This window comes from Rhipicephalus microplus, chromosome 1, assembly GCF_043290135.1.
Source record: "Rhipicephalus microplus isolate Deutch F79 chromosome 1, USDA_Rmic, whole genome shotgun sequence".
Taxonomy (NCBI): Eukaryota; Metazoa; Arthropoda; class Arachnida; order Ixodida; family Ixodidae; genus Rhipicephalus; species Rhipicephalus microplus.
In genome coordinates, this window is record NC_134700.1 from 14,062,217 (window position 1) to 14,134,305 (window position 72,089).

At 41.5% G+C, this 72,089-nt stretch overlaps 4 non-coding genes across 4 annotated transcripts; all 4 read right to left on the minus strand.

The window, feature by feature from the left end:
* Positions 1-10,039: 10,039 nt before the first annotated feature.
* On the minus strand, positions 10,040-10,112 carry TRNAK-CUU (transfer RNA lysine (anticodon CUU)). Its single transcript has one exon. It is a non-coding gene; the product is annotated as a tRNA-Lys (tRNA).
* A 6,729-nt stretch (positions 10,113-16,841) lies between these two features.
* TRNAK-CUU (transfer RNA lysine (anticodon CUU)) lies at positions 16,842-16,914 on the minus strand. Its single transcript has one exon. It is a non-coding gene; the product is annotated as a tRNA-Lys (tRNA).
* A 20,306-nt stretch (positions 16,915-37,220) lies between these two features.
* TRNAK-CUU (transfer RNA lysine (anticodon CUU)) lies at positions 37,221-37,293 on the minus strand. Its single transcript has one exon. It is a non-coding gene; the product is annotated as a tRNA-Lys (tRNA).
* An 837-nt stretch (positions 37,294-38,130) lies between these two features.
* On the minus strand, positions 38,131-38,203 carry TRNAK-CUU (transfer RNA lysine (anticodon CUU)). Its single transcript has one exon. It is a non-coding gene; the product is annotated as a tRNA-Lys (tRNA).
* Between the last annotated feature and the right edge of the window lie 33,886 nt (positions 38,204-72,089).

Here is a 72,089-nt window from a genome sequence, read left to right on the forward strand (position 1 = left end):
AGTTATTAAAACCAATAGAATGTAAATAAGGAGAAAGAAAAGTGGATGAAAAAATAACCAGCCGTGGGCAGGAATCGAACCTATGACCTTCGAATAAAGCGTTCGATGCTCTAACCACTGATCTACCACAGCGGCCTTCCCTCCATCTACTTTTTTGAGTTTATCTGTGAATGTAGAAGTAGGAGTGACAGTCAGCACCATCTATAAGCAAAACGACGATTGCGAAAACACTCTTATGCGCATGTTTGGCGTCACGTAGCACGTGAACTTATTATGAGCGGGCAGCTGTTTAATTTTCCCTCTTATACAACCTAAACACACCAAGTCTGCCAGTACGAGACCCTCGTTCAATGAAATAAGGGAAAGAAGTGTATACCTAAGGGCTCGTTTTTCCGTCTTTTAACACAATAATAATGAGATCTAACAGACAGTAATGACATGGAATGTACAGGGGAAGTTATTAGTTCCAATCGAATGTAAAAAGGAAGAAAGAAAAGTTGATGAAAAAATAACCAGCCGTGGGCAGAATTCGAACCTACGACCTTCGAATAACACGTTCGATGCTCTAACCACTGATCTACCACAGCGGCCTTCCCTCCATCCACTTTTTTGAGTTTATATGTGAATTTAGAAGTAGTAGTGACAGTCAGCGGTATCTATAGGCCAAACGAAGAATGTGAAAACACTCGTTCGCATGTTTGGCGTCACGTAGCACGTGAACTTATTATGAGCGGGCAGCTGAATAATTGTCCCTCTTATACAACCTAAACACACCAAGTCTGCCAGTACGAGACCCTCGTTCAATGAAATAAGGGAAAGAAGTGTATACCTAAGGGCTCGTTTTTCCATGTTTTAACACAATAATAATGAGATCTAACTGACAGTAATGGCATGGAATGTACAGGGGAGGCTATTAGTTCCAATCGAATGTAAATAGGAAGAAAGAAAAGTTGATGAAAAAATAACCAGCCGTGGGCAGAAATCGAACCTACGACCTTCGAATAACGCGTTCGATGCTCTAACCACTGATCTACCACAGCGGCCTTCCCTCCATCCACTTCTTTTAGTTTATATGTGAATTTAGAAGTAGCAGTAACAGTCAGCGGTATCTATAAGCCAAACGAAGAATGTGAAAACACTCGTATGCGCATGTTTGGCGTCACGAAGCACGTGAACTTATTATGAGCGGGCAGCTGAATAATTGTCCCTCTTATACAACTTAAACACACCAAGTCTGCCTGTACGAGACCCTCGTTCAATGAAATAAGGGAAAGAAGTGTATACCTAAGCACTCGTTTTTTTCGTGTTTTAACACAATAATAATGAGATCTACAGACAGTCATGCCAAGGAATGTACAGGGGAAGTTATTAGAACCAATGGATTGTAAATAAGAAGAAAGAAAAGTGGATGAAAAAATAACCAGCCGTGGGCAGATATCGATCCTACGACCTTTGAATAACGCGTTAGATGCTCTAACCACTGAGCTACCACAGCGGCCTTCCCTCCATCTACTTTTTTGAGTTTATATGTGAATTTAGAAGTAGTAGTGACAGTCAGCGCCATCTATAAGCCAAACGACGAATGTGAAACACTCTTATGCGCATGTTTGGCGTCACGTAGCACGTGAACTTATTATGAGCGGGCAGCTGATTAATTGTCCCTCTTATACAACCTAAACACACCAAGTCTGCCAGTACGAGACCCTCGTTCAATGAAATAAGGGAAAGAAGTTTATACCTAAGGGCTCGTTTTCCGTGTTTTTACACACTATTAATGAGATCTAACAGATAGTAATGCCAAGGAATGTACAGGGGAAGTTATTAGAACCAATGGAATGTAAATAGGAAGAAACATAAGTGGATGAAAAAATAACCAGCCGTAAGCAGGAATCGAATTTATGACCTTTGAATAACGCGTTCGATGCTCTAATCAGATCGCTACCACAGCGGCCTTCCCTCCATCTACTATTTTGAGTTTATCTGTGAATTTAGAAGTAGTAGTGACAGTCAGCACTATCTATATGCAAAACGACGATTGTGAAAACACTCTTATGCGCATGTTTGGCGTCACGTAGCACGTGAACTTATTATGAGCGGGCAGCTGACTAATTTTCCCTCTTATACAACCTAAACACACCAATTCTGCCAGTACGAGACACTCGTTCAATGAAATAAGGGAAAGAAGTGTATACCTAAGGGCTCTTTTTTCCGTGTTTTAACACAATCTTAATGAGATCCAACAGACAGTAATGCCAAGGAATGTACAGGGGAAGTTATTAGAACCAATAGAATGTAAATAGGGAGAAAGAAAAGTGGATGAAAAAATAACCAGCCGTGGGCAGGAATCGAACCTATGACCTTCGAATAAAGCGTTCGATGCTCTAACCACTGATCTACCACAGCGGCCTTCCCTCCATCTACTTTTTTGAGTTTAAATGTGAATGTAGAAGTAGGAGTGACAGTCAGCACCATCTATAAGCAAAACGACGATTGCGAAAACACTCTTATGCGCATGTTTGGCGTCAAGTAGCACGTGAACTTATTATGAGCGGGCAGCTGTTTAATTGTCCCTCTTATACAACCTAACGACACCAAGTCTGCCAGTACGAGACCCTCGTTCAATGAAATAAGGGAAAAAAGTGTATACCTAGGGGCTCGTTTTTCCGTGTTTTAACACAATAATATTGAGATCTAACAGACAGTAATGGCAAGAAATGTACAGGGGAAGTTATTAGAACCAATGGAATGTAAATAGGAAGAAAAAAAAGTAGATAAAAAGTAACCAGCCGTGGGCAGGAATCGAACCTGCGACCTTCGAATAACGCGTTCGATGCTCTAACCCCTGAGCTACCACAGCGGCCTTCCCTCCATCCACTTTTTTGAGTTTATATGTGAATATAGAAGTAGGAGTGACAGTCAGCGCCATCTATGAGCCAAACGACGAATGTGAAAAGACACTTATGCACATGTTTGGCGTCACGTAGCACGTGAACTTATTATGAGCGGGCAGCTGAATAATTCTCCCTCTTATACAACCTGAACACACCAAGTCTGCCAGTACGAGACCCTCGTTCATTGACATAAGGGGAAGAAGTGTACACCTAAGGGCTCGTTTTTCCGTGTTTAACACAATATTAATGAGATCTAACAGACAGTAATGCCAAGGAATGTACAGGGGAAGTTATTGGAACCAATGAAATGTAAATAAGAAAAAAGAAAAGTGGAAGAAAAATTAACCAGCCGTGGGCAGGAATCGAACCTACGACCTTCGGATAACGCGTTCGATGCTCTAACCACTGAGCTACCACAGCGGCCTTCCCTCCGTCCACTTTTTTTAATTTATATTTGAATTTAGAAGTAGGAGTGACAGTCGGCGCCATCTATAAGCCAAACAACGATTGTGAAAACACTCTTATTCGCATGTTTGACGTCACGTAGCACGTGAACTTATTATGAGCGGGCAGCTGACTAATTGTCCCTCTTATACAACCTAAACACACCAATTCTGCCAGTACGAGACACTCGTTCAATGAAATAAGGGAAAGAAGTGTATTTCTAAGGGCTCGTTTTTCCGTGTTTTAACACAATCTTAATGAGATCTAACAGACAGTAATGCCAAGGAATGTACAGGGGAAGTTATTAGAACCAATGGAATGTAAATAAGAACAAAGAAAATTGGATGAAAAAATAAACAGCCGTGGGCAGGAATCGAACCTATGACCTTCGAATAACGCGTTCGATGCTCTAACCACTGAGCTACCACAGCGGCCTTCCCTCTATCTACTTTTTTGAGTTTATCTGTGAATTTAGAAGTAGGAGTGACAGTCAGCACCATCTATAAGCAAAACGACGATTGTGAAAACACTCTTATGCGCATGTTTGGCGTCACGTAGCACGTGAACTTATTATGAGCGGGCAGCTGTTTAATTGTCCCTCTTATACAACCTAAACACACCAAGTCTGCCAGTACGAGGCCCTCGTTCAATGAAATAAGGGAAAGAAGTTTATACCTAAGGGCTCGTTTTTCCGTGTTTTTACACACTATTAATGAGATCTAACAGATAGTAATGCCAAGGAATGTACAGGGGAAGTTATTAGAACCAATGGAATGTAAATAAGAAGAAACATAAGTGGATGAAAAAATAACCAGCCGTAAGCAGGAATCGAATTTATGACCTTTGAATAACGCGTTCGATGCTCTAATCAGTTAGCTACCACAGCGGCCTTCCCTCCATCTACTTTTTTGAGTTTATCTGTGAATTTAGAAGTAGTAGTGACAGTCAGCACTATCTATATGCAAAACGACGATTGTGAAAACACTCTTATGCGCATGTTTGGCGTCACGTAGCACGTGAACTTATTATGAGCGGGCAGCTGACTAATTGTCCCTCTTATACAACCTAAACACACCAATTCTGCCAGTACGAGACACTCGTTCAATGAAATAAGGGAAAGAAGTGTATACCTAAGGGCTCTTTTTTCTGTGTTTTAACACAATCTTAATGAGATCTAACAGACAGTAATGGCAAGAAATGTACAGGGGAAGTTATTAGAACCAATGGAATGTAAATAGGAAGAAAGAAAAGTGGATGAAAATGTAACCAGCCGTGGGCAGGAATCGAACCTAACACCTTGGAATAACGTGTTCGATGCTCTAATCAGTTAGCTACCACAGCGGCCTTCCCTCCATCTACTTTTTTGAGTTTATCTGTGAATTTAGAAGTAGGAGTGACAGTCAGCACCATCTATAAGCAAAACGACAATTGTGAAAACACTCTTATGCGCATGTTTGGCGTCACGTAGCACGTGAACTTATTATGAGCGGGCAGCTGAATAATTGTCCCTCTTATACAACCTAAACACACCAAGTCTGCCAGTACGAGACCCTCGTTCAATGAAATAAGGGAAAGAAGTTTATACCTAAGGGCTCGTTTTTCCGTGTTTTTACACACTATTAATGAGATCCAACAAATAGTAATGCCAAGGAATGTACAGGGGAAGTTATTAGAACCAATGGAATGTAAATAAGAAGAAACATAAGTGGATGAAAAAATAACCAGCCGTAAGCAGGAATCAAATTTATGACCTTTGAATAACGCGTTCGATGCTCTAATCAGTTAGCTACCACAGCGGCCTTCCCTCCATCTACTTTTTTGAGTTTATCTGTGAATTTAGAAGTAGTAGTGACAGTCAGCACTATCTATATGCAAAACGACGATTGTGAAAACACTCTTATGCGCATGTTTGGCGTCACGTAGCACGTGAACTTATTATGAGCGGGCAGCTGACTAATTGTCCCTCTTATACAACCTAAACACACCAATTCTGCCAGTACGAGACACTCGTTCAATGAAATAAGGGAAAGTGTATACCTAAGGGCTCTTTTTTCCGTGTTTTAACACAATCTTAATGAGATCTAACAGACAGTAATGGCAAGAAATGTACAGGGGAAGTTATTAGAACCAATGGAATGTAAATAGGAAGAAAGAAAAGTGGATGAAAAAGTAACCAGCCGTGGGCAGGAATCGAACCTAACACCTTGGAATAACGTGTTCGATGCTCTAATCAGTTAGCTACCACAGCGGCCTTCCCTCCATCTACTTTTTTGAGTTTATCTGTGAATTTAGAAGTAGGAGTGACAGTCAGCACCATCTATAAGCAAAACGACAATTGTGAAAACACTCTTATTCGCATGTTTGGCGTCACGTAGCACGTGAACTTATTATGAGCGGGCAGCTGTATAATTGTCCCTCTTATACAACCTAAAGACACCAAGTCTGCCAGTACGAGACACTCGTTCAATGAAATAAGGGAAAGAAGTGTATTTCTAAGGGCTCGTTTTTCCGTGTTTTAGCACAATCTTAATGAGATCTAACAGACAGTAATGCCAAGGAATGTACAGGGGAAGTTATTAGAACCAATGGAATGTAAATAAGAACAAAGAAAATTGGATGAAAAAATAAACAGCCGTGGGCAGGAATCGAACCTATGACCTTCGAATAACGCGTTCGATGCTCTAACCACTGAGCTACCACAGCGGCCTTCCCTCCATCCACTTTTTTGAGTTTCTATGTGAATATAGAAGTAGGAGTGACAGTCAGCGCCATCTATGAGCCAAACGACGAATGTGAAAAGACACTTATGCACATGTTTGGCGTCACGTAGCACGTGAACTTATTATGAGCGGGCAGCTGAATAATTGTCCCTCTTATACAACCTAAACACACCAAGTGGTCCAGTACGAGACCCTCGTTCATTGACATAAGGGGAAGAAGTGTACACCTAAGGGCTCGTTTTTTCCGTGTTTAACACAATAATAATGAGATCTAACAGACAGTAATGCCAAGGAATGTACAGGGGAAGTTATTGGAACCAATGAAATGTAAATAAGAAAAAAGAAGAGTGGATGAAAAATTAACCAGCCGTGGGCAGGAATTGAACCTACGACCTTCGGATAACGCGTTCGATGCTCTAACCACTGAGCTACCACAGCGGCCTTCCCTCCGTCTACTTTTTTTAGTTTATATGTGAATTTAGAAGTAGGAGTGACAGTCGGCGCCATCTATAAGCCAAACAACGATTGTGAAAACACTCTTATTCGTATGTTTGACGTCACGTAGCACGTGAACTTATTATGAGCGGGCTGCTGACTAATTGTCCCTCTTATACAACCTAAACACACCAATTCTGCCAGTACGAGACACTCGTTCAATGAAATAAGGGAAAGAAGGGTATTTCTAAGGGCTCGTTTTTCCGTGTTTTAACACAATAATAATGAGATCTAACAGACAGTAATGCCAAGGAATGTACAAGGAAATTATTAGAACCAATGGAATGTAAATAAGAAGAAAGAAAATTGGATGAAAAAATAAACAGCCGTGGGCAGGAATCGAACCTATGACCTTCGAATAACGCGTTCGATGCTCTAACCACTGATCTACCACAGCAGCCTTCCCTCCATCCACTTTTTTTTAGTTTATATGTGAATTTAGAAGTAGTAGTGACAGTCAGCGGTATCCATAAGCCAAACGAAGAATGTGAAAACACTCGTTTGCGCATGTTTGGCGTCACGTAGCACGTGAACTTATTTTGAGCGGGCAGCTGAATAATTGTCCCTCTTATACAACCTAAACACACCAAGTCTGCCAGTATGAGACCCTCGTTCAAGGAAATAAGGGAAAGAAGTGTATACCTAAGGACTCGTTTTTTTCGTGTTTTAACACAATATTAATGAGATCTACAGACAGTCATGCCAAGGAATGTACAGGGGAAGTTATTAGAACCAATGGATTGTACATAGGAAGAAAGAAAAGTGGATGAATAAATAACCAGCCGTGGGCAGATATCGATCCTACGACCTTCGAATAACGCGTTAGATGCTCTAACCACTGAGCTACTACAGCGGCCTTCCCTCCATCTACTTTTTTGAGTTTATATGTGAATTTAGAAGTAGTAGTGACAGTCAGCGCCATCTATAAGACAAACGACAATGTGAAACACTCTTATGCGCATGTTTGGCGTCACGTGGCACGTGAACTTATTATGAGCGGGCAGCTGATTAATTGTCCCTCTTATACAACCTAAACACACCAAGTCCACCAGTACGAGACCCTCATTCAATGAAATAGGGAAAGAAGTTTATACGTAAGGGCGCGTTTTTCCGTGTTTTTACACACTATTTATGAGATCTAACAGATAGTAATGCCAAGGAATGTACAGGGGAAGGTATTAGAACCAATGGAATGTAAATGAGAAGAAAGAAAAGTGGATGAAAAAATAACCAGCCGTGGGCAGGAATCGAACCTAACACCTTGGAATAACGTGTTCGATGCTCTAATCAGTTAGCTACCACAGCGGCCTTCCCTCCATCTACTTTTTTGAGTTTATCTGTGAATTTACAAGTAGGAGTTACAGTCAGCACCATCTATAAGCAAAACGACAATTGTGAAAACACTCTTATTCGCATGTTTGGCGTCACGTAGCACGTGAACTTATTATGAGCGGGCAGCTGAATAATTGTCCCTCTTATACAACCTAAAGACACCAAGTCTGCCAGTACGAGACCCTCGTTCAATGAAATAAGGGAAAAAAGTGTATACCTAAGGGCTCGTTTTTCCGTGTTTTAACACAATATTAATGAGATCTAAGACAGTAATGCCAAGGAATGTACAGGGGAAGTTATTAGAACCAATGGAATGTAAATAGGAAGAAAGAAAAGTGGATGAAAAAGTAACCAGCCGTGGGCAGGAATCGAACCTGCGACCTTCGAATAACGCGTTCGTAGCTCTAACCACTGAGCTACCACAACGGCCTTCCTTCCATACACTTTTTTTAGTTTATATGTGAACTTAGAAGAAGCAGTAACAGTCAGCGCCATCTATAGGCCAAACGACGAATGTGAAAACACTCTTATGCGCATGTTTGACGTCATGTAGCACATAAACTTATTATGAGCGGGCAGCTGATTAATTGTCCCTCTTATACAACCTAAACACACAGAGTCTGCCAATACGAGACCCTCGTTCAATGAAATAAGGGAAAGAAGTGTATACCTAAGGGCTCGTTTTTACGTGTTTTAACACAATATTAATGAGATCTAACAGACAGTCATGCCAAGGAGTGTACAGGGGAAGTTATTAGAACCAATGGAATGTAAATAAGAAGAAAGAAAAGTGGATGGAAAAATAACCAGCCGTGGGCAGAAATCGAACCTACGCCCTTCAAATAATGCGTTCGATGGTCTAACCACTGAGCTACCACAGCGGCCTTCCCTTCATCCACTTTTTTTAGTTTATATGTGAATTTGGAAGTAGGAGCGACAGTCAGCGCCATCTATAAGCCAAACGACGAATGTGAAAACACTCTTATGCGCATGTTTGGCATCACGTAGCACGTGAACTTATTATCAGCGGGCAGCTGATTATTTGTCCCTCTTATACAACCTAAACACACCAATTCAGCGAGTACGAGACCCTTGTTCAATGAAATAACGGAAAGAAGTGTATACCTAAGGGCTCGTTTTTCCGTGTTTTAACACAATATTATTGAGATCTAACAGACAGTAATGCCGAGGAATGTACAGGGGAAGTTATTGGAACCAATGAAATGTAAATAAGAAAAAAGAAAAGTGGATGAAAAAAATAACCAGTCGTGGGCAGGAATCGAACCTACGACCTTCGAGTAACGCGTTCGATGCTCTAACCACTGAGCTACCACAGCGGCTTTTTTTTAATTTATATGTGATTTTAGAAGAAGTGACAGTCAGCGCCATCTATAGGCCAAACGACGAATGTGAAAACACTCCTATGCGCATGCTTGGCGTCACGTAGCACGTGAACTTATTATGAGCAGGCAGCTGAATAATTGTCCCTCTTATACAACCTAAACACACCAAGTCTGCCAATACGAGACCCTCGTTCATTGACATAAGGGGAAGAAGTGTACCCCTAAGGGCTCGTTTTTCCGTGTTTTAACACAGTATTATTGAGATCTAACAGACAGTAATGCCGAGGAATGTACAGGGGAAGTTATTGGAACCAATGAAATGTAAATAAGAAAAAAGCAAAGTGGATGAAAAAATAACCAGCCGTGGGCAGGAAATGAACCTACGACCTTCGGGTAACGCGTTCGATGCTCTAAGCACTGAGCTACCACAGCGGCCTTCCCTCCATCCACTTTTTTTTACTTTATATGTGAATTTAAAAGTAGGAGTGACAGTCGGCGCCATCTATAAGCCAAACAACGAATGCAAAAACACTCTTATTCGCATGTTTGGCGTCACGTAGCACGTGAACCTATTATGAGTGGCAGCTGACTAATTTTCCCTCTTATACAGCCTAAACACACCAATTCTGCCAGTACGAGACACTCGTTCAATGAAATAAGGGAAAGAAGTGTATACCTAAGGGCTCGTTTTTCCGTGTTTTAACACAATAATAATGAGATCTAACAGACAGTAATGGCAAGAAATGTACAGGGGAAGTTATTAGAACCAATGGAATGTAAATAGGAAGAAAGAAAAGTGGATGAAAAAGTAACCAGCCGTGGGCAGGAATCGAACCTGCGACCTTCGAATAAAGCGTTCGATGCTCTAACCACTGAGCTACCACAGCGGCCTTCCCTCCATCCACTTTTTTGAGTTTATATGTGAATATAGAAGTAGGAGTGACAGTCAGCGCCATCTATGAGCCAAACGACGAATGTGAAAAGACACTTATGCACATGTTTGGCGTCACGTAGCACGTGAACTTATTATCAGCGGGCAGCTGATTATTTGTCCCTCTTATACAACCTAAACACACCAAGTCTGCCAATACGAGACCCTCGTTCATTGACATAAGGGGAAGAAGTGTACCCCTAAGGGCTCGTTTTTCCGTGTTTTAACACAATCTTAATGAGATCTAACAGACAGTAATGCCAAGGAATGTACAGGGGAAGTTATTAGAACCAATGGAATGTAAATAAGAACAAAGAAAATTGGATGAAAAAATAAACAGCCGTGGGCAGGAATCGAACCTATGACCTTCGAATAACGCGTTCGATGCTCTAACCACTGAGCTACCACAGCGGCCTTCCCTCTATCTACTTTTTTGAGTTTATCTGTGAATTTAGAAGTAGGAGTGACAGTCAGCACCATCTATAAGCAAAACGACGATTGTGAAAACACTCTTATGCGCATGTTTGGCGTCACGTAGCACGTGAACTTATTATGAGCGGGCAGCTGTTTAATTGTCCCTCTTATACAACCTAAACACACCAAGTCTGCCAGTACGAGGCCCTCGTTCAATGAAATAAGGGAAAGAAGTTTATACCTAAGGGCTCGTTTTTCCGTGTTTTTACACACTATTAATGAGATCTAACAGATAGTAATGCCAAGGAATGTACAGGGGAAGTTATTAGAACCAATGGAATGTAAATAAGAAGAAACATAAGTGGATGAAAAAATAACCAGCCGTAAGCAGGAATCGAATTTATGACCTTTGAATAACGCGTTCGATGCTCTAATCAGTTAGCTACCACAGCGGCCTTCCCTCCATCTACTTTTTTGAGTTTATCTGTGAATTTAGAAGTAGTAGTGACAGTCAGCACTATCTATATGCAAAACGACGATTGTGAAAACACTCTTATGCGCATGTTTGGCGTCACGTAGCACGTGAACTTATTATGAGCGGGCAGCTGACTAATTGTCCCTCTTATACAACCTAAACACACCAATTCTGCCAGTACGAGACACTCGTTCAATGAAATAAGGGAAAGAAGTGTATACCTAAGGGCTCTTTTTTCTGTGTTTTAACACAATCTTAATGAGATCTAACAGACAGTAATGGCAAGAAATGTACAGGGGAAGTTATTAGAACCAATGGAATGTAAATAGGAAGAAAGAAAAGTGGATGAAAATGTAACCAGCCGTGGGCAGGAATCGAACCTAACACCTTGGAATAACGTGTTCGATGCTCTAATCAGTTAGCTACCACAGCGGCCTTCCCTCCATCTACTTTTTTGAGTTTATCTGTGAATTTAGAAGTAGGAGTGACAGTCAGCACCATCTATAAGCAAAACGACAATTGTGAAAACACTCTTATGCGCATGTTTGGCGTCACGTAGCACGTGAACTTATTATGAGCGGGCAGCTGAATAATTGTCCCTCTTATACAACCTAAACACACCAAGTCTGCCAGTACGAGACCCTCGTTCAATGAAATAAGGGAAAGAAGTTTATACCTAAGGGCTCGTTTTTCCGTGTTTTTACACACTATTAATGAGATCCAACAAATAGTAATGCCAAGGAATGTACAGGGGAAGTTATTAGAACCAATGGAATGTAAATAAGAAGAAACATAAGTGGATGAAAAAATAACCAGCCGTAAGCAGGAATCAAATTTATGACCTTTGAATAACGCGTTCGATGCTCTAATCAGTTAGCTACCACAGCGGCCTTCCCTCCATCTACTTTTTTGAGTTTATCTGTGAATTTAGAAGTAGTAGTGACAGTCAGCACTATCTATATGCAAAACGACGATTGTGAAAACACTCTTATGCGCATGTTTGGCGTCACGTAGCACGTGAACTTATTATGAGCGGGCAGCTGACTAATTGTCCCTCTTATACAACCTAAACACACCAATTCTGCCAGTACGAGACACTCGTTCAATGAAATAAGGGAAAGTGTATACCTAAGGGCTCTTTTTTCCGTGTTTTAACACAATCTTAATGAGATCTAACAGACAGTAATGGCAAGAAATGTACAGGGGAAGTTATTAGAACCAATGGAATGTAAATAGGAAGAAAGAAAAGTGGATGAAAAAGTAACCAGCCGTGGGCAGGAATCGAACCTAACACCTTGGAATAACGTGTTCGATGCTCTAATCAGTTAGCTACCACAGCGGCCTTCCCTCCATCTACTTTTTTGAGTTTATCTGTGAATTTAGAAGTAGGAGTGACAGTCAGCACCATCTATAAGCAAAACGACAATTGTGAAAACACTCTTATTCGCATGTTTGGCGTCACGTAGCACGTGAACTTATTATGAGCGGGCAGCTGTATAATTGTCCCTCTTATACAACCTAAAGACACCAAGTCTGCCAGTACGAGACACTCGTTCAATGAAATAAGGGAAAGAAGTGTATTTCTAAGGGCTCGTTTTTCCGTGTTTTAGCACAATCTTAATGAGATCTAACAGACAGTAATGCCAAGGAATGTACAGGGGAAGTTATTAGAACCAATGGAATGTAAATAAGAACAAAGAAAATTGGATGAAAAAATAAACAGCCGTGGGCAGGAATCGAACCTATGACCTTCGAATAACGCGTTCGATGCTCTAACCACTGAGCTACCACAGCGGCCTTCCCTCCATCCACTTTTTTGAGTTTCTATGTGAATATAGAAGTAGGAGTGACAGTCAGCGCCATCTATGAGCCAAACGACGAATGTGAAAAGACACTTATGCACATGTTTGGCGTCACGTAGCACGTGAACTTATTATGAGCGGGCAGCTGAATAATTGTCCCTCTTATACAACCTAAACACACCAAGTGGTCCAGTACGAGACCCTCGTTCATTGACATAAGGGGAAGAAGTGTACACCTAAGGGCTCGTTTTTTCCGTGTTTAACACAATAATAATGAGATCTAACAGACAGTAATGCCAAGGAATGTACAGGGGAAGTTATTGGAACCAATGAAATGTAAATAAGAAAAAAGAAGAGTGGATGAAAAATTAACCAGCCGTGGGCAGGAATTGAACCTACGACCTTCGGATAACGCGTTCGATGCTCTAACCACTGAGCTACCACAGCGGCCTTCCCTCCGTCTACTTTTTTTAGTTTATATGTGAATTTAGAAGTAGGAGTGACAGTCGGCGCCATCTATAAGCCAAACAACGATTGTGAAAACACTCTTATTCGTATGTTTGACGTCACGTAGCACGTGAACTTATTATGAGCGGGCTGCTGACTAATTGTCCCTCTTATACAACCTAAACACACCAATTCTGCCAGTACGAGACACTCGTTCAATGAAATAAGGGAAAGAAGGGTATTTCTAAGGGCTCGTTTTTCCGTGTTTTAACACAATAATAATGAGATCTAACAGACAGTAATGCCAAGGAATGTACAAGGAAATTATTAGAACCAATGGAATGTAAATAAGAAGAAAGAAAATTGGATGAAAAAATAAACAGCCGTGGGCAGGAATCGAACCTATGACCTTCGAATAACGCGTTCGATGCTCTAACCACTGATCTACCACAGCAGCCTTCCCTCCATCCACTTTTTTTTAGTTTATATGTGAATTTAGAAGTAGTAGTGACAGTCAGCGGTATCCATAAGCCAAACGAAGAATGTGAAAACACTCGTTTGCGCATGTTTGGCGTCACGTAGCACGTGAACTTATTTTGAGCGGGCAGCTGAATAATTGTCCCTCTTATACAACCTAAACACACCAAGTCTGCCAGTATGAGACCCTCGTTCAATGAAATAAGGGAAAGAAGTGTATACCTAAGGACTCGTTTTTTTCGTGTTTTAACACAATATTAATGAGATCTACAGACAGTCATGCCAAGGAATGTACAGGGGAAGTTATTAGAACCAATGGATTGTACATAGGAAGAAAGAAAAGTGGATGAATAAATAACCAGCCGTGGGCAGATATCGATCCTACGACCTTCGAATAACGCGTTAGATGCTCTAACCACTGAGCTACTACAGCGGCCTTCCCTCCATCTACTTTTTTGAGTTTATATGTGAATTTAGAAGTAGTAGTGACAGTCAGCGCCATCTATAAGCCAAACGACAATGTGAAACACTCTTATGCGCATGTTTGGCGTCACGTGGCACGTGAACTTATTATGAGCGGGCAGCTGATTAATTGTCCCTCTTATACAACCTAAACACACCAAGTCCACCAGTACGAGACCCTCATTCAATGAAATAAGGGAAAGAAGTTTATACGTAAGGGCGCGTTTTTCCGTGTTTTTACACACTATTTATGAGATCTAACAGATAGTAATGCCAAGGAATGTACAGGGGAAGGTATTAGAACCAATGGAATGTAAATGAGAAGAAAGAAAAGTGGATGAAAAAATAACCAGCCGTGGGCAGGAATCGAACCTAACACCTTGGAATAACGTGTTCGATGCTCTAATCAGTTAGCTACCACAGCGGCCTTCCCTCCATCTACTTTTTTGAGTTTATCTGTGAATTTACAAGTAGGAGTTACAGTCAGCACCATCTATAAGCAAAACGACAATTGTGAAAACACTCTTATTCGCATGTTTGGCGTCACGTAGCACGTGAACTTATTATGAGCGGGCAGCTGAATAATTGTCCCTCTTATACAACCTAAAGACACCAAGTCTGCCAGTACGAGACCCTCGTTCAATGAAATAAGGGAAAAAAGTGTATACCTAAGGGCTCGTTTTTCCGTGTTTTAACACAATATTAATGAGATCTAAGACAGTAATGCCAAGGAATGTACAGGGGAAGTTATTAGAACCAATGGAATGTAAATAGGAAGAAAGAAAAGTGGATAAAAAAGTAACCAGCCGTGGGCAGGAATCGAACCTGCGACCTTCGAATAACGCGTTCGTAGCTCTAACCACTGAGCTACCACAACGGCCTTCCTTCCATACACTTTTTTTAGTTTATATGTGAACTTAGAAGAAGCAGTAACAGTCAGCGCCATCTATAGGCCAAACGACGAATGTGAAAACACTCTTATGCGCATGTTTGACGTCATGTAGCACATAAACTTATTATGAGCGGGCAGCTGATTAATTGTCCCTCTTATACAACCTAAACACACAGAGTCTGCCAATACGAGACCCTCGTTCAATGAAATAAGGGAAAGAAGTGTATACCTAAGGGCTCGTTTTTACGTGTTTTAACACAATATTAATGAGATCTAACAGACAGTCATGCCAAGGAGTGTACAGGGGAAGTTATTAGAACCAATGGAATGTAAATAAGAAGAAAGAAAAGTGGATGGAAAAATAACCAGCCGTGGGCAGAAATCGAACCTACGCCCTTCATATAATGCGTTCGATGGTCTAACCACTGAGCTACCACAGCGGCCTTCCCTTCATCCACTTTTTTTAGTTTATATGTGAATTTGGAAGTAGGAGCGACAGTCAGCGCCATCTATAAGCCAAACGACGAATGTGAAAACACTCTTATGCGCATGTTTGGCATCACGTAGCACGTGAACTTATTATCAGCGGGCAGCTGATTATTTGTCCCTCTTATACAACCTAAACACACCAATTCAGCGAGTACGAGACCCTTGTTCAATGAAATAACGGAAAGAAGTGTATACCTAAGGGCTCGTTTTTCCGTGTTTTAACACAATATTATTGAGATCTAACAGACAGTAATGCCGAGGAATGTACAGGGGAAGTTATTGGAACCAATGAAATGTAAATAAGAAAAAAGAAAAGTGGATGAAAAAAATAACCAGTCGTGGGCAGGAATCGAACCTACGACCTTCGAGTAACGCGTTCGATGCTCTAACCACTGAGCTACCACAGCGGCTTTTTTTTAATTTATATGTGATTTTAGAAGAAGTGACAGTCAGCGCCATCTATAGGCCAAACGACGAATGTGAAAACACTCCTATGCGCATGCTTGGCGTCACGTAGCACGTGAACTTATTATGAGCAGGCAGCTGAATAATTGTCCCTCTTATACAACCTAAACACACCAAGTCTGCCAATACGAGACCCTCGTTCATTGACATAAGGGGAAGAAGTGTACCCCTAAGGGCTCGTTTTTCCGTGTTTTAACACAGTATTATTGAGATCTAACAGACAGTAATGCCGAGGAATGTACAGGGGAAGTTATTGGAACCAATGAAATGTAAATAAGAAAAAAGCAAAGTGGATGAAAAAATAACCAGCCGTGGGCAGGAAATGAACCTACGACCTTCGGGTAACGCGTTCGATGCTCTAAGCACTGAGCTACCACAGCGGCCTTCCCTCCATCCACTTTTTTTTACTTTATATGTGAATTTAAAAGTAGGAGTGACAGTCGGCGCCATCTATAAGCCAAACAACGAATGCAAAAACACTCTTATTCGCATGTTTGGCGTCACGTAGCACGTGAACCTATTATGAGTGGCAGCTGACTAATTTTCCCTCTTATACAGCCTAAACACACCAATTCTGCCAGTACGAGACACTCGTTCAATGAAATAAGGGAAAGAAGTGTATACCTAAGGGCTCGTTTTTCCGTGTTTTAACACAATAATAATGAGATCTAACAGACAGTAATGGCAAGAAATGTACAGGGGAAGTTATTAGAACCAATGGAATGTAAATAGGAAGAAAGAAAAGTGGATGAAAAAGTAACCAGCCGTGGGCAGGAATCGAACCTGCGACCTTCGAATAAAGCGTTCGATGCTCTAACCACTGAGCTACCACAGCGGCCTTCCCTCCATCCACTTTTTTGAGTTTATATGTGAATATAGAAGTAGGAGTGACAGTCAGCGCCATCTATGAGCCAAACGACGAATGTGAAAAGACACTTATGCACATGTTTGGCGTCACGTAGCACGTGAACTTATTATCAGCGGGCAGCTGATTATTTGTCCCTCTTATACAACCTAAACACACCAATTCAGCGAGTACGAGACCCTTGTTCAATGAAATAACGGAAAGAAGTGTATACCTAAGGGCTCGTTTTTCCGTGTTTTAACACAATCTTAATGAGATCTAACAGACAGTAATGCCAAGGAATGTACAGGGGAAGTTATTAGAACCAATGGAATGTAAATAAGAAGAAAGAAAATTGGATAAAAAAATAAACAGCCGTGGGCAGGAATCGAACCTATGACCTTCGAATAACGCGTTCGATGCTCTAACCACTGAGCTACCACAGCGGCCTTCCCTCCATCTACTTTTTTGAGTTTATCTGTGAATGCAGAAGTAGGAGTGACAGTCAGCACCATCTATAGGCAAAACGACGATTGTGAAAACACTCTTATGCGCATGTTTGGCGTCACGTAGCACGTGAACTTATTATGAGCGCGCAGCTGATTAATTGTCCCTCTTATACAACCTAAATACACCAAGTCTGCCAGTACGAGACCCTCGTTCATTGACATAAGGGGAAGACGTTTACACCTAAGGGCTCGTTTTTCCGTGTTTTAACACAATATTAATGAGATCTAACAGACAGTAATGCCAAGGAATGTACAGGGGAAGTTATTGGAACCAATGAAATGTAAATAAGAAGAAAGAAAATTGGATGAAAAAATAAACAGCCGTGGGCAGGAATCGAACGTATGACCTTCGAATAACGCGTTCGATGCTCTAACCACTGAGCTACCACAGCGGCCTTCCCTCCATCTACTTTTTTGAGTTTATCTGTGAATTTAGAACTAGGAGTGACAGTCAGCATCATCTATAAGCAAAACAACGATTGTGAAAACACTCTTATGCGCATGTTTGGCGTCACGTAGCACGTTAACTTATTATGAGCGGGCAGCTGAATAATTGTCCCTCTTATACAACCTAAACACACCAAGTCTGCCAGTACGAGACCCTCGTTCAATGAAATAAGGGAAAAAAGTGTATACCTAAGGGCTCGTTTTTCCGTGTTTTAACACAATATTAATGAGATCTAACAGACAGTAATGCCAAGGAATGTACAGGGGAAGTTATTAGAACCAATGGAATGTAAATAGGAAGAAAGAAAAGTGGATGAAAAAGTAACCAGCCGTGGGCAGGAATCGAACCTGCGACCTTCGAATAACGCGTTCGATGCTCTAACCACTGAGCTACCACAGCGGCCTTCCCTCCATCTACTTTTTTGAGTTTATCTGTGAATTTAGAAGTAGGAGTGACAGTCAGCACCATCTATAAGCAAAACGACGATTGTGAAAACACTCTTATTCGCATGTATGGCGTCACGTAGCACGTGAACTTATTATGAGCGGGCAGCTGATTAATTGTCCCTCTTATACAACCTAAAGACACCAAGTCTGCCAGTACAACACCCTCGTTCAATGAAATAAGGGAAAAAAGTGTATACCTAAGGGCTCGTTTTTCCGTGTTTCAACACAATAATAATGAGATCTAAGACAGTAATGCCAAGGAATGTACAGGGGAAGTTATTAGAACCAATGGAATGTAAATAGGAAGAAAGAAAAGTGGATGAAAAAGTAACCAGCCGTGGGCAGGAATCGAACCTGCGACCTTCGAATAACGCGTTCGATGCTCTAACCACTGAGCTACCACAGCGGCCTTCCTTCCATCCACTTTTTTTAGTTTATATGTGAACTTAGAAGAAGGAATAACAGTCAGCGCCATCTATAGGCCAAACGGCGAATGTGAAAACACTCTTATGCGCATGTTTGGCGTCACGTAGCACGTGAACCTATTATGAGCGGGCAGCTGATTAATTGTCCCTCTTATACAACCTAAACACACAGAGTCTGCCAATACGAGACCCTCGTTCAATGAAATAAGGGAAAGAAGTGTATACCTAAGGGCTCGTTTTTACGTGTTTTAACACAATATTAATGAGATCTAACAGACACTCATGCCAAGGAATGTACATGGGAAGTTATTAGAACCAATGGAATGTAAATAAGAAGAAAGAAAATTGGATGGAAAAATAACCAGCCGTGGGCAGAAATCGAACCTACGCCCTTCAAATAATGCGTTCGATGGTCTAACCACTGAGCTACTACAGCGGCCTTCCCTTCATCCACTTTTTTGAGTTTATATGTGAATTTGGAAGTAGGAGCGAAAGTCAGCGCCATCTATAAGCCAAACGACGAATGTGAAAATACTCTTATGCGCATGTTTGGCATCACGTAGCACGTGAACTTATTATCAGCGGGCAGCTGATTATTTGTCCCTCTTATACAACCTAAACACACCAATTCAGCGAGTACGAGACCCTTGTTCAATGAAATAACGGAAAGAAGTGTATACCTAAGGGCTCGTTTTTCCGTGTTTTAACACAATAATAATGAGATCTAACAGACAGTAATGCCAAGGAATGTACAGGGGAAGTTATTAGAACCAATGGAATGTAAATAAGAAGAAAAGTGGATGAAAAAATAACCAGTCGTGGGCAGGAATCGAACCTACGACCTTCGAATAACGCGTTCGATGCTCTAACCACTGAGCTACCACAGCGGCCTTCCCTCCATCTACTTTTTTGAGTTTATCTGTGAATTTAGAAGTAGGAGTGACAGTCAGCACCATCTATAAGCAAAACGACGATTTTGAAAACATTCTTATGCGCATGTTTGGCGTCACGTAGCACGTGAACTTATTATGAGCGGGCAGCTGACTAATTGTCCCTTTTATACAACCTAAACACGCCAATTCTGCCAGTACGAGACACTCGTTCAATGAAATAAGGGAAAGAAGTGTATACCTAAGGGCTGGTTTTTCCGTGTTTTAACACAATCTTAATGAGATCTGACAGACAGTAATGCCAAAAAATGTACAAGGGAAGTTATTAGAACCAATGGAATGTAAATAAGGAGAAAGAAAAGTGGATGAAAAATAACCAGCCGTGGGCAGGAATCGAACGTATGACCTTCGAATAACGCGTTCGATGCTCTAGCCACTGATCTACCAAAGCGGCCTTCCCTCCATCTACTTTTTTGAGTTTATCTGTGAATGCAGAAGTAGGAGTGACAGTCAGCACCATCTATAGGCAAAACGACGATTGTGAAAACACTCTTATGCACATGTTTGCGTCACGTAGCACGTGAACTTATTATGAGCGCGCAGCTGTTTAATTGTCCCTCTTATACAACCTAAAGAAACCAAGTCTGCCAGTACGAGACCCTCGTTCAATGAAATAAGGGAAAAAAGTGTATGTATAAGGGCTCGTTTTTTCGTGTTTTAACACAATAATAATGAGATCTAACAGACAGTAATGGCAAGAAATGTACAGGGGAAGTTATTAGAACCAATGGAATGTAAATAGGAAGAAAGAAAAGTGGATGAAAAAGTAACCAGCCTTGGGCAGGAATCGAACCTGCGACCTTCGAATAACGCGTTCGATGCTCTAACCACTGAGCTACCACAGTGGCCTTCCCTCCATCCACTTTTTTGAGTTTATGTGCGAATATAGAAGTAGGAGTGACAGTCAGCGCCATCTATGAGCCAAACGACGAATGTGAAAAGACACTTATGCACATGTTTGGCTTTTTTTTTCTTTATTGCCTGTTTACATACAACATTCGCACACATATATACATCAAACAAAGTAGAAACATGAAACAAAAAAGGGGTAAAAAGCATCATATTTAACAGGCTTTTTAAAATTCCTTCATCTGTAGAAGGCTTTCTACTTGATGAAGCCATTCGGGCACCTCTTGTTGAACCTTTTGTGCTTCCACGAACGAACAGACAGATTGAAAGAAATATTGCCTGACCGGACGTGCATTAACATCAGCATGGCGCACCGCCATTCTAGATTGCCATATACCGTGTAGGCCCAGTAACATAACTAGGTCGAAAGGTATTCCTTCTTCATTTGATACTGGTAGAAATCTGATGCCATAGGCATCGAGAGGCCGATCCTTTTTCAAAGTCCTTTGAAGAACATACCAGAAAAAGACTGCATCCCAGCAGTCCAGGACTTATGCACATGTTTGGCGTCACGTAGCACGTGAACTTATTATGAGCGGGCAGCTGAATAATTGTCCCTGTTATACAACCTAAACACACCAAGTCTGCCAGTACGAGACCCTCGTTCATTGACATAAGGGGAAGAATTTTACACCTAAGGACTCGTTTTTCCGTGTTTTAACACAATATTAATGAGATCTACAGACAGTCATGCCAAGGAATGTACAGGGGAAGTTATTAGAACCAATGGATTGTACATAGGAAGAAAGAAAAGTGGATGAATAAATAACCAGCCGTGGGCAGATATCGATCCTACGACCTTCGAATAACGCGTTAGATGCTCTAACCACTGAGCTACTACAGCGGCCTTCCCTCCATCTACTTTTTTGAGTTTATATGTGAATTTAGAAGTAGTAGTGACAGTCAGCGCCATCTATAAGCCAAACGACGATTGTGAAAACACTCTTATTCGCATGTATGGCGTCACGTAGCACGTGAACTTATTATGAGCGGGCAGCTGATTAATTGTCCCTCTTATACAACCTAAACACACCAATTCTGCCAGTACGAGACACTCGATCAATGAAATAAGGGAAAGAAGTGTATTTCTAAGGGCTCGTTTTTCTGTGTTTTAACACAATAATAATGAGATCTAACAGACAGTAATGGCATGGAATGTACAGGGGAAGTTATTAGTTCCAATCGAATGTAAATAGGAAAAACGAAAAGTTGATGAAAAACTAACCAGCCGTGGGCAGGAATCGAACCTGCGACCTTCGAATAACGCGTTCGATGCTCTAACCACTGAGCTACCACAGCGGCCTTCCCTCCATCTACTTTTTTGAGTTTATCTGTGAATTTAGAAGTAGGAGTGACAGTCAGCACCATCTATAAGCAAAACGACGATTGTGAAAACACTCTTATTCGCATGTATGGCGTCACGTAGCACGTGAACTTATTATGAGCGGGCAGCTGATTAATTGTCCCTCTTATGCAACCTAAAGACACCAAGTCTGCCAGTACAACACCCTCGTTCAATGAAATAAGGGAAAAAAGTGTATACCTAAGGGCTCGTTTTTCCGTGTTTCAACACAATAATAATGAGATCTAAGACAGTAATGCCAAGGAATGTACAGGGGAAGTTATTAGAACCAATGGAATGTAAATAGGAAGAAAGAAAAGTGGATGAAAAAGTAACCAGCCGTGGGCAGGAATCGAACCTGCGACCTTCGAATAACGCGTTCGATGCTCTAACCACTGAGCTACCACAGCGGCCTTCCTTCCATCCACTTTTTTTAGTTTATATGTGAACTTAGAAGAAGGAATAACAGTCAGCGCCATCTATAGGCCAAACGACGAATGTGAAAACACTCTTATGCGCATGTTTGGCGTCACGTAGCACGTGAACCTATTATGAGCGGGCAGCTGATTAATTGTCCCTCTTATACAACCTAAACACACAGAGTCTGCCAATACGAGACCCTCGTTCAATGAAATAAGGGAAAGAAGTGTATACCTAAGGGCTCGTTTTTACGTGTTTTAACACAATATTAATGAGATCTAACAGACACTCATGCCAAGGAATGTACATGGGAAGTTATTAGAACCAATGGAATGTAAATAATAAGAAAGAAAATTGGATGGAAAAATAACCAGCCGTGGGCAGAAATCGAACCTACGCCCTTCAAATAATGCGTTCGATGGTCTAACCACTGAGCTACTACAGCGGCCTTCCCTTCATCCACTTTTTTGAGTTTATATGTGAATTTGGAAGTAGGAGCGAAAGTCAGCGCCATCTATAAGCCAAACGACGAATGTGAAAACACTCTTATGCGCATGTTTGGCATCACGTAGCACGTGAACTTATTATCAGCGGGCAGCTGATTATTTGTCCCTCTTATACAACCTAAACACACCAATTCAGCGAGTACGAGACCCTTGTTCAATGAAATAACGGAAAGAAGTGTATACCTAAGGGCTCGTTTTTCCGTGTTTTAACACAATAATAATGAGATCTAACAGACAGTAATGCCAAGGAATGTACAGGGGAAGTTATTAGAACCAATGGAATGTAAATAAGAAGAAAAGTGGATGAAAAAATAACCAGTCGTGGGCAGGAATCGAACCTACGACCTTCGAATAACGCGTTCGATGCTCTAACCACTGAGCTACCACAGCGGCCTTCCCTCCATCTAATTTTTTGAGTTTATCTGTGAATTTAGAAGTAGGAGTGACAGTCAGCACCATCTATAAGCAAAACGACGATTTTGAAAACATTCTTATGCGCATGTTTGGCGTCACGTAGCACGTGAACTTATTATGAGCGGGCAGCTGACTAATTGTCGCTTTTATACAACCTAAACACGCCAATTCTGCCAGTACGAGACACTCGTTCAATGAAATAAGGGAAAGAAGTGTATACCTAAGGGCTGGTTTTTCCGTGTTTTAACACAATCTTAATGAGATCTGACAGACAGTAATGCCAAAAAATGTACAAGGGAAGTTATTAGAACCAATGGAATGTAAATAAGGAGAAAGAAAAGTGGATGAAAAATAACCAGCCGTGGGCAGGAATCGAACGTATGACCTTCGAATAAGGCGTTCGATGCTCTAGCCACTGATCTACCAAAGCGGCCTTCCCTCCATCTACTTTTTTGAGTTTATCTGTGAATGCAGAAGTAGGAGTGACAGTCAGCACCATCTATAGGCAAAACGACGATTGTGAAAACACTCTTATGCGCATGTTTGGCGTCACGTAGCACGTGAACTTATTATGAGCGCGCAGCTGTTTAATTGTCCCTCTTATACAACCTAAAGAAACCAAGTCTGCCAGTACGAGACCCTCGTTCAATGAAATAAGGGAAAAAAGTGTATGTATAAGGGCTCGTTTTTCCGTGTTTTAACACAATAATAATGAGATCTAACAGACAGTAATGACAAGAAATGTACAGGGGAAGTTATTAGAACCAATGGAATGTAAATAGGAAGAAAGAAAAGTGGATGAAAAAGTAACCAGCCTTGGGCAGGAATCGAACCTGCGACCTTCGAATAACGCGTTCGATGCTCTAACCACTGAGCTACCACAGTGGCCTTCCCTCCATCCACTTTTTTGAGTTTATGTGCGAATATAGAAGTAGGAGTGACAGTCAGCGCCATCTATGAGCCAAACGACGAACGTGAAAAGACACTTATGCACATGTTTGGCTTTTTTTTTTCTTTATTGCCTGTTTACATACAACATTCACACACATATATACATCAAACAAAGTAGAAACATGAAACAAAAAAGGGGTAAAAAGCATCATATTTAACAGGCTTTTTAAAATTCCTTCATCTGTAGAAGGCTTTCTACTTGATGAAGCCATTCGGGCACCTCTTGTTGAACCTTTTGTGCTTCCACGAACGAACAGACAGATTGAAAGAAATATTGCCTGACCGGACGTGCATTAACATCAGCATGGCGCACCGCCATTCTAGATTGCCATATACCGTGTAGGCCCAGTAACATAACTAGGTCGAAAGGTATTCCTTCTTCATTTGATACTGGTAGAAATCTGATGCCATAGGCATCGAGAGGCCGATCCTTTTTCAAAGTCCTTTGAAGAACATACCAGAAAAAGACTGCATCCCAGCAGTCCAGGACTTATGCACATGTTTGGCGTCACGTAGCACGTGAACTTATTATGAGCGGGCAGCTGAATAATTGTCCCTGTTATACAACCTAAACACACCAAGTCTGCCAGTACGAGACCCTCGTTCATTGACATAAGGGGAAGAAGTTTACACCTAAGGACTCGTTTTTCCGTGTTTTAACACAATATTAATGAGATCTAACAGACAGTAATGCCAAGGAATGTACAGGGGAAGTTATTGGAACCAATGAAATGTAAATAAGAAAAAAGAAAAGTGGATGAAAGAATAACCAGCCGTGGGCAGGAATCGAACCTACGACCTTTGGATAACGCGTTCGATGCTCTAACCACTGAGCTACCACAGCGGCCTTCCCTCCATCCACTTTTTTTAGTTTGTATGTGAATTTGGAAGTAGGAGTGACAGTCGGCGCCATCTATAAGCCAAACAACGAATGTGAAAACACTCTTATTCGCATGTTTGGCGTCACGTAGCACGTGAACTTATTATGAGCCGGCAGCTGACTCATTGTCCCTCTTATACAACCTAAACACACCAATTCTGCCAGTACGAGACACTCGATCAATGAAATAAGGGAAAGAAGTGTATTTCTAAGGGCTCGTTTTTCTGTGTTTTAACACAATAATAATGAGATCTAACAGACAGTAATGGCATGGAATGTACAGGGGAAGTTATTAGTTCCAATCGAATGTAAATAGGAAGAACGAAAAGTTGATGAAAAACTAACCATACGTGGGCAGAAATCGAACCTACGACCTTCTAATAACGCGTTCGATGCTCTAACCACTGATCTACCACAGCAGCCTTCCCTCCATCTACTTTTTTTAGTTTATCTGTGAATTTAGAAGTAGGAGTGACAGTCAGAACCATCTATAAGCAAAACGACGATTGTGAAAACACTCTTATGCGCATGTTTGGCGTCACGTAGCACGTGAACTTATTATGAGCGCACAGCTGATTAATTGTCCCTCTTATACAACCTAAACACACCAAGTCCACCAGTACGAGACCCTCGTTCAATGAAATAAGGGAAAGAAGTGTATACCTAAGGGTTCGTTTTTCCGTGTTTTAACACAATAATAATGAGATCTAACACACAGTAATGGCATGGAATGTACAGGGGAAGTTATTAGTACCAATGGAATGTAAATGAGAGGAAAGAAAAGTGGATGAAAAAATAACCAGCCGTGGGCAGGAATCGAACCTAACACCTTGGAATAACGTGTTCGATGCTCTAATCAGTTAGCTACCACAGCGGCCTTCCCTCCATCTACTTTTTTGAGTTTATCTGTGAATTTAGAAGTAGGAGTGACAGTCAGCACCATCTATAAGCAAAACGACAATTGTGAAAACACTCTTATTCGCATGTTTGGCGTCACGTAGCACGTGAACTTATTATGAGCGGGCAGCTCAATAATTGTCCCTCTTATACAACCTAAAGACACCAAGTCTGCCAGTACGAGACCCTCGTTCAATGAAATAAGGGAAAAAAGTGTATACCTAAGGGCTCGTTTTTCCGTGTTTTAACACAATAATAATGAGATCTAAGACAGTAATGCCAAGGAATGTACAGGGGAAGTTATTAGAACCAATGGAATGTAAATAGGAAGAAAGAAAAGTGGATGAAAAAGTAACCAGCCGTGGGCAGGAATCGAACCTGCGACCTTCGAATAACGCGTTCGTAGCTCTAACCACTGAGCTACCACAACGGCCTTCCTTCCATACACTTTTTTTAGTTTATATGTGAACTTAGAGGAAGGAGTAACAGTCAGCGCCATCTATAGGCCAAACGACGAATGTGAAAACACTCTTATGCGCATGTTTGGCGTCATGTAGCACATAAACTTATTATGAGCGGGCAGCTGATTAATTGTCCCTCTTATACAACCTAAACACACAGAGTCTGCCAATACGAGACCCTCGTTCAATGAAATAAGGGAAAGAAGTGTATACCTAAGGGCTCGTTTTTACGTGTTTTAACACAATATTAATGAGATCTAACAGACAGTCATGCCAAGGAGTGTACAGGGGAAGTTATTAGAACCAATGGAATGTAAATAAGAAGAAAGAAAAGTGGATGGAAAAATAACCAGCCGTGGGCAGAAATCGAACCTACGCCCTTCAAATAATGCGTTCGATGGTCTAACCACTGAGCTACCACAGCGGCCTTCCCTTCATCCACTTTTTTGAGTTTATATGTGAATTTGGAAGTAGGAGCGACAGTCAGCGCCATCTATAAGCCAAACGACGAATGTGAAAACACTCTTATGCGCATGTTTGGCATCACGTAGCACGTGAACTTATTATCAGCGGGCAGCTGATTATTTGTCCCTCTTATACAACCTAAACACACCAATTCAGCGAGTACGAGACCCTTGTTCAATGAAATAACGGAAAGAAGTGTATACCTAAGGGCTCGTTTTTCCGTGTTTTAACACAATATTATTGAGATCTAACAGACAGTAATGCCGAGGAATGTACAGGGGAAGTTATTGGAACCAATGAAATGTAAATAAGAAAAAAGAAAAGTGGATGAAAAAATAACCAGTCGTGGGCAGGAATCGAACCTACGACCTTCGAGTAACGCGTTCGATGCTCTAACCACTGAGCTACCACAGCGGCTTTTTTTAATTTATATGTGATTTTAGAAGAAGTGACAGTCAGCGCCATCTATAGGCCAAACGACGAATGTGAAAACACTCCTATGCGCATGCTTGGCGTCACGTAGCACGTGAACTTATTATGAGCGGGCAGCTGAATAATTGTCCCTCTTATACAACCTAAACACACCAAGTCTGCCAATACGAGACCCTCGTTCATTGACATAAGGGGAAGAAGTGTACCCCTAAGGGCTCGTTTTTCCGTGTTTTAACACAATATTATTGAGATCTAACAGACAGTAATGCCGAGGAATGTACAGGGGAAGTTATTGGAACCAATGAAATGTAAATAAGAAAAAAGCAAAGTGGATGAAAAAATAACCAGCCGTGGGCAGGAAATGAACCTACGACCTTCGGATAACGCGTTCGATGCTCTAAGCACTGAGCTACCACAGCGGCCTTCCCTCCATCCACTTTTTTTTACTTTATATGTGAATTTAAAAGTAGGAGTGACAGTCGGCGCCATCTATAAGCCAAACAACGAATGCAAAAACACTCTTATGCGCAAGTTTGGCGTCACGTAGCACGTGAACTTATTATGAGCGCGCAGCTGTTTAATTGTCCCTCTTATACAACCTAAACACACCAAGTCCACCAGTACGAGACCCTCGTTCAATGAAATAAGGGAAAGAAGTGTATACCTAAGGGTTCGTTTTTCCGTGTTTTAACACAATAATAATGAGATCTAACACACAGTAATGGCATGGAATGTACAGGGGAAGTTATTAGTACCAATGGAATGTAAATGAGAGGAAAGAAAAGTGGATGAAAAAATAACCAGCCGTGGGCAGGAATCGAACCTAACACCTTGGAATAACGTGTTCGATGCTCTAATCAGTTAGCTACCACAGCGGCCTTCCCTCCATCTACTTTTTTGAGTTTATCTGTGAATTTAGAAGTAGGAGTGACAGTCAGCACCATCTATAAGCAAAACGACAATTGTGAAAACACTCTTATTCGCATGTTTGGCGTCACGTAGCACGTGAACTTATTATGAGCGGGCAGCTCAATAATTGTCCCTCTTATACAACCTAAAGACACCAAGTCTGCCAGTACGAGACCCTCGTTCAATGAAATAAGGGAAAAAAGTGTATACCTAAGGGCTCGTTTTTCCGTGTTTTAACACAATATTAATGAGATCTAAGACAGTAATGCCAAGGAATGTACAGGGGAAGTTATTAGAACCAATGGAATGTAAATAGGAAGAAAGAAAAGTGGATGAAAAAGTAACCAGCCGTGGGCAGGAATCGAACCTGCGACCTTCGAATAACGCGTTCGTAGCTCTAACCACTGAGCTACCACAACGGCCTTCCTTCCATACACTTTTTTTAGTTTATATGTGAACTTAGAGGAAGGAGTAACAGTCAGCGCCATCTATAGGCCAAACGACGAATGTGAAAACACTCTTATGCGCATGTTTGGCGTCATGTAGCACATAAACTTATTATGAGCGGGCAGCTGATTAATTGTCCCTCTTATACAACCTAAACACACAGAGTCTGCCAATACGAGACCCTCGTTCAATGAAATAAGGGAAAGAAGTGTATACCTAAGGGCTCGTTTTTACGTGTTTTAACACAATATTAATGAGATCTAACAGACAGTCATGCCAAGGAGTGTACAGGGGAAGTTATTAGAACCAATGGAATGTAAATAAGAAGAAAGAAAAGTGGATGGAAAAATAACCAGCCGTGGGCAGAAATCGAACCTACGCCCTTCAAATAATGCGTTCGATGGTCTAACCACTGAGCTACCACAGCGGCCTTCCCTTCATCCACTTTTTTGAGTTTATATGTGAATTTGGAAGTAGGAGCGACAGTCAGCGCCATCTATAAGCCAAACGACGAATGTGAAAACACTCTTATGCGCATGTTTGGCATCACGTAGCACGTGAACTTATTATCAGCGGGCAGCTGATTATTTGTCCCTCTTATACAACCTAAACACACCAATTCAGCGAGTACGAGACCCTTGTTCAATGAAATAACGGAAAGAAGTGTATACCTAAGGGCTCGTTTTTCCGTGTTTTAACACAATATTATTGAGATCTAACAGACAGTAATGCCGAGGAATGTACAGGGGAAGTTATTGGAACCAATGAAATGTAAATAAGAAAAAAGAAAAGTGGATGAAAAAATAACCAGTCGTGGGCAGGAATCGAACCTACGACCTTCGAGTAACGCGTTCGATGCTCTAACCACTGAGCTACCACAGCGGCTTTTTTTAATTTATATGTGATTTTAGAAGAAGTGACAGTCAGCGCCATCTATAGGCCAAACGACGAATGTGAAAACACTCCTATGCGCATGCTTGGCGTCACGTAGCACGTGAACTTATTATGAGCGGGCAGCTGAATAATTGTCCCTCTTATACAACCTAAACACACCAAGTCTGCCAATACGAGACCCTCGTTCATTGACATAAGGGGAAGAAGTGTACCCCTAAGGGCTCGTTTTTCCGTGTTTTAACACAATATTATTGAGATCTAACAGACAGTAATGCCGAGGAATGTACAGGGGAAGTTATTGGAACCAATGAAATGTAAATAAGAAAAAAGCAAAGTGGATGAAAAAATAACCAGCCGTGGGCAGGAAATGAACCTACGACCTTCGGATAACGCGTTCGATGCTCTAAGCACTGAGCTACCACAGCGGCCTTCCCTCCATCCACTTTTTTTTACTTTATATGTGAATTTAAAAGTAGGAGTGACAGTCGGCGCCATCTATAAGCCAAACAACGAATGCAAAAACACTCTTATGCGCAAGTTTGGCGTCACGTAGCACGTGAACTTATTATGAGCGCGCAGCTGTTTAATTGTCCCTCTTATACAACCTAAAGAAACCAAGTCTGCCAGTACGAGACCCTCGTTCAATGAAATAAGGGAAAAAAGTGTATGTATAAGGGCTCGTTTTTCCGTGTTTTAACACAATAATAATGAGATCTAACAGACAGTAATGGCAAGAAATGTACAGGGGAAGTTATTAGAACCAATGGAATGTAAATAGGAAGAAAGAAAAGTGGATGAAAAAGTAACCAGCCTTGGGCAGGAATCGAACCTGCGACCTTCGAATAACGCGTTCGATGCTCTAACCACTGAGCTACCACAGTGGCCTTCCCTCCATCCACTTTTTTGAGTTTATGTGCGAATATAGAAGTAGGAGTGACAGTCAGCGCCATCTATGAGCCAAACGACGAATGTGAAAAGACACTTATGCACATGTTTGGCTTTTTTTTTCTTTATTGCCTGTTTACATACAACATTCACACACATATATACATCAAACAAAGTAGAAACATGAAACAAAAAAGGGGTAAAAAGCATCATATTTAACAGGCTTTTTAAAATTCCTTCATCTGTAGAAGGCTTTCTACTTGATGAAGCCATTCGGGCACCTCTTGTTGAACCTTTTGTGCTTCCACGAACGAACAGACAGATTGAAAGAAATATTGCCTAACCGGACGTGCATTAACATCAGCATGGCGCACCGCCATTCTAGATTGCCATATACCGTGTAGGCCCAGTAACATAACTAGGTCGAAAGGTATTCCTTCTTCATTTGATACTGGTAGAAATCTGATGCCATAGGCATCGAGAGGCCGATCCTTTTTCAAAGTCCTTTGAAGAACATACCAGAAAAAGACTGCATCCCAGCAGTCCAGGACTTATGCACATGTTTGGCGTCACGTAGCACGTGAACTTATTATGAGCGGGCAGCTGAATAATTGTCCCTGTTATACAACCTAAACACACCAAGTCTGCCAGTACGAGACCCTCGTTCATTGACATAAGGGGAACAAGTTTACACCTAAGGACTCGTTTTTCCGTGTTTTAACACAATATTAATGAGATCTAACAGACAGTAATGCCAAGGAATGTACAGGGGAAGTTATTGGAACCAATGAAATGTAAATAAGAAAAAAGAAAAGTGGATGAAAGAATAACCAGCCGTGGGCAGGAATCGAACCTACGACCTTTGGATAACGCGTTCGATGCTCTAACCACTGAGCTACCACAGCGGCCTTCCCTCCATCCACTTTTTTAGTTTGTATGTGAATTTGGAAGTAGGAGTGACAGTCGGCGCCATCTATAAGCCAAACAACGAATGTGAAAACACTCTTATTCGCATGTTTGGCGTCACGTAGCACGTGAACTTATTATGAGCGGGCAGCTGATTAATTGTCCCTCTTATACAACCTAAACACACAGAGTCTGCCAATACGAGACCCTCGTTCAATGAAATAAGGGAAAGAAGTGTATACCTAAGGGCTCGTTTTTACGTGTTTTAACACAATATTAATGAGATCTAACAGACAGTCATGCCAAGGAGTGTACAGGGGAAGTTATTAGAACCAATGGAATGTAAATAAGAAGAAAGAAAAGTGGATGGAAAAATAACCAGCCGTGGGCAGAAATCGAACCTACGCCCTTCAAATAATGCGTTCGATGGTCTAACCACTGAGCTACCACAGCGGCCTTCCCTTCATCCACTTTTTTGAGTTTATATGTGAATTTGGAAGTAGGAGCGACAGTCAGCGCCATCTATAAGCCAAACGACGAATGTGAAAACACTCTTATGCGCATGTTTGGCATCACGTAGCACGTGAACTTATTATCAGCGGGCAGCTGATTATTTGTCCCTCTTATACAACCTAAACACACCAATTCAGCGAGTACGAGACCCTTGTTCAATGAAATAACGGAAAGAAGTGTATACCTAAGGGCTCGTTTTTCCGTGTTTTAACACAATATTATTGAGATCTAACAGACAGTAATGCCGAGGAATGTACAGGGGAAGTTATTGGAACCAATGAAATGTAAATAAGAAAAAAGAAAAGTGGATGAAAAAATAACCAGTCGTGGGCAGGAATCGAACCTACGACCTTCGAGTAACGCGTTCGATGCTCTAACCACTGAGCTACCACAGCGGCTTTTTTTAATTTATATGTGATTTTAGAAGAAGTGACAGTCAGCGCCATCTATAGGCCAAACGACGAATGTGAAAACACTCCTATGCGCATGCTTGGCGTCACGTAGCACGTGAACTTATTATGAGCGGGCAGCTGAATAATTGTCCCTCTTATACAACCTAAACACACCAAGTCTGCCAATACGAGACCCTCGTTCATTGACATAAGGGGAAGAAGTGTACCCCTAAGGGCTCGTTTTTCCGTGTTTTAACACAATATTATTGAGATCTAACAGACAGTAATGCCGAGGAATGTACAGGGGAAGTTATTGGAACCAATGAAATGTAAATAAGAAAAAAGCAAAGTGGATGAAAAAATAACCAGCCGTGGGCAGGAAATGAACCTACGACCTTCGGATAACGCGTTCGATGCTCTAAGCACTGAGCTACCACAGCGGCCTTCCCTCCATCCACTTTTTTTTACTTTATATGTGAATTTAAAAGTAGGAGTGACAGTCGGCGCCATCTATAAGCCAAACAACGAATGCAAAAACACTCTTATGCGCAAGTTTGGCGTCACGTAGCACGTGAACTTATTATGAGCGCGCAGCTGTTTAATTGTCCCTCTTATACAACCTAAAGAAACCAAGTCTGCCAGTACGAGACCCTCGTTCAATGAAATAAGGGAAAAAAGTGTATGTATAAGGGCTCGTTTTTCCGTGTTTTAACACAATAATAATGAGATCTAACAGACAGTAATGGCAAGAAATGTACAGGGGAAGTTATTAGAACCAATGGAATGTAAATAGGAAGAAAGAAAAGTGGATGAAAAAGTAACCAGCCTTGGGCAGGAATCGAACCTGCGACCTTCGAATAACGCGTTCGATGCTCTAACCACTGAGCTACCACAGTGGCCTTCCCTCCATCCACTTTTTTGAGTTTATGTGCGAATATAGAAGTAGGAGTGACAGTCAGCGCCATCTATGAGCCAAACGACGAATGTGAAAAGACACTTATGCACATGTTTGGCTTTTTTTTTCTTTATTGCCTGTTTACATACAACATTCACACACATATATACATCAAACAAAGTAGAAACATGAAACAAAAAAGGGGTAAAAAGCATCATATTTAACAGGCTTTTTAAAATTCCTTCATCTGTAGAAGGCTTTCTACTTGATGAAGCCATTCGGGCACCTCTTGTTGAACCTTTTGTGCTTCCACGAACGAACAGACAGATTGAAAGAAATATTGCCTAACCGGACGTGCATTAACATCAGCATGGCGCACCGCCATTCTAGATTGCCATATACCGTGTAGGCCCAGTAACATAACTAGGTCGAAAGGTATTCCTTCTTCATTTGATACTGGTAGAAATCTGATGCCATAGGCATCGAGAGGCCGATCCTTTTTCAAAGTCCTTTGAAGAACATACCAGAAAAAGACTGCATCCCAGCAGTCCAGGACTTATGCACATGTTTGGCGTCACGTAGCACGTGAACTTATTATGAGCGGGCAGCTGAATAATTGTCCCTGTTATACAACCTAAACACACCAAGTCTGCCAGTACGAGACCCTCGTTCATTGACATAAGGGGAACAAGTTTACACCTAAGGACTCGTTTTTCCGTGTTTTAACACAATATTAATGAGATCTAACAGACAGTAATGCCAAGGAATGTACAGGGGAAGTTATTGGAACCAATGAAATGTAAATAAGAAAAAAGAAAAGTGGATGAAAGAATAACCAGCCGTGGGCAGGAATCGAACCTACGACCTTTGGATAACGCGTTCGATGCTCTAACCACTGAGCTACCACAGCGGCCTTCCCTCCATCCACTTTTTTAGTTTGTATGTGAATTTGGAAGTAGGAGTGACAGTCGGCGCCATCTATAAGCCAAACAACGAATGTGAAAACACTCTTATTCGCATGTTTGGCGTCACGTAGCACGTGAACTTATTATGAGCCGGCAGCTGACCCATTGTCCCTCTTATACAACCTAAACACACCAATTCTGCCAGTACGAGACACTCGATCAATGAAATAAGGGAAAGAAGTGTATTTCTAAGGGCTCGTTTTTCTGTGTTTTAACACAATAATAATGAGATCTAACAGACAGTAATGGCATGGAATGTACAGGGGAAGTTATTAGTTCCAATCGAATGTAAATAGGAAGAACGAAAAGTTGATGAAAAACTAACCAGCCGTGGGCAGAAATCGAACCTACGACCTTCTAATAACGCGTTCGATGCTCTAACCACTGATCTACCACAGCAGCCTTCCCTCCATCTACTTTTTTTAGTTTATCTGTGAATTTAGAAGTAGGAGTGACAGTCAGAACCATCTATAAGCAAAACGACGATTGTGAAAACACTCTTATGCGCATGTTTGGCGTCACGTAGCACGTGAACTTATTATGAGCGCACAGCTGATTAATTGTCCCTCTTATACAACCTAAACACACCAAGTCCACCAGTACGAGACCCTCATTCAATGAAATAAGGGAAAGAAGTTTATACGTAAGGGCGCGTTTTTCCGTGTTTTTACACACTATTAATGAGATCTAACAGATAGTAATGCCAAGGAATGTACAGGGGAAGGTATTAGAACCAATGGAATGTAAATGAGAAGAAAGAAAAGTGGATGAAAAAATAACCAGCCGTGGGCAGGAATCGAACCTAACACCTTGGAATAACGTGTTCGATGCTTTAATCAGTTAGCTACCACAGCGGCCTTCCCTCCATCTACTTTTTTGAGTTTATCTGTGAATTTAGAAGTAGGAGTGACAGTCAGCACCATCTATAAGCAAAACGACAATTGTGAAAACACTCTTATTCGCATGTTTGGCGTCACGTAGCACGTGAACTTATTATGAGCGGGCAGCTGAATAATTGTCCCTCTTATACAACCTAAAGACACCAAGTCTGCCAGTACGAGACCCTCGTTCAATGAAATAAGGGAAAAAAGTGTATACCTAAGGGCTCGTTTTTCCGTGTTTTAACACAATATTAATGAGATCTAAGACAGTAATGCCAAGGAATGTACAGGGGAAGTTATTAGAACCAATGGAATGTAAATAGGAAGAAAGAAAAGTGGATGAAAAAGTAACCAGCCGTGGGCAGGAATCGAACCTGCGACCTTCGAATAACGCGTTCGTAGCTCTAACCACTGAGCTACCACAACGGCCTTCCTTCCATACACTTTTTTTAGTTTATATGTGAACTTAGAAGAAGGAGTAACAGTCAGCGCCATCTATAGGCCAAACGACGAATGTGAAAACACTCTTATGCGCATGTTTGGCGTCATGTAGCACATAAACTTATTATGAGCGGGCAGCTGATTAATTGTCCCTCTTATACAACCTAAACACACAGAGTCTGCCAATACGAGACCCTCGTTCAATGAAATAAGGGAAAGAAGTGTATACCTAAGGGCTCGTTTTTACGTGTTTTAACACAATATTAATGAGATCTAACAGACAGTCATGCCAAGGAGTGTACAGGGGAAGTTATTAGAACCAATGGAATGTAAATAAGAAGAAAGAAAAGTGGATGGAAAAATAACCAGCCGTGGGCAGAAATCGAACCTACGCCCTTCAAATAATGCGTTCGATGGTCTAACCACTGAGCTACCACAGCGGCCTTCCCTTCATCCACTTTTTTGAGTTTATATGTGAATTTGGAAGTAGGAGCGACAGTCAGCGCCATCTATAAGCCAAACGACGAATGTGAAAACACTCTTATGCGCATGTTTGGCATCACGTAGCACGTGAACTTATTATCAGCGGGCAGCTGATTATTTGTCCCTCTTATACAACCTAAACACACCAATTCAGCGAGTACGAGACCCTTGTTCAATGAAATAACGGAAAGAAGTGTATACCTAAGGGCTCGTTTTTCCGTGTTTTAACACAATATTATTGAGATCTAACAGACAGTAATGCCGAGGAATGTACAGGGGAAGTTATTGGAACCAATGAAATGTAAATAAGAAAAAAGAAAAGTGGATGAAAAAATAACCAGTCGTGGGCAGGAATCGAACCTACGACCTTCGAGTAACGCGTTCGATGCTCTAACCACTGAGCTACCACAGCGGCTTTTTTTAATTTATATGTGATTTTAGAAGAAGTGACAGTCAGCGCCATCTATAGGCCAAACGACGAATGTGAAAACACTCCTATGCGCATGCTTGGCGTCACGTAGCACGTGAACTTATTATGAGCGGGCAGCTGAATAATTGTCCCTCTTATACAACCTAAACACACCAAGTCTGCCAATACGAGACCCTCGTTCATTGACATAAGGGGAAGAAGTGTACCCCTAAGGGCTCGTTTTTCCGTGTTTTAACACAATATTATTGAGATCTAACAGACAGTAATGCCGAGGAATGTACAGGGGAAGTTATTGGAACCAATGAAATGTAAATAAGAAAAAAGCAAAGTGGATGAAAAAATAACCAGCCGTGGGCAGGAAATGAACCTACGACCTTCGGATAACGCGTTCGATGCTCTAAGCACTGAGCTACCACAGCGGCCTTCCCTCCATCCACTTTTTTTTACTTTATATGTGAATTTAAAAGTAGGAGTGACAGTCGGCGCCATCTATAAGCCAAACAACGAATGCAAAAACACTCTTATTCGCATGTTTGGCGTCACGTAGCACGTGAACCTATTATGAGTGGCAGCTGACTAATTTTCCCTCTTATACAGCCTAAACACACCAATTCTGCCAGTACGAGACACTCGTTCAATGAAATAAGGGAAAGAAGTGTATACCTAAGGGCTCGTTTTTCCGTGTTTTAACACAATAATAATGAGATCTAACAGACAGTAATGGCAAGAAATGTACAGGGGAAGTTATTAGAACCAATGGAATGTAAATAGGAAGAAAGAAAAGTGGATGAAAAAGTAACCAGCCGTGGGCAGGAATCGAACCTGCGACCTTCGAATAAAGCGTTCGATGCTCTAACCACTGAGCTACCACAGCGGCCTTCCCTCCATCCACTTTTTTGAGTTTATATGTGAATATAGAAGTAGGAGTGACAGTCAGCGCCATCTATGAGCCAAACAACGAATGTGAAAAGACACTTATGCACATGTTTGGCGTCACGTAGCACGTGAACTTATTATCAGCGGGCAGCTGATTATTTGTCCCTCTTATACAACCTAAACACACCAATTCAGCGAGTACGAGACCCTTGTTCAATGAAATAACGGAAAGAAGTGTATACCTAAGGGCTCGTTTTTTCGTGTTTTAACACAATCTTAATGAGATCTAACAGACAGTAATGCCAAGGAATGTACAGGGGAAGTTATTAGAACCAATGGAATGTAAATAAGAAGAAAGAAAATTGGATGAAAAAATAAACAGCCGTGGGCAGGAATCGAACCTATGACCTTCGAATAACGCGTTCGATGCTCTAACCACTGAGCTACCACAGCGGCCTTCCCTCCATCTACTTTTTTGAGTTTATCTGTGAATTTAGAAGTAGGAGTGACAGTCAGCACCATCTATAAGCAAAACGACGATTGTGAAAACATTCTTATGCGCATGTTTGGCGTCACGTAGCACGTGAACTTATTATGAGCGGGCAGCTGACTAATTGTCCCTCTTATACAACCTAAACACGCCAATTCTGCCAGTTCGAGACACTCGTTCAATGAAATAAGGGAAAGAAGTGTATACCTAAGGGCTCGTTTTTCCGTGTTTTAACACAATAATAATGAGATCTAACAGACAGTAATGGCAAGAAATGTACAGGGGAAGTTATTAGAACCAATGGAATGTAAATAGGAAGAAAGAAAAGTGGATGAAAAAGTAACCAGCCGTGGGCAGCAATCGAACCTGCGACCTTCGAATAAAGCGTTCGATGCTCTAACCACTGAGCTACCACAGCGGCCTTCCCTCCATCCACTTTTTTGAGTTTATATGTAAATATAGAAGTAGGAGTGACTGTCAGCGCCATCTATGAGCCAAACGACGAATGTGAAAAGACACTTATGCACATGTTTGGCGTCACGTAGCACGTGAACTTATTATCAGCGGGCAGCTGATTATTTGTCCCTCTTATACAACCTAAACACACCAATTCAGCGAGTACGAGACCCTTGTTCAATGAAATAACGGAAAGAAGTGTATACCTAAGGGCTCGTTTTTCCGTGTTTTAACACAATCTTAATGAGATCTAACAGACAGTAATGCCAAGGAATGTACAGGGGAAGTTATTAGAACCAATGGAATGTAAATAAGAAGAAAGAAAATTGGATAAAAAAATAAACAGCCGTGGGCAGGAATCGAACCTATGACCTTCGAATAACGCGTTCGATGCTCTAACCACTGAGCTACCACAGCGGCCTTCCCTCCATCTACTTTTTTGAGTTTATCTGTGAATTTAGAAGTAGGAGTGACAGTCAGCACCATCTATAAGCAAAACGACGATTGTGAAAACATTCTTATGCGCATGTTTGGCGTCACGTAGCACGTGAACTTATTATGAGCGGGCAGCTGCCTAATTGTCCCTCTTATACAACCTAAACACGCCCATTCTGCCAGTTCGAGACACTCGTTCAATGAAATAAGGGAAAGAAGTGTATACCTAAAGGCTCGTTTTTCCGTGTTTTAACACAATCTTAATGAGATCTAACAGACAGTAATGCCAAGGAATGTACAAGGGAAGTTATTAGAACCAATGGAATGTAAATAAGGAGAAAGAAAAGTGGATGAAAAAATAACCAGCCGTGGGCAGGAATCGAACCTATGACCTTCGAATAACGCGTTCGATGCTCTAACCACTGATCTACCACAGCGGCCTTCCCTCCATCTACTTTTTTGAGTTTATCTGTGAATGCAGAAGTAGGAGTGACAGTCAGCACCATCTATAGGCAAAACGACGATTGTGAAAACACTCTTATGCGCATGTTTGGCGTCACGTAGCACGTGAACTTATTATGAGCGCGCAGCTGATTAATTGTCCCTCTTATACAACCTAAATACACCAAGTCTGCCAGTACGAGACCCTCGTTCATTGACATAAGGGGAAGACGTCTACACCTAAGGGCTCGTTTTTCCGTGTTTTAACACAATATTAATGAGATCTAACAGACAGTAATGCCAAGGAATGTACAGGGGAAGTTATTGGAACCAATGAAATGTAAATAAGAAGAAAGAAAATTGGATGAAAAAATAACCAGCCGTGGGCAGGAATCGAACGTATGACCTTCGAATAACGCGTTCGATGCTCTAACCACTGAGCTACCACAGCGGCCTTCCCTCCATCTACTTTTTTGAGTTTATCTGTGAATTTAGAAGTAGGAGTGACAGTCAGCACCATCTATAAGCAAAACAACGATTGTGAAAACACTCTTATGCGCATGTTTGGCGTCACGTAGCACGTTAACTTATTATGAGCGGGCAGCTGAATAATTGTCCCTCTTATACAACCTAAACACACCAAGTCTGCCAGTACGAGACCCTCGTTCAATGAAATAAGGGAAAAAAGTGTATACCTAAGGGCTCGTTTTTCCGTGTTTTAACACAATATTAATGAGATCTAACAGACAGTAATGCCAAGGAATGTACAGGGGAAGTTATTAGAACCAATGGAATGTAAATAGGAAGAAAGAAAAGTGGATGAAAAAGTAACCAGCCGTGGGCAGGAATCGAACCTGCGACCTTCGAATAACGCGTTCGATGCTCTAACCACTGAGCTACCACAGCGGCCTTCCCTCCATCTACTTTTTTGAGTTTATCTGTGAATTTAGAAGTAGGAGTGACAGTCAGCACCATCTATAAGCAAAACGACGATTGTGAAAACACTCTTATTCGCATGTATGGCGTCACGTAGCACGTGAACCTATTATGAGCGGGCAGCTGATTAATTGTCCCTCTTATACAACCTAAACACACAGAGTCTGCCAATACGAGACCCTCGTTCAATGAAATAAGGGAAAGAAGTGTATACCTAAGGGCTCGTTTTTCCGTGTTTTAACACAATAATAATGAGATCTAACAGACAGTAATGCCAAGGAATGTACAGGGGAAGTTATTAGAACCAATGGAATGTAAATAAGAAGAAAAGTGGATGAAAAAATAACCAGTCGTGGGCAGGAATCGAACCTACGACCTTCGAATAACGCGTTCGATGCTCTAACCACTGAGCTACCACAGCGGCCTTCCCTCCATCTACTTTTTTGAGTTTATCTGTGAATTTAGAAGTAGGAGTGACAGTCAGCACCATCTATAAGCAAAACGACGATTTTGAAAACATTCTTATGCGCATGTTTGGCGTCACGTAGCACGTGAACTTATTATGAGCGGGCAGCTGACTAATTGTCCCTTTTATACAACCTAAACACGCCAATTCTGCCAGTACGAGACACTCGTTCAATGAAATAAGGGAAAGAAGTGTATACCTAAGGGCTGGTTTTTCCGTGTTTTAACACAATCTTAATGAGATCTGACAGACAGTAATGCCAAAAAATGTTCAAGGGAAGTTATTAGAACCAATGGAATGTAAATAAGGAGAAAGAAAAGTGGATGAAAAATAACCAGCCGTGGGCAGGAATCGAACGTATGACCTTCGAATAACGCGTTCGATGCTCTAGCCACTGATCTACCAAAGCGGCCTTCCCTCCATCTACTTTTTTGAGTTTATCTGTGAATGCAGAAGTAGGACTGACAGTCAGCACCATCTATAGGCAAAACGACGATTGTGAAAACACTCTTATGCGCATGTTTGGCGTCACGTAGCACGTGAACTTATTATGAGCGCGCAGCTGTTTAATTGTCCCTCTTATACAAGCTAAAGAAACCAAGTCTGCCAGTACGAGACCCTCGTTCAATGAAATAAGGGAAAAAAGTGTATGTATATGGGCTCGTTTTTCCGTGTTTTAACACTATAATAATGAGATCTAACAGACAGTAATGGCAAGAAATGTACAGGGGAAGTTATTAGAACCAATGGAATGTAAATAGGAAGAAAGAAAAGTGGATGAAAAAGTAACCAGCCTTGGGCAGGAATCGAACCTGCGACCTTCGAATAACGCGTTCGAAGCTCTAACCACTGAGCTACCACAGTGGCCTTCCCTCCATCCACTTTTTTGAGTTTATGTGCGAATATAGAAGTAGGAGTGACAGTCAGCGCCATCTATGAGCCAAACGACGAATGTGAAAAGACACTTATGCACATGTTTGGCTTTTTTTTCTTTATTGCCTGTTTACATACAACATTCACACACATATATACATCAAACAAAGTAGAAACATGAAACAAAAAAGGGGTAAAAAGCATCATATTTAACAGGCTTTTTAAAATTCCTTCATCTGTAGAAGGCTTTCTACTTGATGAAGCCATTCGGGCACCTCTTGTTGAACCTTTTGTGCTTCCACGAACGAACAGACAGATTGAAAGAAATATTGCCTGACCGGACGTGCATTAACATCAGCATGGCGCACCGCCATTCTAGATTGCCATATACCGTGTAGGCCCAGTAACATAACTAGGTCGAAAGGTATTCCTTCTTCATTTGATACTGGTAGAAATCTGATGCCATAGGCATCGAGAGGCCGATCCTTTTTCAAAGTCCTTTGAAGAACATACCAGAAAAAGACTGCATCCCAGCAGTCCAGGACTTATGCACATGTTTGGCGTCACGTAGCACGTGAACTTATTATGAGCGGGCAGCTGAATAATTGTCCCTGTTATACAACCTAAACACACCAAGTCTGCCAGTACGAGACCCTCGTTCATTGACATAAGGGGAAGAAGTTTACACCTAAGGACTCGTTTTTTCGTGTTTTAACACAATATTAATGAGATCTAACAGACAGTAATGCCAAGGAATGTACAGGGGAAGTTATTGGAACCAATGAAATGTAAATAAGAAAAAAGAAAAGTGGATGAAAGAATAACCAGCCATGGGCAGGAATCGAACCTACGACCTTTGGATAACGCGTTCGATGCTCTAACCACCGAGCTACCACAGCGGCCTTCCCTCCATCCACTTTTTTTAGTTTGTATGTGAATTTGGAAGTAGGAGTGACAGTCGGCGCCATCTATAAGCCAAACAACGAATGTGAAAACACTCTTATTCGCATGTTTGGCGTCACGTAGCACGTGAACTTATTATGAGCCGGCAGCTGACTCATTGTCCCTCTTATACAACCTAAACACACCAATTCTGCCAGTACGAGACACTCGATCAATGAAATAAGGGAAAGAAGTGTATTTCTAAGGGCTCGTTTTTCTGTGTTTTAACACAATAATAATGAGATCTAACAGACAGTAATGGCATGGAATGTACAGGGGAAGTTATTAGTTCCAATCGAATGTAAATAGGAAGAAAGAAAAGTTGATGAAAAACTAACCAGCCGTGGGCAGAAATCGAACCTACGACCTTCTAATAACGCGTTCGATGCTCTAACCACTGATCTACCACAGCACCCTTCCCTCCATCTACTTTTTTTAGTTTATCTGTGAATTTAGAAGTAGGAGCGAAAGTCAGCGCCATCTATAAGCCAAACGACGAATGTGAAAACACTCTTATGCGCATGTTTGGCATCACGTAGCACGTGAACTTATTATCAGCGGGCAGCTGATTATTTGTCCCTCTTATACAACCTAAACACACCAATTCAGCGAGTACGAGACCCTTGTTCAATGAAATAAGGGAAAGAAGTGTATACCTAAGGGCTCGTTTTTCCGTGTTTTAACTTAATATAATGAGATCTAACAGACAGTAATGCCAAGGAATGTACAGGGGAAGTTATTAGAACCAATGGAATGTAAATAAGAAGAAAAGTGGATGAAAAAATAACCAGCCGTGGGCAGAAATCGAACCTACGACCTTCTAATAACGCGTTCGATGCTCTAACCACTGATCTACCACAGCAGCCTTCCCTCCATCTACTTTTTTTAGTTTATCTGTGAATTTAGAAGTAGGAGCGAAAGTCAGCGCCATCTATAAGCCAAACGACGAATGTGAAAACACTCTTATGCGCATGTTTGGCATCACGTAGCACGTGAACTTATTATCAGCGGGCAGCTGATTATTTGTCCCTCTTATACAACCTAAACACACCAATTCAGCGAGTACGAGACCCTTGTTCAATGAAATAAGGGAAAGAAGTGTATACCTAAGGGCTCGTTTTTCCGTGTTTTAACTTAATATAATGAGATCTAACAGACAGTAATGCCAAGGAATGTACAGGGGAAGTTATTAGAACCAATGGAATGTAAATAAGAAGAAAAGTGGATGAAAAAATAACCAGCCGTGGGCAGGAATCGAACCTACGACCTTCGAATAACGCGTTCGATGCTCTAACCACTGAGCTACCACAGCGGCTTTTTTTAGTTTATATGTGATTTTAGAAGAAGTGACAGTCAGCGCCATCTATAAGCCAAACGACGAATGTGAAAACACTCCTATGCGCATGATTGGCGTCACGTAGCACGTGAACTTATTATGAGCGGGCAGCTGAATAATTGTCCCTCTTATACAACCTAAACACACCAAGTCTGCCAATACGAGACCCTCGTTCATTGACATAAGGGGAAGAAGTGTACACCTAAGGGCTCGTTTTTCCGTGTTTTAACACAATAATAATGAGATCTAACAGACAGTAATGCCGAGGAATGTCCAGGGGAAGTTATTGGAACCAATGAAATGTAAATAAGAAAAAAGAAAAGTGGATGAAAAAATAACCAGCCCTGGGCAGGAAATGAACATACGACCTTCGAATAACGCGTTCGATGCTCTAACCACTGAGCTACCACAGCGGCCTTCCCTTCATCTACTTTTTTTGAGTTTATCTGTGAATTTAGAAGTAGGAGTGACAGTCAGCACCATCTATAAGCAAAACGACGATTGTGAAAACACTCTTATGCGCATATTTGGCATCACATAGCACGTGAACTTATTATGAGCGGGCAGCTGAATAATTGTCCCTCTTATACAACCTAAACACACCAAGTCAGCCAGTACGAGACCCTCGTTCAATGAAATAAGGGAAAGAAGTGCATACCTAAGGGCTCGTTTTTCCGTGTTTTAATAATCTTAATGAGATCTAACAGACAGTAATGCCAAGGAATGTACAGGGGAAGTTATTAGAACCAATGGAATGTAAATAAGAAGAAAGAAAATTGGATGAAAAAATAAACAGCCGTGGGCAGGAATCGAACCTATGACCTTCGAATAACGCGTTCGATGCTCTAACCACTGAGCTACCACAGCGGCCTTCCCTCCATCTACTTTTTTGAGTTTATCTGTGAATTTAGAAGTAGGAGTGACAGTCAGCACCATCTATAAGCAAAACGACGATTGTGAAAACATTCTTATGCGCATGTTTGGCGTCACGTAGCACGTGAACTTATTATGAGCGGGCAGCTGAATAATTGTCCCTCTTATACAACCTAAACACACCAAGTCTGCCAGTACGAGAACCTCGTTCAATGAAATAAGGAAAAGAAGTGTATACCTAAGGGCTCGTTTTTCCATGTTTTAACAATATAATAATGAGATCTAACAGACAGTAATGCCAAGGAATGTACAGGGGAAATTATTAGAACCAATGGAATGTAAATAAGAAAAAAGAAAATTGGATGAAAAACTAAACAGCCGTGGGCAGGAATCGAACCTGCGACCTTCGAATAACGCGTTCGATGCTCTAACCACTGAGCTACCACAGTGCCCTTCCCTCCATTCTCTTTTTTGAGTTTATATGTGAATTTAGATGTAGGAGTGACTGTCAGCGCCATCTATAGGCCAAACGACGAATGTGAAAACACTCTGATGCGCATGTTTGGCGTCACGTAGCACGTGAACTTATTATGAGCGGGCAGCTGATTAATTGTCCCTCTTATACAACCTAAACACACCAAGTCTGCTAGTACGAGACCCTCGTTCAATGAAATAAGGGAAAGAAGTGTATACCTAAGGGCTCATTTTTCCGGGTTTTAACACAATATAATGAGATCTAACAGCCAGTCATGCCAAGAAATGTACTGGGAAAATTATTAGAACCAATGGAATGTAAATAAGAAGAAAGAAAAGTGGATGAAAAAATAACAAGCCGTGGGCAGGAATCGAACCTACGACCTTCGAATAACGCGTTCGATGCTCTAACCACTGATCTACCACAGCGGCCTTCCCTCCATCAACTTTTATGAGTTTATATGTGAATTTAGAAGTAGGAGTGACAGTCAGCGCCATCTATAAGCCAAACGACGAATGTGAAAACACACTTATGCACATGTTTGGCGTCACGTAGCACGTGAACTTAATATGAGCGGGCAGCTGATTAATTGTCCCTCTTATACAACCTAAACACACCAAGTCTGCCAGTACGAGACCCTCGTTCATTGACATAAGGGAAAGAAGTGTACACCTAAGGGCTCGTTTTTCCGTGCTTTAACACAATATTAATGAAATCTAACAGACAGTAATGCCAAGGAATGCACAGGGAAAGTTATTGGAACCAATGAAATGTAAATAAGAACAAAGAAAAGTGGATGAAAAAATAACCAGCCGTGGGCAGGAATCTAACCTACGACCTTCGGATAACGCGTTCGATGCTCTAGCGACTGAGCTACCACAGCGGCCTTCCCTCCATCTACTTTTTTGAGTTTATATGTAAATTTGGAAGTAGGAGCGACAGACAGCGCCATCTATAAGCCAAACGACGAATGTGAAAACACTCTTATGCGCATGTTTGGCATCACGTAGCACGTGAACTTATTATCAGCGGGCAGCTGATTATTTGTCCCTCTTATACAACCTAAACACACCAAGTCTGCTAGTACGAGACCCTCGTTCAATGAAATAAGGGAAAGTGTATACCTAAGGGCTCATTTTCCCGGTTTTAACACAATATAATATTAATGAGATCTAACAGACAGTCATGCCAAGGAATGTACTAGGGAAATTATTAGAACCAATAGAATGTAAATAAGAAAAAAGAAAAGTGGATGAAAAAATAACCAGCCGTGGGCAGGAATCGAACCTACAACCTTCGAATAACGCGTTCGATGCTCTAACCACTGATCTACCACAGCGGCCTTCCCTCCATCCACTTTTATGAGTTTATATGTGAATTTAGAAGTAGGAGTGACAGTCAGCGCCATCTAAAAGCCAAACGACGAATGTGAAAACACACTTATGCACTTGTTTGGCGTCACGTAGCACGTGAACTTAATATGAGCGGGCAGCTGATTAGTTGTCCCTCTTATACAACCTAAACACACCAAGTCTGCCAGTACGAGACCCTCGTTCAATGAAATAAGGAAAGAAGTGCACACCTAACGGCTCGTTTTTCTGTGTTTTAACACACAATAATGAGATCTAACAGACAGTAATGCCAAGGAATGTACAGGGGAAGTTATTAAAAACAATGGAATGTAAATAAGAAGAAAGAAAAGTCGAAATAAAAGTAACCCGCCGTGGGCAGGAATCGAACTTGCGACCTTCGAATAACGCGTTCAATGCTCTAACCACTGAGATACCACAGCGGCCTTCCCTCCATCCACTTTTTTGAGTTTATATGTGAATAAAGAAGTAGGAGTGACAGTCAGCGCCATCTATGAGCCAAACGACGAATGTGAAAAGACACTTATGCGCATGTTTGGCGTCACGTAGCACGTGAACTTATTATGAGCGGGCAGCTGATTAGTTGTCCCTCTTATACAACATAAACACACCAAGTCTGCCAGTACGAGACCCTCGTTCAATGAAATAAGGGAAAGAAGTGTATACCTAAGGGCTCATTTTTCCGGGTTTTAACACAATATTAATGAGATCTAACAGACAGTCATGCCAAGGAATCTACAGGGGAAGTTATTAGAACCAGTTGAATGTAAATAAGAAGAAAGAAAAGTGTATGAAAGAGTAACGAGCCGTGGGCAGCAATCGAACATACGACCTTCAAATAACGCGTTCGATGCACTAACCACTGAGCTACCACAGCGGCCTTCCCTCCATCCACTTTTTCTAGTTTATATGTGATTTTAGAAGAAGGAGTGACAGTCAACGCCATCATTAAGCCAAACGTTTATTGTGAGAACACTCCTATGCGATTGTTTGGCGTCACGTAGCACGTGAACTTATTATGAGCGAGCAGCTGATTAATTGTCCCTCTTATACAACCTAAACACACCAAGTCTGCCAGTACGAGACCCTCGTTCAATGAAATAAGGGAAAGAAGTTTATACCTAGGGGCTCGTTTTTCCGTGTTTTAACACAATATTATGAGATCTAACAGGCAGTTATGCCAAGGAATGTGCAGGGGAAGTTATTAGAACCAATGGAATGTAAATAAGAAGACAGAAAAGTGGATGAAAAAATAATCAGCCGTGGGCAGAAATCGAACCTACGACCTTCGAATAACGCGTTCGATGCTCTAACCACTGAGCTACCACAGCGGCCTTCCCTCCATCTACTTTTTTGAGTTTATCTGTGAATGCAGAAGTAGGAGTGACAGTCAGCACCATCTATAAGCCAAACGAAGAATGTGAAAACACTCTTATGCGCATGTTTGGCGTCACGTAGCACGTGAACTTATTATGAGCGCGCAGCTGTTCAATTGTCCCTCTTATACAACCTAAAGAAACCAAGTCTGCCAGTACGAGACCCTCGTTCAATGAAATAAGGGAAAAAAGTGTATGTATAAGGGCTCGTTTTTCCGTGTTTTAACACAATAATAATGAGATCTAACAGACAGTAATGGCAAGAAATGTACAGGGGAAGTTATTAGAACCAATGGAATGTAAATAGGAAGAAAGAAAAGTGGATGAAAAAGTAACCAGCCTTGGGCAGGAATCGAACCTGCGACCTTCGAATAACGCGTTCGATGCTCTAACCACTGAGCTACCACAGCGGCCTTCCCTCCATCCACTTTTTTGAGTTTATGTGCGAATATAGAAGTAGGAGTGACAGTCAGCGCCATCTATGAGCCAAACGACGAATGTGAAAAGACACTTATGCACATGTTTGGCTTTTTTTTTCTTTATTGCCTGTTTACATACAACATTCACACACATATATACATCAAAGTAGAAACATGAAACAAAAAAGGGGTAAAAAGCATCATATTTAACAGGCTTTTTAAAATTCCTTCATCTGTAGAAGGCTTTCTACTTTTTGAAGCCATTCGGGCACCTCTTGTTGAACCTTTTGTGCTTCCACGAACGAACAGACAGATTGAAAGAAATATTGCCTGACCGGACGTGCATTAACATCAGCATGGCGCACCGCCATTCTAGATTGCCATATACCGTGTAGGCCCAGTAACATAACTAGGTCGAAAGGTATTCCTTCTTCATTTGATACTGGTAGAAATCTGATGCCATAGGCATCGAGAGGCAGATCCCTTTTCAAAGTCCTTTGAAGAACATCCCAGAAAAAGACTGCATCCCAGCAGTCCAGGACTTATGCACATGTTTGGCGTCACGTAGCACGTGAACTTATTATGAGCGGGCCGCTGAATAATTGTCCCTCTTATACAACCTAAACACACCAAGTCTGCCAGTACGAGACCCTCGTTCATTGACATAAGGGGAAGAAGTTTACACCTAAGGGCTCGTTTTTCCGTGTTTTAACACAATATTAATGAGATCTAACAGACAGTAATGCCAAGGAATGTACAGGGGAAGTTATTAGAACCAATGGAATGTAAATAAGAAGAAAGAAAATTGGATGAAAAAATAAACAGCCGTGGGCAGGAATCGAACCTATGACCTTCGAATAACGCGTTCGATGCTCTAACCACTGAGCTACCACAGCGGCCTTCCCATCATCTACTTTTTTGAGTTTATCTGTGAATTTGGAAGTAGGAGCGACAGTCAGCGCCATCTATAAGCCAAACGACGAATGTGAAAACACTCTTACGCGCATGTTTGGCATCACGTAGCACGTCAACTTATTATCAGCGGGCAGCTGATTATTTGTCCCTCTTATACAACCTAAGCACACCAATTCAGCGAGTACGAGACCCTTGTTCAATGAAATAAGGGAAAGAAGTGTATACCTAAGGGCTCGTTTTTCCGTGTTTTAACACAATATTATTGAGATCTAACAGACAGTAATGCCGAGGAATGTCCAGGGGAAGTTATTGGAACCAATGAAATGTAAATAAGAAAAAAGAAAAGTGGATGAAAAAATAACCAGCCCTGGGCAGGAAATGAACATACGACCTTCGAATAACGCGTTCGATGCTCTAACCACTGAGCTACCACAGCGGCCTTCCCTTCATCTACTTTTTTGAGTTTATCTGTGAATTTAGAAGTAGGAGTGACAGTCAGCACCATCTATAAGCAAAACGACGATTGTGAAAACACTGTTATGCGCATGTTTGGCGTCACATAGCACGTGAACTTATTATGAGCGGGCCGCTGAATAATTGTCCCTCTTATACAACCTAAACACACCAAGTCAGCCAGTACGAGACCCTCGTTCAATGAAATAAGGGAAAGAAGTGTATACCTAAGGGCTCGTTTTTCCGTGTTTTAATAATCTTAATGAGATCTAACAGACAGTAATGCCAAGGAATGTACAGGGGAAGTTATTAGAACCAATGGAATGTAAATAAGAAGAAAGAAAATTGGATGAAAAAATAAACAGCCGTGGGCAGGAATCGAACCTATGACCTTCGAATAACGCGTTCGATGCTCTAACCACTGAGCTACCACAGCGGCCTTCCCTCCATCTACTTTTTTGAGTTTATCTGTGAATTTAGAAGTAGGAGTGACAGTCAGCACCATCTATAAGCAAAACGACGATTGTGAAAACATTCTTATGCGCATGTTTGGCGTCACGTAGCACGTGAACTTATTATGAGCGGGCAGCTGAATAATTGTCCCTCTTATACAACCTAAACACACCAAGTCTGCCAGTACGAGAACCTCGTTCAATGAAATAAGGGAAAGAAGTGTATACCTAAGGGCTCGTTTTTCCATGTTTTAACAATATAATAATGAGATCTAACAGACAGTAATGCCAAGGAATGTACAGGGGAAATTATTAGAACCAATGGAATGTAAATAAGAAAAAAGAAAATTGGATGAAAAAATAAACAGCCGTGGGCAGGAATCGAACCTGCGACCTTCGAATAACGCGTTCGATGCTCTAACCACTGAGCTACCACAGTGCCCTTCCCTCCATTCTCTTTTTTGAGTTTATATGTGAATTTAGATGTAGGAGTGACTGTCAGCGCCATCTATAGGCCAAACGACGAATGTGAAAACACTCTGATGCACATGTTTGGCGTCACGTAGCACGTGAACTTAATATGAGCGGGCAGCTGATTAATTGTCCCTCTTATACAACCTAAACACACCAAGTCTGCTAGTACGAGACCCTCGTTCAATGAAATAAGGGAAAGAAGTGTATACCTAAGGGCTCATTTTTCCGGGTTTTAACACAATATAATGAGATCTAACAGCCAGTCATGCCAAGAAATGTACTGGGAAAATTATTAGAACCAATGGAATGTAAATAAGAAGAAAGAAAAGTGGATGAAAAATTAACCAGCCGTGGGCAGGAATCGAACCTACGACCTTCGAATAACGCGTTCGATGCTCTAACCACTGATCTACCACAGCGGCCTTCCCTCCATCAACTTTTATGAGTTTATATGTGAATTTAGAAGTAGGAGTGACAGTCAGCGCCATCTATAAGCCAAACGACGAATGTGAAAACACACTTATGCACATGTTTGGCGTCACGTAGCACGTGAACTTAATATGAGCGGGCAGCTGATTAATTGTCCCTCTTATACAACCTAAACACACCAAGTCTGCCAGTACGAGACCCTCGTTCAATGAAATAAGGGAAAGAAGTGTACACCTAAGGGCTCGTTTTTCCGTGCTTTAACACAATATTAATGAGATCTAACAGACAGTCATGCCAAGGAATGTACTAGGGAAATTATTAGAACCAATAGAATGTAAATAAGAAAAAAGAAAAGTGGATGAAAAAATAACCAGCCGTGGGCAGGAATCTAACCTACGACCTTCGGATAACGCGTTCGATGCTCTAGCGACTGAGCTACCACAGCGGCCTTCCCTCCATCTACTTTTTTGAGTTTATATGTAAATTTGGAAGTAGGAGCGACAGTCAGCGCCATCTATAAGCCAAACGACGAATGTGAAAACACTCTTATGCGCATGTTTGGCATCACGTAGCACGTGAACTTATTATCAGCGGGCAGCTGATTATTTGTCCCTCTTATACAACCTAAACACACCAAGTCTGCCAGTACGAGAACCTCGTTCAATGAAATAAGGGAAAGAAGTGTATACCTAAGGGCTCGTTTTTCCGTGTTTTAACACAATAATAATGAGATCTAACAGACAGTATCGGCAAGGAATGTACAGGGTAAGTTATTAGTACCAACCGAATGTAAATAGGAAGAAAGAAAAGTGGATGAAAAAGTAACCAGCCGGGGTAGGAATCGAACCTGCGATCTTCGAATAACGCGTTCGATGCTCTAACCACTGATCTACCACAGCGGCCTTCCCTCCATCTACTTTTTTGAGTTTATCTGTGAATGTAGAAGTAGGAGTGACAGTCAGCACCATCTATAAGCAAAACGATGATTGTGAAAACACTCTTATGCGCATGTTTGGCGTCACGTAGCACGTGAACTTATTATGAGCGGGCAGCTGATTAATTGTCCCTCCTATACAACCTAAACACACCAAGTCTGCTAGTACGAGACCCTCGTTCAATGAAATAAGGGAAAGTGTATACCTAAGGGCTCATTTTCCGGGTTTTAATACAATATTAATGAGATCTAACAGACAGTCATGCCAAGGAATGTACTAGGGAAATTATTAGAACCAATAGAATGTAAATAAGAAAAAAGAAAAGTGGATGAAAAAATAACCAGCCGTGGGCAGGAATCGAACCTACAACCTTCGAATAACGCGTTCGATGCTCTAACCACTGATCTACCACAGCGGCCTTCCCTCCATCCACTTTTATGAGTTTATATGTGAATTTAGAAGTAGGAGTGACAGTCAGCGCCATCTAAAAGCCAAACGACGAATGTGAAAACACACTTATGCACTTGTTTGGCGTCACGTAGCACGTGAATTTAATATGAGCGGGCAGCTGATTAGTTGTCCCTCTTATACAACCTAAACACACCAAGTCTGCCAGTACGAGACCCTCGTTCAATGAAATAAGGAAAGAAGTGCACACCTAACGGCTCGTTTTTCCGTGTTTTAACACAAAATAATGAGATCTAACAGACAGTAATGCCAAGGAATGTACAGGGGAAGTTATTAAAAACAATGGAATGTAAATAAGAAGAAAGAAAAGTGGAATTAAAAGTAACCCGCCGTGGGCAGGAATCGAACTTGCGACCTTCGAATAACGCGTTCAATGCTCTAACCACTGAGATACCACAGCGGCCTTCCCTCCATCCACTGTTTTGAGTTTATATGTGAATAAAGAAGTAGGAGTGACAGTCAGCGCCATCTATGAGCCAAACGACGAATGTGAAAAAACACTTATGCGCATGTTTGGCGTCACGTAGCACATGAACTTATTATGAGCGGGCAGCTGATTAGTTGTCCATCTTATACAACATAAACACACCAAGTCTGCCAGTACGAGACCCTCGTTCAATGAAATAAGGGAAAGAAGTGTATACCTAAGGGCTCATTTTTCCGGGTTTTAACACAATATTAATGAGATCTAACAGACAGTCATGCCAAGGAATCTACAGGGGAAGTTATTAGAACCAGTTGAATGTAAATAAGAAGAAAGAAAAGTGGATGAAAGAGTAACGAGCCGTGGGCAGCAATCGAACATACGACCTTCAAATAACGCGTTCGATGCTCTAACCACTGAGCTACCACAGCGGCCTTCCCTCCATCCACTTTTTCTAGTTTATATGTGATTTTAGAAGAAGGAGTGACAGTCAACGCCATCTATAAGCCAAACGTTTATTGTGAAAACACTTTTATGCGCATGTTTGGCGTCACGTAGCACGTGAACTTATTATGAGCGGGCAGCTGATTAATTGTCCCTCTTATACAACCTAAACACACCAAGTCTGCCAATACGAGACCCTCGTTCAATGAAATAAGGGAAAAAAGTGTATACCTAAGGGCTCGTTTTTCCGTGTTTTAACACAATAATAATGAGATCTAACAGACAGTAATGGCATGGAATGTACAGGGGAAGTTATTAGTACCAATCGAATGTAAATAGGAAGAAAGAAAAGTGGATGAAAAAGTAACCAGCCGTGAGCAGGAATCGAACCTGCGACCTTCGAATAACAAGTTCGATGCTCTAACCACTTAGCTACTACAGTGGCCTTCCCTCCATCCTTTTTTGAGTTTATATGTGAATTTAGAAGTAGGAGTGACTGTCGGCGCCATCTATAGGCCAAACGACGAATGTGAAAACACTCTTATGCGCATGTTTGGCGTCACGTAGGACGTGAATTTAATATGAGCGGGCAGCTGATTAGTTGTCCCTCTTATACAACCTAAACACACCAAGTCTGCCAGTACTAGACCCTCGTTCAATGAAATAAGGGAAGAAGTGTACACCTAAGGGCTCGTTTTTCCGTGTTTTAACACAATAATAATGAGATCTAACAGACAGTAATGCCAAGGAATGTACAGGGGAAGGTATTAAAAACAATAGAATGTAAATAGGAAGAAAGAAAACTGGATTAAAAAGTAACCCGCCGTGGGCAGGAATCGATTCTGCGACCTTCGAATAACGCGTTCGATGCTCTAACCACTGAGATACCACAGCGGCCTTCCCTCCATCCACTTTTTTGAGTTTATATGTGAACATAGAAGTAGGAGTGACAGTCAGCGCCATCTATGAGCCAAACGACGAATGTGAAAACACACTTATGCATATGTTTGGCGTCACGTAGCACGTGAACTTAATATCAGCGGGCAGCTGACTATTTGTCCCTCTTATACAACCTAAACACACCAATTCAGCGAGTACGAGACCCTTGTTCAATGAAATAACAGAAAGAAGTGTATACCTAAGGGCTCGTTTTTCCGTGTTTTAACACAATAATAATGAGATCTAACAGACAGTAATGCCAAGGAATGTACAGGGGAAGTTATTAGAACCAATGGAATGTAAATAAGAAGAAAAGTGGATGAAAAAATAACCAGTCGTGGGCAGGAATCAAACCTACGACCTTCGAATAACGCGTTCGATGCTCTAACCACTGAGCTACCACAGCGGCCTTCCCTCCATCTACTTTTTTGAGTTTATCTGTGAATTTAGAAGTAGGAGTGACAGTCAGCACCATCTATAAGCAAAACGACGATTTTGAAAACATTCTTATACGCATGTTTGGCGTCACGTAGCACGTGAACTTATTATGAGCGGGCAGCTGACTAATTGTCCCTCTTATACAACCTAAACACGCCAATTCTGCCAGTACGAGACACTCGTTCAATGAAATAAGGGAAAGAAGTGTATACCTAAGGGCTGGTTTTTCCGTGTTTTAACAGAATCTTAATGAGATCTGACAGACAGTAATGCCAAAAAATGTACAAGGGAAGTTATTAGAACCAATGGAATGTAAATAAGGAGAAAGAAAAGTGGATGAAAAAATAACCAGCCGTGGGCAGGAATCGAACGTATGACCTTCGAATAACGCGTTCGATGCTCTAGCCACTGATCTACCAAAGCGGCCTTCCCTCCATCTACTTTTTTGAGTTTATCTGTGAATGCAGAAGTAGGAGTGACAGTCAGCACCATCTATAATCAAAACGACGATTATGAAAACACTCTTATGCGCATGTTTGGCGTCACGTAGCACGTGAACTTATTATGAGCGGGCAGCTGATTAATTGTCCCTCTTATACAACCTAAAGACGCCAAGTCTGCCAGTACGAGACCATCGTTCAATAAAATAAGGGAAAGAAGTGTATACCTAGGGGCTCGTTTTTCCGTGTTTTAACACATTAATAATGAGACCTAACAGACAGTAATGCCAAGGAATGTACAGGGGAAGTTATTAGAACCAATGGAATGTAAATAGGAAGAAAGAAAAGTGGATGAAAAAGTAACCAGCCTTGGGCAGGAATCGAACCTGCGACCTTCGAATAACGCGTTCGATGCTCTAACCACTGAGCTACCACAGCGGCCTTCCCTCCATCCACTTTTTTGAGTTTATGTGCGAAGATAGAAGTAGGAGTGACAGTCAGCGCCATCTATGAGCCAAACGACGAATGTGAAAAGACACTTATGCACATGTTTGGCTTTTTTTTCTTTATTGCCTGTTTACATACAACATTCACACACATATATACATCAAACAAAGTAGAAACATGAAACAAAAAAGGGGTAAAAAGCATCATATTTAACAGGCTTTTTAAAATTCCTTCATCTGTAGAAGGCTTTCTACTTGATGAAGCCATTCGGGTACCTCTTGTTGAACCTTTTGTGCTTCCACGAACGAACAGACAGATTGAAAGAAATATTGCCTGACCGGACGTGCATTAACATCAGCATGGCGCACCACCATTCTAGATTGCCATATAACGTGTAGGCCCAGTAACATAACTAGGTCGAAAGGTATTCCTTCTTCATTTGATACTGGTAGAAATCTGATGCCATAGGCATCGAGAGGCAGATCCTTTTTCAAAGTCCTTTGAAGAACATACCAGAAAAAGACTGCATCCCAGCAGTCCAGGACTTATGCACATGTTTGGCGTCACGTAGCACGTGAACTTATTATGAGCGGGCAGCTGAATAATTGTCCCTCTTATACTACCTAAACACACCAATTCTGCCAGTACGAGACACTCGTTCAATGAAATAAGGGAAAGAAGTGTATTTCTAAGGGCTCGTTTTTTTGTGTTTTAACACAATAATAATGAGATCTAACAGACAGTAATGGCATGGAATGTACAGGGGAATTATTAGTTCCAATCGAATGTAAATAGGAAGAAAGAAAAGTTGATGAAAAACTAACCAGCCGTGGGCAGAAATCGAACCTACGACATTCTAATAACGCGTTCGATGCTCTAACCACTGATCTACCACAGCAGCCTTCCCTCCATCTACTTTTTTTAGTTTATCTGTGAATTTAGAAGTAGGAGTGACAGTCAGAACCATCTATAAGCAAAATGACGATTGTGAAAACACTCTTATGAGCATGTTTGGCGTCACGTAGCACGTGAACTTATTATGAGCGCACAGCTGATTAATTGTCGCTCTTATACAACCTAAAGACACCAAGTCTGCCAGTACGAGACCCTCGTTCATTGACATAAGGGGAAGAAGTTTACACCTAAGGGCTCGTTTTTCCGTGTTTTAACACAATATTAAGGAGATCTAACAGACAGTAATGCCAAGGAATGTACAGGGGAAGTTATTAGAACCAATGGAATGTAAATAAGAAGAAAGAAAATTGGATGAAAAAATAAACAGCCGTGGGCAGGAATCGAACCTATGACCTTCGAATAACGCGTTCGATGCTCTAACCACTGAGCTACCACAGCGGCCTTCCCTTCATCTACTTTTTTGAGTTTATCTGTGAATTTGGAAGTAGGAGCGACAGTCAGCGCCATCTATAAGCCAAACGACGATTGTGAAAACACTCTTATGCGCATGTTTGGCATCACGTAGCACGTGAACTTATTATCAGCGGGCAGCTGATTATTTGTCCCTCTTATACAACCTAAACACACCAATTCAGCGAGTACGAGACCCTTGTTCAATTAAATAAGGGAAAGAAGTGTATACCTAAGGGCTCGTTTTTCCGTGTTTTAACTTAATATAATGAGATCTAACAGACAGTAATGCCAAGGAATGTACAGGGGAAGTTATTAGAACCAATGGAATGTAAATAGGAAGAAAAGTGGATGAAAAAATAACCAGCCGTGGGCAGGAATCGAACCTACGACCTTCGAATAACGCGTTCGATGCTCTAACCACTGAGCTACCACAGCGTCTTTTTTTAGTTTATATGTGATTTTAGAAGAAGTGACAGTCAGCGCCATCTATAAGCCAAACGACGAATGTGAAAACACTCCTATGCGCATGATTGGCGTCACATAGCACGTGAACTTATTATGAGCGGGCAGCTGAATAATTGTCCCTCTTATACAACCTAAACACACCAAGTCTGCCAATACGAGACCCTCGTTCATTGACATAAGGGGAAGAAGTGTACACCTAAGGGCTCGTTTTTCCGTGTTTTAACACAATATTAATGAGATCTAACAGACAGTAATGCCGAGGAATGTCCAGGGGAAGTTATTGGAACCAATGAAATGTAAATAAGAAAAAAGAAAAGTGGATGAAAAAATAACCAGCCCTTGGCAGGAAATGAACATACGGCCTTCGAAGAACGCGTTCGATGCTCTAACCACTGAGCTACCACAGCGGCCTTCCCTTCATCTACTTTTTTGAGTTTATCTGTGAATTTAGAAGTAGGAGTGACAGTCAGCACCATCTATAAGCAAAACGACGATTGTGAAAACACTCTTATGCGCATGTTTGGCGTCACATAGCACGTGAACTTATTATGAGCGGGCAGCTGAATAATTGTCCCTCTTATACAACCTAAACACACCAAGTCAGCCAGTACGAGACCCTCGTTCAATGAAATAAGGGAAAGAAGTGTTTACCTAAGGGCTCGTTTTTCCGTGTTTTAATAATCTTAATGAGATCTAACAGACAGTAATGCCAAGGAATGTACAGGGGAAGTTATTAGAACCAATGGAATGTAAATAAGAAGAAAGAAAATTGGATGAAAAAATAAACAGCCGTGGGCAGGAATCGAACCTATGACCTTCGAATAACGCGTTCGATGCTCTAACCACTGAGCTACCACAGCGGCCTTCCCTCCATCTACTTTTTTGAGTTTATCTGTGAATTTAGAAGTAGGAGTGACAGTCAGCACCATCTATAAGCAAAACGACGATTGTGAAAACATTCTTATGCGCATGTTTGGCGTCAAGTAGCACGTGAACTTATTATGAGCGGGCAGCTGAATAATTGTCCCTCTTATACAACCTAAACACACCAAGTCTGCCAGTACGAGAACCTCGTTCAATGAAATAAGGGAAAGAAGTGTATACCTAAGGGCTCGTTTTTCCATGTTTTAAGAATATAATAATGAGATCTAACAGACAGTAATGCCAAGGAATGTACAGGGGAAATTATTAGAACCAATGGAATGTAAATAAGAAGAAAGAAAATTGGATGAAAAAATAAACAGCCGTGGGCAGGAATCGAAACTGCGACCTTCGAATAACGCGTTCGATGCTCTAACCACTGAGCTACCACAGTGCCCTTCCCTCCATTCTCTTTTTTGAGTTTATATGTGAATTTAGATGTAGGAGTGACTGTCAGCGCCATCTATAGGCCAAACGACGAATGTGAAAACACTCTGATGCGCATGTTTGGCGTCACGTAGCACGTGAACTTATTATGAGCGGGCAGCTGATTAATTGTCCCTCTTATACAACCTAAACACACCAAGTCTGCTAGTACGAGACCCTCGTTCAATGAAATAAGGGAAAGAAGTGTATACCTAAGGGCTCATTTTTCCGGGTTTTAACACAATATAATGAGATCTAACAGCCAGTCATGCCAAGAAATGTACTGGGAAAATTATTAGAACCAATAGAATGTAAATAAAAAGAAAGAAAAGTGGATGAAAAAATAACCAGCCGTGGGCAGGAATCGAACCTACGACCTTCGAATAACGCGTTCGATGCTCTAACCACTGATCTACCACAGCGGCCTTCCCTCCATCAACTTTTATGAGTTTATATGTGAATTTAGAAGTAGGAGTGACAGTCAGCGCCATCTATAAGCCAAACGACGAATGTGAAAACACACTTATGCACATGTTTGGCGTCACGTAGCACGTGAACTTAATATGAGCGGGCAGCTGATTAATTGTCCCTCTTATACAACCTAAACACACCAAGTCTGCCAGTACGAGACCCTCGTTCATTGACATAAGGGAAAGAAGTGTACACCTAAGGGCTCGTTTTTCCGTGCTTTAACACAATAATAATGAAATCTAACAGACAGTAATGCCAAGGAATGTACAGGGAAAGTTATTGGAACCAATGAAATGTAAATAGGAACAAAGAAAATTGGATGAAAAAATAACCAGCCGTGGGCAGGAATCTAACCTACGACCTTCGGATAACGCGTTCGATGCTCTAGCGACTGAGCTACCACAGCGGCCTTCCCTCCATCTACTTTTTTGAGTTTATATGTAAATTTGGAAGTAGGAGCGACAGTCAGCGCCATCTATAAGCCAAACGACGAATGTGAAAACACTCTTATGCGCATGTTTGGCATCACGTAGCACGTGAACTTATTATCAGCGGGCAGCTGATTATTTGTCCCTCTTATACAACCTAAACACACCAAGTCTGCTAGTACGAGACCCTCGTTCAATGAAATAAGGGAAAGTGTATACCTAAGGGCTCATTTTCCGGGTTTTAACACAATAATAATGAGATCTAACAGACAGTCATGCCAAGGAATGTACTAGGGAAATTATTAGAACCAATAGAATGTAAATAGGAAGAAAGAAAAGTCGAATTAAAAGTAACCCGCCGTGGGCAGGAATCGAACTTGCGACCTTCGAATAACGCGTTCAATGCTCTAACCACTGAGATACCACAGCGGCCTTCCCTCCATCCACTTTTTGAGTTTATATGTGAATAAAGAAGTAGGAGTGACAGTCAGCGCCATCGATGAGCCAAACGACGAATGTGAAAAGACACTTATGCGCATGTTTGGCGTCACGTAGCACGTGAACCTATTATGAGCGGGCAGCTGATTAGTTGTCCCTCTTATACAACATAAACACACCAAGTCTGCCAGTACGAGACCCTCGTTCAATGAAATAAGGGAAAGAAGTGTATACCTAAGGGCTCATTTTTCCGGGTTTTAACACAATATAATGAGATCTAACAGACAGTCATGCCAAGGAATCTACAGGGGAAGTTATTAGAACCAGTTGAATGTAAATAAGAAGAAAGAAAAGTGGATGAAAGAGTAACGAGCCGTGGGCAGCAATCGAACATACGACCTTCAAATAACGCGTTCGATGCACTAACCACTGAGCTACCACAGCGGCCTTCCCTCCATCCACTTTTTCTAGTTTATATGTGATTTTAGAAGAACGAGTGACAGTCAACGCCATCTATAAGCCAAACGTTTATTGTGAGAACACTCCTATGCGATTGTTTGGCGTCACGTAGCACGTGAACTTATTATGAGCGAGCAGCTGATTAATTGTCCCTCTTATACAACCTAAACACACCAAGTCTGCCAGTACGAGACCCTCGTTCAATGAAATAAGGGAAAGAAGTTTATACCTTGGGGCTCGTTTTTCCGTGTTTTAACACAATATTATGAGATCTAACAGGCAGTTATGCCAAGGAATGTGCAGGGGAAGTTATTAGAACCAATGGAATGTAAATAAGAAGAAAGAAAAGTGGATGAAAAAATAATCAGCCGTGGGCAGAAATCGAACCTACGACCTTCGAATAACGCGTTCGATGCTCTAACCACTGAGCTACCACAGCGGCCTTCCCTCCATCTACATTTTTGAGTTTATCTGTGAATGCAGAAGTAGGAGTGACAGTCAGCACCATCTATAAGCCAAACGAAGAATGTGAAAACACTCTTATGCGCATGTTTGGCGTCACGTAGCACGTGAACTTATTATGAGCGCGCAGCTGTTTAATTGTCCCTCTTATACAACCTAAAGAAACCAAGTCTGCCAGTACGAGACCCTCGTTCAATGAAATAAGGGAAAAAAGTGTATGTATAAGGGCTCGTTTTTCCGTGTTTTAACACAATAATAATGAGATCTAACAGACAGTAATGGCAAGAAATGTACAGGGGAAGTTATTAGAACCAATGGAATGTAAATAGGAAGAAAGAAAAGTGGATGAAAAAGTAACCAGCCTTGGGCAAGAATCGAACCTGCGACCTTCGAATAACGCGTTCGATGCTCTAACCACTGAGCTACCACAGCGGCCTTCCCTCCATCCACTTTTTTGAGTTTATGTGCGAATATAGAAGTAGGAGTGACAGTCAGCGCCATCTATGAGCCAAACGACGAATGTGAAAAGACACTTATGCACATGTTTGGCTTTTTTTTTCTTTATTGCCTGTTTACATACAACATTCACACACATATATACATCAAACAAAGTAGAAACATGAAACAAAAAAGGGGTAAAAAGCATCATATTTAACAGGCTTTTTAAAATTCCTTCATCTGTAGAAGGCTTTCTACTTTTTGAAGCCATTCGGGCAACTCTTGTTGAACCTTTTGTGCTTCCACGAACGAACAGACAGATTGAAAGAAATATTGCCTGACCGGACGTGCATTAACATCAGCATGGCGCACCGCCATTCTAGATTGCCATATACCGTGTAGGCCCAGTAACATAACTAGGTCGAAAGGTATTCCTTCTTCATTTGATACTGGTAGAAATCTGATGCCATAGGCATCGAGAGGCAGATCATTTTTCAAAGACCTTTGAAGAACATCCCAGAAAAAGACTGCATCCCAGCAGTCCAGGACTTATGCACATGTTTGGCGTCACGTAGCACGTGAACTTATTATGAGCGGGCAGCTGAATAATTGTCCCTCTTATACAACCTAAACACACCAAGTCTGCCAGTACGAGACCCTCGTTCATTGACATAAGGGGAAGAAGTTTACACCTAAGGGCTCGTTTTTCCGTGTTTTAACACAATATTAATGAGATCTAACAGACAGTAATGCCAAGGAATGTACAGGGGAAGTTATTGGAACCAATGAAATGTAAATAAGAAAAAAGAAAAGTGGATGAAAAAATAACCAGCCGTGGGCAGGAATCGAACCTACGACCTTTGGATAACGCGTTCGATGCTCTAACCACTGAGCTACCACAGCGGCCTTCCCTCCATCCACTTTTTTTAGTTTGTATGTGAATTTGGAAGTAGGAGCGACAGTCAGCGCCATCTATAAGCCAAACGACGAATGTGAAAACACTCTTATGCGCATGTTTGGCATCACGTAGCACGTGAACTTATTATCAGCGGGCAGCTGATTATTTGTCCCTCTTATACAACCTAAACACACCAATTCAGCGAGTACGAGACCCTTGTTCAATGAAATAAGGGAAAGAAGTGTATACCTAGGGCTCATTTTTCCGGGTTTTAACACAATATAATGAGATCTAACAGACAGATATGCCAAGGAATGTACTGGGGAAATTATTAGAACCAATGGAATGTAAAAAAGAAGAAAGAAAAGTGGATGAAAAATAACCAGCCGTGGGCAGGAATCGAACATACGACCTTCGAATAACACGTTCGATGCTCTAACCACTGATCTACCACAGCGGCCTTCCCTCCATCAACTTTTATGAGTTTATATGTGAATTTAGAAGTAGGAGTGACAGTCAGTGCCATCTATAAGCCAAACGACGAATGTGAAAACACTCTTATGCGCATGTTTGGCATCACGTAGCACGTGAACTTATTATCAGCGGGCAGCTGATTATTTGTCCCTCTTATACAACCTAAACACACCAATTCAGCGAGTACGAGACCCTTGTTCAATGAAATAAGGGAAAGAAGTGTATACCTAAGGGCTCGTTTTTCCGTGTTTTAACTTAATATAATGAGATCTAACAGACAGTAATGCCAAGGAATGTACAGGGGAAGTTATTAGAACCAATGGAATGTAAATAGGAAGAAAAGTGGATGAAAAAATAACCAGCCGTGGGCAGGAATCGAACCTACGACCTTCGAATAACGCGTTCGATGCTCTAACCACTGAGCTACCACAGCGTCTTTTTTTAGTTTATATGTGATTTTAGAAGAAGTGACAGTCAGCGCCATCTATAAGCCAAACGACGAATGTGAAAACACTCCTATGCGCATGATTGGCGTCACATAGCACGTGAACTTATTATGAGCGGGCAGCTGAATAATTGTCCCTCTTATACAACCTAAACACACCAAGTCTGCCAATACGAGACCCTCGTTCATTGACATAAGGGGAAGAAGTGTACACCTAAGGGCTCGTTTTTCCGTGTTTTAACACAATATTAATGAGATCTAACAGACAGTAATGCCGAGGAATGTCCAGGGGAAGTTATTGGAACCAATGAAATGTAAATAGGAAAAAAGAAAAGTGGATGAAAAAATAACCAGCCCTTGGCAGGAAATGAACATACGGCCTTCGAAAAACGCGTTCGATGCTCTAACCACTGAGCTACCACAGCGGCCTTCCCTTCATCTACTTTTTTGAGTTTATCTGTGAATTTAGAAGTAGGAGTGACAGTCAGCACCATCTATAAGCAAAACGACGATTGTGAAAACACTCTTATGCGCATGTTTGGCGTCACATAGCACGTGAACTTATTATGAGCGGGCAGCTGAATAATTGTCCCTCTTATACAACCTAAACACACCAAGTCAGCCAGTACGAGACCCTCGTTCAATGAAATAAGGGAAAGAAGTGTTTACCTAAGGGCTCGTTTTTCCGTGTTTTAATAATCTTAATGAGATCTAACAGACAGTAATGCCAAGGAATGTACAGGGGAAGTTATTAGAACCAATGGAATGTAAATAAGAAGAAAGAAAATTGGATGAAAAAATAAACAGCCGTGGGCAGGAATCGAACCTATGACCTTCGAATAACGCGTTCGATGCTCTAACCACTGAGCTACCACAGCGGCCTTCCCTCCATCTACTTTTTTGAGTTTATCTGTGAATTTAGAAGTAGGAGTGACAGTCAGCACCATCTATAAGCAAAACGACGATTGTGAAAACATTCTTATGCGCATGTTTGGCGTCACGTAGCACGTGAACTTATTATGAGCGGGCAGCTGAATAATTGTCCCTCTTATACAACCTAAACACACCAAGTCTGCCAGTACGAGAACCTCGTTCAATGAAATAAGGGAAAGAAGTGTATACCTAAGGGCTCGTTTTTCCATGTTTTAAGAATATAATAATGAGATCTAACAGACAGTAATGCCAAAGAATGTACAGGGGAAATTATTAGAACCAATGGAATGTAAATAAGAAGAAAGAAAATTGGATGAAAAAATAAACAGCCGTGGGCAGGAATCGAAACTGCGACCTTCGAATAACGCGTTCGATGCTCTAACCACTGAGCTACCACAGTGCCCTTCCCTCCATTCTCTTTTTTGAGTTTATATGTGAATTTAGATGTAGGAGTGACTGTCAGCGCCATCTATAGGCCAAACGACGAATGTGAAAACACTCTGATGCGCATGTTTGGCGTCACGTAGCACGTGAACTTATTATGAGCGGGCAGCTGATTAATTGTCCCTCTTATACAACCTAAACACACCAAGTCTGCTAGTACGAGACCCTCGTTCAATGAAATAAGGGAAAGAAGTGTATACCTAAGGGCTCATTTTTCCGGGTTTTAACACAATATAATGAGATCTAACAGCCAGTCATGCCAAGAAATGTACTGGGAAAATTATTAGAACCAATAGAATGTAAATAAGAAGAAAGAAAAGTGGATGAAAAAATAACCAGCCGTGGGCAGGAATCGAACCTACGACCTTCGAATAACGCGTTCGATGCTCTAACCACTGATCTACCACAGCGGCCTTCCCTCCATCAACTTTTATGAGTTTATATGTGAATTTAGAAGTAGGAGTGACAGTCAGCGCCATCTATAAGCCAAACGACGAATGTGAAAACACACTTATGCACATGTTTGGCGTCACGTAGCACGTGAACTTAATATGAGCGGGCAGCTGATTAATTGTCCCTCTTATACAACCTAAACACACCAAGTCTGCCAGTACGAGACCCTCGTTCATTGACATAAGGGAAAGAAGTGTACACCTAAGGGCTCGTTTTTCCGTGCTTTAACACAATAATAATGAAATCTAACAGACAGTAATGCCAAGGAATGTACAGGGAAAGTTATTGGAACCAATGAAATGTAAATAGGAACAAAGAAAATTGGATGAAAAAATAACCAGCCGTGGGCAGGAATCTAACCTACGACCTTCGGATAACGCGTTCGATGCTCTAGCGACTGAGCTACCACAGCGGCCTTCCCTCCATCTACTTTTTTGAGTTTATATGTAAATTTGGAAGTAGGAGCGACAGTCAGCGCCATCTATAAGCCAAACGACGAATGTGAAAACACTCTTATGCGCATGTTTGGCATCACGTAGCACGTGAACTTATTATCAGCGGGCAGCTGATTATTTGTCCCTCTTATACAACCTAAACACACCAAGTCTGCTAGTACGAGACCCTCGTTCAATGAAATAAGGGAAAGTGTATACCTAAGGGCTCATTTTCCGGGTTTTAACACAATATTAATGAGATCTAACAGACAGTCATGCCAAGGAATGTACTAGGGAAATTATTAGAACCAATAGAATGTAAATAAGAAGAAAGAAAAGTCGAATTAAAAGTAACCCGCCGTGGGCAGGAATCGAACTTGCGACCTTCGAATAACGCGTTCAATGCTCTAACCACTGAGATACCACAGCGGCCTTCCCTCCATCCACTTTTTGAGTTTATATGTGAATAAAGAAGTAGGAGTGACAGTCAGCGCCATCTATGAGCCAAACGACGAATGTGAAAAGACACTTATGCGCATGTTTGGCGTCACGTAGCACGTGAACCTATTATGAGCGGGCAGCTGATTAGTTGTCCCTCTTATACAACATAAACACACCAAGTCTGCCAGTACGAGACCCTCGTTCAATGAAATAAGGGAAAGAAGTGTATACCTAAGGGCTCATTTTTCCGGGTTTTAACACAATATTAATGAGATCTAACAGACAGTCATGCCAAGGAATCTACAGGGGAAGTTATTAGAACCAGTTGAATGTAAATAAGAAGAAAGAAAAGTGGATGAAAGAGTAACGAGCCGTGGGCAGCAATCGAACATACGACCTTCAAATAACGCGTTCGATGCACTAACCACTGAGCTACCACAGCGGCCTTCCCTCCATCCACTTTTTCTAGTTTATATGTGATTTTAGAAGAACGAGTGACAGTCAACGCCATCTATAAGCCAAACGTTTATTGTGAGAACACTCCTATGCGATTGTTTGGCGTCACGTAGCACGTGAACTTATTATGAGCGAGCAGCTGATTAATTGTCCCTCTTATACAACCTAAACACACCAAGTCTGCCAGTACGAGACCCTCGTTCAATGAAATAAGGGAAAGAAGTTTATACCTTGGGGCTCGTTTTTCCGTGTTTTAACACAATATTATGAGATCTAACAGGCAGTTATGCCAAGGAATGTGCAGGGGAAGTTATTAGAACCAATGGAATGTAAATAAGAAGAAAGAAAAGTGGATGAAAAAATGATCAGCCGTGGGCAGAAATCGAACCTACGACCTTCGAATAACGCGTTCGATGCTCTAACCACTGAGCTACCACAGCGGCCTTCCCTCCATCTACATTTTTGAGTTTATCTGTGAATGCAGAAGTAGGAGTGACAGTCAGCACCATCTATAAGCCAAACGAAGAATGTGAAAACACTCTTATGCGCATGTTTGGCGTCACGTAGCACGTGAACTTATTATGAGCGCGCAGCTGTTTAATTGTCCCTCTTATTCAACCTAAAGAAACCAAGTCTGCCAGTACGAGACCCTCGTTCAATGAAATAAGGGAAAAAAGTGTATGTATAAGGGCTCGTTTTTCCGTGTTTTAACACAATAATAATGAGATCTAACAGACAGTAATGGCAAGAAATGTACAGGGGAAGTTATTAGAACCAATGGAATGTAAATAGGAAGAAAGAAAAGTGGATGAAAAAGTAACCAGCCTTGGGCAAGAATCGAACCTGCGACCTTCGAATAACGCGTTCGATGCTCTAACCACTGAGCTACCACAGCGGCCTTCCCTCCATCCACTTTTTTGAGTTTATGTGCGAATATAGAAGTAGGAGTGACAGTCAGCGCCATCTATGAGCCAAACGACGAATGTGAAAAGACACTTATGCACATGTTTGGCTTTTTTTTCTTTATTGCCTGTTTACATACAACATTCACACACATATATACATCAAACAAAGTAGAAACATGAAACAAAAAAGGGGTAAAAAGCATCATATTTAACAGGCTTTTTAAAATTCCTTCATCTGTAGAAGGCTTTCTACTTTTTGAAGCCATTCGGGCAACTCTTGTTGAACCTTTTGTGCTTCCACGAACGAACAGACAGATTGAAAGAAATATTGCCTGACCGGACGTGCATTAACATCAGCATGGCGCACCGCCATTCTAGATTGCCATATACCGTGTAGGCCCAGTAACATAACTAGGTCGAAAGGTATTCCTTCTTCATTTGATACTGGTAGAAATCTGATGCCATAGGCATCGAGAGGCAGATCATTTTTCAAAGACCTTTGAAGAACATCCCAGAAAAAGACTGCATCCCAGCAGTCCAGGACTTATGCACATGTTTGGCGTCACGTAGCACGTGAACTTATTATGAGCGGGCAGCTGAATAATTGTCCCTCTTATACAACCTAAACACACCAAGTCTGCCAGTACGAGACCCTCGTTCATTGACATAAGGGGAAGAAGTTTACACCTAAGGGCTCGTTTTTCCGTGTTTTAACACAATATTAATGAGATCTAACAGACAGTAATGCCAAGGAATGTACAGGGGAAGTTATTGGAACCAATGAAATGTAAATAAGAAAAAAGAAAAGTGGATGAAAAAATAACCAGCCGTGGGCAGGAATCGAACCTACGACCTTTGGATAACGCGTTCGATGCTCTAACCACTGAGCTACCACAGCGGCCTTCCCTCCATCCACTTTTTTTAGTTTGTATGTGAATTTGAAAGTAGGAGCGACAGTCAGCGCCATCTATAAGCCAAACGACGAATGTGAAAACACTCTCATGCGCATGTTTGGCATCACGTAGCACGTGAACTTATTATCAGCGGGCAGCTGATTATTTGTCCCTCTTATACAACCTAAACACACCAATTCAGCGAGTACGAGACCCTTGTTCAATGAAATAAGGGAAAGAAGTGTATACCTAGGGCTCATTTTTCCGGGTTTTAACACAATATAATGAGATCTAACAGACAGATATGCCAAGGAATGTACTGGGGAAATTATTAGAACCAATGGAATGTAAAAAAGAAGAAAGAAAAGTGGATGAAAAATAACCAGCCGTGGGCAGGAATCGAACCTACGACCTTCGAATAACACGTTCGATGCTCTAACCACTGATCTACCACAGCGGCCTTCCCTCCATCAACTTTTATGAGTTTATATGTGAATTTAGAAGTAGGAGTGACAGTCAGTGCCATCTATAAGCCAAACGACGAATGTGAAAACACTCTGATACGCATGTTTGGCGTCACGTAGCACGTGAACTTATTATGAGCGGGCAGCTGAATAATTGTCCCTCTTATACAACCTAAACACACCAAGTCTGCTAGTACGAGACCCTCGTTCAATGAAATATGGGAAAGTGTATACCTAAGGGCTCATTTTTCCGGGTTTTAACACAATATTAATGAGATCTAACAGACAGTCATGCCAAGGAATGTACTGGGGAAATTATTAGAACCAATGGAATGTGAATAAGAAGAAAAAAAGTGGATGAAAAAATAACCAGCCGTGGGCAGGAATCAAACCTACAACCATCGAATAACGCGTTCGATGCTCTAACCACTGATCTACCACAGCGGCCTTCCCTGCATCCACTTTTATGAGTTTATATGTGAATTTAGAGTAGGAGTGACAGTCAGCGCCATCTATAAGCAAAACGACGAATGTGAAAACACACTTATGCATATGTTTGGCGTCACGTAGCACGTGAACTTAATATGAGCGGGCAGCTTATTAATTGTCCCTCTTATACAACCTAAACACACCAAGTCTGCCAGTACGAGACCCTCGTTCAATGAAATAAGGGAAAGAAGTTTATACCTAGGGGCTCGTTTTTCCGTGTTTTAACACAATATTATGAGATCTAACAGGCAGTTATGCCAAGGATTGTGCAGAGGAAGTTATTAGAACCAATGAAATGTAAATAAGAAGAAAAAAAAGTGGATGAAAAAATAATCAGCCGTGGACAGAAATCGAACCTACGACCTTCGAATAACGAGTTCGATGCTCTAACCACTGAGCTACCACAGTGGCCTTCCCTCCATCTACTTTTTTGAGTTTATATGTGAATTTAGAAGTAGGAGTGACTGTCAGCGCCATCTATAGGCCAAACGACGAATGTGAAAACACTCTAATGCGCATGTTTGGCGTCACGTAGCACGTGAACTTATTATGAGCGGGCAGCTGATTAATTGTCCCTCTTATACAACCTAAACACACCAAGTCTGCTATTACGAGACCCTCGTTCAATGAAATAAGGGAAAGAAGTGTATACCTAAGGGCTCATTTTTCCGGGTTTTAACACAATATAATGAGATCTAACAGACAGATATGCCAAGGAATGTACTGGGGAAATTATTAGAACCAATGGAATGTAAAAAAGAAGAAAGAAAAGTGGATGAAAAATAACCAGCCGTGGGCAGGAATTGAACCTACGACCTTCGAATAACACGTTCGATGCTCCAACCACTGATCTACCACAGCGGCCTTCCCTCCATCAACTTTTATGAGTTTATATGTGAATTTAGAAGTAGGAGTGACAGTCAGTGCCATCTTTAAGCCAAACGACGAATGTGAAAACACACTTAAGGACATGTTTGGCGTCACGTAGCACGTGAACTTAATATGAGCGGGCTGCTGATTAATTGTCCCTCTTATACAACCTAAACACACAAAGTCTGACAGTACGAGACCCTCGTTCATTGACATAAGGGGAAGAAGTGTTCACCTAAGGGCTCGTTTTTCCGTGTTTTAACACAATAATAATGAGATATAACAGACAGTAATGCCAAGGAAAGTACAGGGGAAGTGATTGGAACCAATGAAATGTAAATAAGAAGAAAGAAAAGTGGATGAAAAAATAACCAGCCGTGGGCAGGAATCGAACTTACGACCTTCGGATAACGCGTTCGATGCTCTTACAACTGAGCTACCACAGCGGCCTTCCCTCCATCTACTTTTTTGAGTTTATCTGTGAATGTAGAAGTAGGAGTGACAGTCAGCACCATCTACAAGCAAAACGACGATTGTGAAAACACTCTTATGCGCATGTTTGGCGTCACGTAGCACGTGAACTTATTATGAGCGGGCAGCTGAATATTTGTCCCTTTTATACAACCTAGAGAAACCAAGTCTGCCAGTACGAGACCCTCGTTCATTGACATAAGGGGAAGAAGTGTACACCTAAGGGCTCGTTTTTCCGTGTTTTAACACAATATTAATGAGATCTAACAGACAGTAATGCCAAGGAATGTACAGGGGAAGTTATTGGAACCAATGAAATGTAAATAAGAAGAAAGAAAAGTTACTGAAAAAGTAACCAGCCGTGGGCAGGAATCGAACCTGCGACCTTCGAATAACGCTTTCGATGCTCTAACCACTGAGATACCACAGCGGCCTTCCCTCAATTCACACTTTTTAAGTTTATATGTGAATTTAGAAGTAGGAGTGACTGTCAGCGCCATCTATAGGCCAAACGACGAATGTGAAAACACTCTGATACGCATGTTCGGCGTCACGTAGCTCGTGAACTTATTATGAGCGGGCAGCTGAATAATTGTCCATCTTATACAACCTAAACACACCAAGTCTGCTAGTACGAGACCCTCGTTCAATGAAATATGGGAAAGTGTATACCTAAGGGCTCATTTTTCCAGGTTTTAACACAATATTAATGAGATCTAACAGACAGTCATGCCAAGGAATGTACTGGGGAAATTATTAGAACCAAAGGAATGTAAATAACAAGACAAAAAAGTGGATGAAAAAATAACCAGCCGTGGGCAGGAATCAAACCTACAACCATCGAATAACGCGTTCGATGCACTAACCACTGATCTACCACAGCGGCCTTCCCTGCATCCACTTTTTTGAGTTTATCTGTGAATTTAGAAGTAGGAGTGACAGTCAGCACCATCTATAAGCAAAACGACGATTTTGAAAACATTCTTATACGCATGTTTGGCGTCACGTAGCACGTGAACTTATTATGAGCGGGCAGCTGACTAATTGTCCCTCTTATACAACCTAAACACGCCAATTCTGCCAGTACGAGACACTCGTTCAATGAAATAAGGGAAAGAAGTGTATACCTAAGGGCTGGTTTTTCCGTGTTTTAACAGAATCTTAATGAGATCTGACAGACAGTAATGCCAAAAAATGTACAAGGGAAGTTATTAGAACTAATGGAATGTAAATAAGGAGAAAGAAAAGTGGATGAAAAAATAACCAGCCGTGGGCAGGAATCGAACGTATGACCTTCGAATAACGCGTTCGATGCTCTAGCCACTGATCTACCAAAGCGGCCTTCCCTCCATCTACTTTTTTGAGTTTATCTGTGAATGCAGAAGTAGGAGTGACAGTCAGCACCATCTATAATCAAAACGACGATTATGAAAACACTCTTATGCGCATGTTTGGCGTCACGTAGCACGTGAACTTATTATGAGCGGGCAGCTGATTAATTGTCCCTCTTATACAACCTAAAGACGCCAAGTCTGCCAGTACGAGACCATCGTTCAATAAAATAAGGGAAAGAAGTGTATACCTAGGGGCTCGTTTTTCCGTGTTTTAACACATTAATAATGAGACCTGACAGACAGTAATGCCAAGGAATGTACAGGGGAAGTTATTAGAACCAATGGAATGTAAATAGGAAGAAAGAAAA